Source organism: Camponotus floridanus, unplaced genomic scaffold, assembly GCF_003227725.1.
Source record: "Camponotus floridanus strain SB8 unplaced genomic scaffold, Cflo_v7.5 scaffold147, whole genome shotgun sequence".
Lineage (NCBI taxonomy): Eukaryota > Metazoa > Arthropoda > Insecta > Hymenoptera > Formicidae > Camponotus > Camponotus floridanus.
In genome coordinates this window covers 15,007-87,095 of record NW_020229267.1, presented here as the reverse complement: position 1 = coordinate 87,095, position 72,089 = coordinate 15,007, and the positions used below count along the sequence as shown (strand labels likewise).

The 72,089-nt window shown below is 37.9% G+C and overlaps 2 protein-coding genes and 1 long non-coding RNA gene across 3 annotated transcripts; all 3 read left to right on the top strand.

Moving 5' to 3' along the window:
• The first annotated feature begins 27,200 nt into the window (after positions 1-27,200).
• LOC112637245 lies at positions 27,201-28,235 on the top strand. Its single transcript, XM_025406503.1, has one exon. It carries the CDS (start codon positions 27,201-27,203, stop codon positions 28,233-28,235), a length of 1,035 nt encoding a protein of 344 aa, XP_025262288.1.
• A 13,978-nt stretch (positions 28,236-42,213) lies between these two features.
• On the top strand, positions 42,214-43,556 carry LOC112637244. The gene is made up of 3 exons (XR_003122474.1): positions 42,214-42,679; positions 42,893-42,985; positions 43,454-43,556. It is a non-coding gene; the product is annotated as an uncharacterized LOC112637244 (long non-coding RNA).
• A 6,357-nt stretch (positions 43,557-49,913) lies between these two features.
• On the top strand, positions 49,914-51,143 carry LOC109609951. The gene has a single exon (XM_020027334.2). It carries the CDS (start codon positions 49,914-49,916, stop codon positions 51,141-51,143), a length of 1,230 nt encoding a protein of 409 aa, XP_019882893.2.
• Positions 51,144-72,089: the final 20,946 nt, after the last annotated feature.

Below are 72,089 nucleotides of genomic sequence, written 5' to 3'. Positions count from 1 at the left end.
CTATCGGGCTGTCTGTGAGAGCGGGCGAGACCGCACTTTCCACGGTTCGATGTGAAACTGAGAGAGACAGCGCTCTATCGGGCTGTCTGCGAGAGCGAGCGAGACGGCGTTATTTCACGAGCACACGAATAAGCGGAGGCTCAATGAGAAAGAAGCTCTTACTTAGAGTGGAGGCGCTCCGATTAATCCCGGCACTCGCATTCAGAATGTTCATGTGTGATACGGAATCGATTAGTTGAACTGAGTTCGAAACTGATTCTTCGCGATACTTGATACAATGACTAGTCAGTTTATGCACTCGCGATTTTAACGTCTCACTTGCAAGATACTTAGGAAATTCTCGAATTTTTCACTTCCGATTCGCTCTCAATTATTAAGACTTGAACTTTCAAAGATCGAACAAAGACTCTCTATGATTTCGTAATGACTCCGATAAGAACTCATATATGACTCCGTAATTATTCTGCAATCGCTCTCGTCTCACTTCAAAGGAATTTCTACGACTCTCTATGAGAGAAGCTTTCTTCGCGATGATAAGGATTCGATTGAACATCGGATGATCCGATTTGAGCCTATCCTATTTCGACACGTCAAATCGCGTGATGTTTCGAGTTTCTAACAAGAGTTCTTCTCTCTCTCTGGCCAGGACTATGTATTCTTACGTGATCACGTGGATCCTGGCTGATTTCGAGAAACAGGACGGCATTACATTTCGGATCGAGTTCGATCGCGCGCAAGCGGATGGCGTCAGTATGACCAGGGGTGATATTTTAATTTTAATTTCAGGGGGAATCCTGAACAATTTGTATGTTGGTCATTCAAAAACAATTCGAGAAGCGATCTTAATTTGTGTGCTGGTTACTTTAATTTGTGTACTGTTCAAAAATGGTTTATATCAGATACAATTTGCATGTGCATTCTGGAAGTGAAATTTAAACAAAATTTAATTTTGAGATTATAAAGACACTGCCTCAACTAAAAGGCATATTTGACAAGAATAAAAATCCAGATAAAATAAATCATTGAACCGATTTTTACATGTTATAAGAGGATTCTTATTTTGAAAATGTGCTATATATTGCGATAATTCTTATATAATTGTAACATGTAATATAGTGACAAAAGCTAACAAATTATTGGAGCAAATTTCACTGATCGTTGGCGATCTTTTTTGATAACACCAAGCTTCGAATGTATGATAGCCTACCCGGCTGTGTGGTGTCTATTGGTGACTAAAAAAAATTACTTTCATTGCCGTTGCCTACAAATAATATAATATTTGAAAAGCTTCAACTGGATAGCATATGCTGTGGCTTTCCTTACACTACTATAAACTATAGCTTTAGAAGGAAATCCTTGTAAGGAAAAATATTTCAATAATGTGAAATGTACAAAGCAACATTTTTTTTAAATTATAGCAGAAAGCAAATTGCTTATTCTAAAATGATAAATAATTATTCATATATTATACATTTGTCATATATCTTACATTTATCATATCTGCTCACGATATTCCAATGAATATCATTAGAAAAAGACGCCTCAATACAAATATCTCATTTGCATATATCAGAGAGAAAAAATATATTATGGTTGCGTCTGCAAATGGACGATGAAATCTATTATATTATCGACATAAATCTATTATTTCGATGCTTTTGAGACAAAGAATGTATTATGAAAATATTTATATTATTTATAAATTTTACGACATTACATCAATTTGCATAAAACATTTTATACATGCTAGCTTTTGATTATACCGATTTAACAAACGTCGTGCATAAATTATAATTTGTAGAAAGTTATATGCAAATATCTTTTTTATTGTATATACAGAATGTCGCAGAGTACTATACATATATAAGTGCTTATGAGGAGCGCAGTAAATTGAAGAAACAAGTCCCAGCATTTTACAATTTTCGTAATAATAGAAAGAAATAAAATAAATTAATAACTTATGTAATAATATTAAATAAAATCGATCGAATGTGTATTTACATGTATGTCCTTTGTGTATGTGAGAAAAAGAGAGAGAGAGAGAGAAGGAGAGGGGGGAGAGGGAGGGGGGAGAGAGAGAGGGAGAGAGAGAGAGAGAGACGCTCGGCCGTTGGAGCTATTGCATGATTCAGTGTGTTAGGCATTTTGTCAGCGCGCGGCAAGGGTAGGGACAGCGCGGTGCAGCGATGACGTAATGAATGACAACGGCATATCTCGTTGTTCTTTTCTTTGCCACGTGCCGACGACATGTCTAACACGCAATAGATCATGCAATAGCTCACGGATAGAGATACAGATAGAAAACATAAAATTATATTTAAGAAAAAATATGTAATTTGCAATTAACAATTTCTTAAAAATAATTATGTGTTTTTTTACACCAATTGATTTCTCTCATTATTATATAAAATATGTTATGGTAAAAGTATATTAAGGTAAAATAATCGGAAAATGAATATTTTACAAGATATTTTACGGTTTATGTAAAATTAAGAAATAATTTCAAGCCTCACAACTTGGAAAGTACTTAATGTAAACTAACTTAATTATAGTGTTTTGGAAAGCTCTCGAGATACAAGAATGTGCAAAAATATATAGGATGTTCCATTTAAAAAAATTGAAGTGACCTTCATGTGACCTTCAAATGACTCTTCAAGATCAAACCAATAGCACCATTTTATGTCCCCCTAGAAACCATACAACTTTTGTTCGAAACATTTTTTCATAATTTCCATATTTTTCAAGATATTTGCCTGGGACAATTAAAATGAAACACCCTGTATATACAGGGTGGGGAAAAAGTATGGAAGCAAACAATTATTTCCGAAACTATTCATTTTTCGACAAAATGTCTTAGACATAATTTTTATGGTATGAAAAGATGTATTATGTGGCATAGACGGCATGACCTTGAAATGACTCTTACGAGCTGCATACAAATAACGTAAAAAATTTCAAATGGAACTCGTCAGTTTTTGTTACAGATTCTTGTAGCTGATGTCGAAACGTTTACAAAACACTGCATATGAGCCCCATTCCCTTAAAAACACTCCCAGTTACGAAACAATTGTGATAATTCGTATTTCCTATTTTTGGCTTATCTTTTATGGAACCTGTTTCATTAAATCGTTGAATTGTCTTAGCAACGGTAGATCTTACTACCGTTGCTAAGACCCCACCCTGTATATTAGGTGTGTGAATTAATTCGGTCCATCTGGCAGTCAATTGCTATACTATGTAGTTTTCTAACCTCTAATGTCTGCAAAAGGCTTTATGGCTTAGTATTGACATCTGGCAATAATATTCAGTTGATAAACGTTTGAGTTTGTAACAATTACATCGTATTTATCTGATTCGAAAATGTCGAAATTCAAGCCCAAAAAGCATCATTTCCGGGAAGTTCTCATTTTCTGTTTTCATTTGAAGAAATCGGCCGCTGAAGCTCATCGAATACTCGTAGAAGGTGGTAGAAGGGCTTATGGTGAAAGTGCTCCCACCGATAAATCATGCAGAGAATAGTTTCAACGTTTCAAAAGTGATGATTTCAGTGTCGATGACAAACTTCGTCCAGGTCAGCCGAAGAAGTTAGAGGACGAAGAATTGCAGGTGCTAATCGATGAAGATTCATGTCAATCGCAACATGAGCTCGCACAATTGTTGAATGTTGATCGATCAACAATTTCTGTGCGTTTGACAGCCATGGGACAGATTTACAAAGAAGGAAGATAGATGCCATACGAACTGAAAGAAAGAGACATTGAGAGGCGAAAAGCCATGTCTAAAATCTTGCTTGCCAGACAAAAAAGAAAAGGTTTTTTTGCATCGTATTGTGACTGAAGACGAAAAGTGACATATTTCGATAATCCCAAACGAAGGAAATCCATTTGCGACCCAGGAAAACCATCCACATCGACACCAAAGCGGAATATTCACGGCAAGAAAGTAATGCTCTGTATATGGTGGGATCAAAAGAGTGTAGTGCATCATGAGCTATTAAAACAGAGCCAAACTATCACTGCCGAACTTTACAACAATTGATCTGTTTAAACGACGCATTGAAGAATAAGCAGCCGGAATATGCAAAGAGATACGACAAAGTGATCTTCCAGCACGATAACGCTCGGCCACATGTTGGAAAGATTGTGAAGGCCACCTTGGAAGCACTTGGCTGGGACGTTTTACCTCACCCGCTGTATTCACCAGACATTGCTCCATCCGATTATCACTTGTTCAGATCGATAGCACACGGGCTTTCGGACCAGCACTTCAACAATTATGAAGAAATAGAGAAATGGCTCAATGAATTGATCGCTTTGAAGGATGAGTCGTTTTTCCATCACGGAATACAACAATTGCCATACAGATGGGATAAAATAATAGCACACGATGGCAAATACTTTGATTAGTGTACTTTTTCATGTTTTTTCACACTAAAGTCTTTTTTGGAAGAAAAAAACGGACCGAATTAATTCACACACCTAATATATAAAGTTAAACAAATAAGTCTGTTAAGTACTAACAGGTAGCAGCACAAATGTCGCTGATCAAGATGGCTGAAGTCAAAATCTCCCACCCCACTTGGGCTTCAGTCCCTTCGTTTATGATCGATGTTTATAGTCCGTCCTTCAAGTCATGTATGGCAATCAAATGCATGTATACCTTTCTGTATTTCTCTTCTTGTAGCTTCATGACTTGATAGTTCTTGCAATTCATCAATTATATTAGACCCAGCTACTGGTTGAATCCATGGTTTTGTGCCAAATAAATCATTCATTTCCTGTAATAATGTAAATTATAATAAATATACATAAAAATTATTTTATGTACATAAAAATATTTATAATATTAACAAAAACAGAATATAAATTAATATACATCAAGGAATTCCCACGTTTTTCTCGAGTTTCCGGATTTACTATTATGGTTTTTAATTTGTTTATAAGTTCTTTTTAGGGTTTGAAATTTTGTACATTTTTTGCCAGAAATATTATAACCGTTTTCTGCCATTTTGTTTGCTATATATTCCCAACATGAATGCTGTTTAGTTTTCACAGAAATAAACATTGCTTCATTTTCTTTATACAAACTTATTAATAATAACGTTTCCTTTTTACTCCAAATGTACATATCTGTAAAATATAAAATGCATTAGTAAACTTTATTTTATTACTAACAATAACAAATTAATACACAATAACTTTATAAATTAAAATAAAAGATTAGATTTATACAAGTATACAATAATATACCTTCTTTATTTGACTGTTTATTCAACTCATTGCAATCTGGATTATTTATATCATATTCTGTATCTATGAATATAATATTATTTATTAATATTATTATTTATAGTAAATATTTGAATTGCATTCTTCATTACTAATATGAAAAATCTATCTATGTAACACAAATTCTAGATTTTCTGTAGTGTCAGTGTATATCAGAACACAGCCAAAATAAAAATATTTCTACCATTTATTACTACACATATATTGTACATGCATATAAATAAAAGGGAAAAAGAACATTTATTAGGGAAAAAGAACATTTTGCTTTAAATAATATCACATACCAAATTGTGATGGTGTTGCTCTTGCACGTTGCGATAAGTTGTATATGGATTGATTTTTATTTGATGTTCTTGTCTATTCATATATTATTTAATTTAAAAAAATAATATTATATTTTAAATAGTAAGTAAGGTCTATTTATCGTTACAAATATTTCAAAATAAGGGAAATTAATAAAACTGATTTATTTAACATTTTTAAATATCTACAATGTCAAGTAAATCTTTTTCGATATTACATACCGCATTCTGATGTATTTTTTTGCATTTTGTAGCAATTGATAAGCAAATTACATATCTGTAAAATATATTTACGTTTTATAAAAAATAATTGTACAATATATTATATATTTTATATAAATATATCAACTTAGCTAAAGGGACTCGTTAATTGACGAATCATTCCTCACTGGGCATATATATTTATAAGATTAGAAATAGTAAAAACTTGCTTCTAATCCCTAACAGCACATGATATCATTCGAATATTCTATACAAATATACTTTGAATATCTTGTATTAGTATATTCTTTCTCGTATATTTTTAGGATATTCTATAATATTGTATGTGTTTCCTCATTTTACCGCTATGCGCGTTACCAAACTCGTACTTAATTTTGGTGAAATGGACATAAAGGACTGGTACTAACATGAATTCCAAAGTCTTCTTTTTTCTTTTTAATCAATTTAATTTATAATAAACTAACTTAATTTAAAATTTTAGTTTAAATTAAAATTTTAATTTAAATTTTTATAAACTGACTTAATTTAAAATTTAGTAGTTTAGTTGTTCTGGATTCCTGGGATTCAGAATATTAAAAAGATTAGTTGAAATTAAAATGAGAAATAGTGTGTGCGTTTACGGCATTTATCAAAAATATTTATATTATATGTATGAAATATACTACAGATATTCTCAGTATTTACTATTAAGGGTCTACCGGACCGACGAGAAAATTCCAGCGTCACTGTTACCAACATTGAAAAATGAACTCTCGTTAAATGTGTTGGTGTACGTCTGTATACGTACCAACACCATTGTATTGCTCGCGTGGACGCTTGTAAGATAGAAAAGGATAGCGCAATCGCTCTGTTCTTGTTCCTCCTTAAGCTTATTGGATTACTGAAATACAGGTTGAAAATGCTTTCTGGTCTCTCGTGGCAGAAAGCAGTAATGCAACAAGGCTAACGGGCGCCCACTTTTTGTGAAATTTATATTTGCATATGTACATATATGTATATACCTATATATATATATATATATATATATATATATATATATCCAAATTGTAGTTAAAATTATATATACTGTAAAATATTGTACGATGATAAATAATAACAATAGGATAATAGCTAAAAAAGTGAACTAATATACACAGTACGGAAGATGGGTGTTTATTAGACTTGGTGATATGTTACTTTCTTATTATATCGACACTTCGTGTATCATATCAACGGATAAAAATAATATAATTGTCAATTCTTACTATTACACACTGTAGACAGATATTAAAGTATAGATATAAAAAAAATTTTTATAATTTATTTATAATATAAAAATTTCTTTTTCAGTGAATAAATTTAAAAATATTTTAAAAACATTAAAAATATTTCTACCATTTTATTACTACACATATATTGTACATGTGTATAAATAAAACATTTATTTTATGTATGCTTTTATATATATTTTATAATAAATCGATAATAGATATATGAAAAGATATATTTTCTAAGAAATATTTTTTTTTTAAATTAATAGCTTCTATAAAAAATATATTTTAATATTTTTATGTAAAAATACAGTTTAATATTTTATATAAATATTTATTAAATGTATTATTATTTTATTATTTATTAAATATATTATTATTTTATTTTATTAACAATAATATCTTAATTGTGAACTATAAATTATAATTAATACATTACTTCAGCATACTTTTTAAGCACAATAATACTTTCTAATTATAAAAAATGACAAAAATATTTTAATTCAAATCAATATTTTATTTTTTAATTAATTTACAAAAAATAAAATAATAATAATTAAATATATAATTAAATGTATTATTAACATGTGTGACATATATAGTATCACATACGTTACTTTTTTTTTACGAGGGAAGTGGGAAATGCGCATCCCTGCTGGCCGGTCCCAGGATATGTGGAGCACCCACCAAAAACCACTTCCCTTTCAGACCTAAAAGAATGAGGTGTACACTATATGTCATCCATTCATGTACCTCAGTTCCTTGTCAGCATGTACGTCCATCGTATTGCGCTTGTCGGAAACACAACAACAGAAGCGCTCAAAGATTTTATATTCTTATCCCGAAAAGTGCAAGGTACAAAAAATATATGTAGAATAGAAAAATAAAAATAATAATATAAATAAAATTTAATGATATAATAGATATATAATTATAAATAAGAATAATAATTTAAATTTAAAAAATAATAAAAATAAGAATATATTATTATGTACAATTGTTTCTTATTTTGCATAAGTGTAATTTTATCTTATTTTACATTTTAGGGGATAAGAATATGTAATCACTTAACAATGGCAAGCAATGGATATATGAAAATATGTGTGTGTGTCAAATGATATTATTAATTTAATAATATATTTTAAAGTTAAAAATCCAGAGTAATAAGATTGCCATTGTTTCTGTGCATAATGTAATATACAGTAATATACAGTACGAATTAATCAATTGGACTGGATGGCAATCTAAACTGACTTGAGTGATCGCATCGCAAAGTGATTTCAATCACATAGTGGGACTTTAATTAATATGCAATATTTTTACGTACTTTTAATTAATATACGTGTGTATCTCTCAACGTAGTTCTTATATATATTCATAAATATTTATATGCTTCATTTTTATCTGCTTATTACTATACATTTTTAAAAATTATTACGTTAAACACTTTGCGACGCAATCACAGTTGTCAGTTTAAATTGCGATCTCGATTCTGCAATGCATTATTTTCATTCTTTAAAAATAAATACAATAACACAAAATAAATTGCAAAGTAAAATATATTTTAATTATTATAATAATATTTATATATTTTTTAAAATAATTTCTTTAGATAATAGTAATAAGCAGAATTTTGTCACCACCTCTTCCCAAGCAACTTAGGATGTCATTGACCAATATATTCAGGAATAATTGATTATTTTTATTATATTATATATATGTATTGCGACGTTTCTTCAATTTAAATTATTCGCCACACTTCTCGAGGTGTTGAAAAGGAGCGTGAGCGGGGGAGCGGAAACGCCGTCAAAAAAAATAGCGAAATTGATATACCCGTGCCTTGAGGAACAGGGATGGAGGGCGTTCTCGCGCGAGCCGCGGCAGAGCGGAGGCCGTTTCGGTATCTCGATAAGTTGGGCGCCAGATGCGGTCTTTCACGCATCAATTTTCCACGAAACGTCAAAGAACGCGAAAAATGATAGCCTGCTTCGACACGGGCTGACTAGCTCGCCTAACGGTAGAACAGAGGGGTTTTTAAAGAAAGCCAATTGATTATGCGGGACTACACTAATTCAAAATGCGATAGACGCAAAGACGGATATCGACAACCACGAGAGACTAACGTAACACTCAAATAAATTACGCGAGTTTAACAAAGAAATATAACAAATTTATTAGTAGAGAAATAATATAAAAGTAAAATGTAAAAATAAAATTGAATAACAATTGAATAACAAATCAGATTGAAAACGACGGTTCACATTAAATTCAAAAAAAAAAGATGAGAAAGCGAAATACACAATCAAATCAATCCTGGCACGAATAATAAGACGTCAGTCAAAGCAAATGTTCGCTTGAAATCGACAATCGAAAAGAGAGCGCTAAGACATTCCTGTTGTTTATCCGAGCCCGTTTTTATGGCCAGAGTTCGCTGAACGATACTTTTCAGAATACAAAGGATTTTCGGCACGAAAATATTCGCGGATAATATTCACTCAACTGGTATTGTAATTTCGATAACCAAATCGACGATTTATCGCTACTGGCTTTTCTTCACAATTTCCCAATTCGCAAGTTTAAACGACAGCTTAATAGTTCGACAGCATAATTAATCATAGATCGAAAATAATTAATAATTTTGCGAAGACGGATTTCGTGTGCGACAGGCGAGCGATATGTTCGATATTCGATAGCCGGCGGCAGCCGGAGATTTTTCACCTATTTCTTTCGCGCAAGCAGCTCAGATTTCACTCTCGGTCGTACTTTTGCAATTATTTCGCACCGCGACACATTCGACAGACGCAAATTATCACTTATTACGCTCTATTCGCCGTCGTAATATGCGCGACGAAGACGCAAGTACTCTAACGCACACAATACGGTATAATACAATAGACGCTCACACGCACACTTAACAATCGACGACGACATCCACACAATTAGACGCAAGGATCGCCCTGAGAGAATTTACGGGAATATTCCACGCGGCAACGATACGACAGCGATACGATAACACGGGCGGTGTACGCTTTTCGCGATCCTTCGCGCACGCGGTCGATAGCTACGCGTAATGAACACCCCGAAACCCGGAGAGGGACGAACGTTGCCTTATCAATTAATACCTACAATACGACTGTCCGCTTTTCCTCGATCGTTTGCCTCCGATCGCCCGAAAATTCACAAAATATCGACGGCTCGGTACCGAGCCTGAACGGTCGCGAAACACGAAAATGGCGACGGCGGCAGAACGGCCGGCCGGCGGACCGAATCGCGTATGTGGCTCACAATAAAAAGATGGACAACCTCACCGATACTACGTTCCTCCTGCAGGGATGGTCCTCGGCCTCGTCCTCTGCTCGGTCCTGACAACGGCGATTCTTTCACAAAGACTTTCACGACAACGAAAATAAAAAGCAACCAAGTCAGTCGAGTGTCCGCTCCAGAATGATCCCTGGATTTCTTTATCCAGGGTCGATAGCGCCGTCAATGACCGCGTAGAGGGGTGCGCAGCCCCGCGGCCAATCAGGTCGCGGCACGCGAGCGATCCCGGCGCCTCGCGAGGCGCGAGGTATTTCGGCGCCTGGCGCTCAACGGCCTCAAATTAAAAATTGCTGTTGCGGGCATTCGTAATGGCCCGGTGGAGGTTCTGCCGTTGCTCTCTCTCCTCTCGGAAGGTAGCCTGGGTCAGGCCTCCGTCCTTACGATCGGAGGAGGGGTGATGTTACCCTCCTCGGCATCCTGTGGTCCGATTTCACTGGCGCTGTTTCCTCCGCTGTCGGTTGTCGAAAAGCGCCATGTCACCGGTCGCTAGAAGTCCCTCGATGCGCCCCTCGCCCTCCGGATCTTCTCCGGCGGGTTGCCCGAAATTCGCTCGATACAAAGAAAATGACAAATAAAATTAATAAACGCGAAAAACATAATAGTATTGCTCGTCTCTCCGGGGAGTCCGATAATGTTCTCTCGATGTAGATTCTGGCGCGGCCGCTCGGCCCGCGACCTGTTAAAATTATCGGGGCGGGTGAACGCGCGACAAGACGGCAACGTCACACCCCTCCCCCCCCCATGCCAGGAGAGAACATATCGGCTTCGGTCACCCATAGCCACTAATCGGACTTTCTTTCGTCCGCTCGTACGCGTTCGAGCGACCAAAGTTCCCGGAGCCGAGGAAGACACGAACACAAATTGCAACACACAACAAAAAAAAACAATTACCGAAACTTTTCACTAATAAACGAGAAGCGACCTGTCCTCGCTTTTCACGGATTCACGGGTCGTCCCGTGCGATGTTCGCGATCTGATTCACTAAAAGTGGTGTTGCTCAAACGCAAAGATATCCAATTTTAAACGTCTGGGGGGTCAGCTGGAGCATTATACGGTTTCAAATCCTTAATATGCACTTTACCTATCGATTGATTCAAACTATCCCTTAACTCGTATATCACCGGCGACAACATTTTCGCGATAGTAAACGGACCGTGATATTTAGTTGCTAACTTTGCAGAAATATTCTGAGCGGCTGATGACAACACATGCTGCCGCTTGAGAACGTGTTCGCCAATCGCAAAACGGTGATCTCGTCTACGCAAATTATAATAATGCGCCTGTTTATTATGCGCAGCCTCTAAGTTTTCTACCACCCAATTTCGCAAAGCTTGTATTCTTTCCATGCGCTCTTTCCAATTTTCGGGATTTGTTTCCGCGACTTCGACAGCTGGCTCGTGCCTTCTACGCACGGTTAACCGGCTGAGGTTTTCTGCCGAAATTTAAGAACGCCGGAGTAGCTTGTAACGAAATATGGTACGCCGTGTTATATGCGAATCTGAACTCAACCAAGTGTATATCCTATTCGCGATGATCGTTTTCGAGAAATGCCGTAATCATTGTTTTAAGCACCCTATTAATGCGTTCTACCGGATTCGCCTGAGGATGGTACGGAGGTACGGTAGTATGAACTACGCCATGCTCTTCCGCAAATGCCTGTAATTCGCAATTGATAAATTCCGTGCCGTTATCCATCAAGAGTACTCGCGGCGCGCCCCAACGATTCACGATTAATTCGTTCAAGAGCTCGCGGATCTTTTTGCCCGTTGCTTTCCGGACTGGGCTACATTCAATCCATTTGGTAAGCAGATCTTGCATTACCAAAATGTACGCGTTACCGCTTTTACTCGGCGGAAAAGGACCCATAATATCCGCTGCTACTACCGTCCACGGAGTTTCGACAGCTCGGCGTCCCATTAAACCCATCGGCACATTTCGTCCTCTGACAGACGTCACAATGTCGGACATAATTGGCGATTTCCTTAAACATACGCGGCCAGAAATAACGCGTCGCAACTCTCTGATAAGTCTCTCGACTTCTAAATGACCTGCTTGCGGAACATCGTGAGCCTCTCTAATAACGTTCGTGCGCGCTTCTTTATGAAATACTAGCTTCCACTGCTCGAGATCGTCGACAACTTGCGATATGACAGCATTCGGCTTTCGGAAATAGAGTTGGTCATTTTTAATTTTCCAACCGGAATTTTTACGCGGCTCGTTCTCCACGTCTCGAATGCGTGCATCATACCAAGTGTCTCCGGTAATCGCGACAGCACATATTTCATCGGTAGACTCATACATACGCGACAACGCGTCAGGAACATGATGCAATGCTCCTTTCGGATGCTCGATCGTATAATCGTACTCTAATAATTCTAAAGCTCATCGCGCTAATCGACCAGTAGGATTCTTTAAATTATGTAACCATTGTAAGCTACTATGATCCATAATGACTTTAAAATTATATCCCTCGAGATACGGTCTGAACTTTTTAATCGACCAGACGACAGCCAAACATTCCTGTTCGGTCGTAGAGTATCTCTTTTCGGCTTCCGACAGCGCTCTACTCGCGAACGCGATTACATGTTCCACGCCCTCCGATTCTTGTGTTAATACCGCTCCTAGACCAATCGAACTCGCATCTGTTTGTAGAGTAAACGGCAGCTCAAAATTCGGACACGACAGCGTCGGCGGCGACGTAATTCACGATTTAACCGATTCAAATGCAGATTTTTGTTCATCCCCCCACTCCCAAGAGAAATTCTTCCGGAGGAGACGAATTAGCGGTTCTAAACGCGTAGCACACTGCGGTATAAATCGGCGATACCAAGACGCCATCCCTATAAAACGTCGTAATTGTTTAATATTTTTCGGGGGTGGATATTCAACAATCGGCGCGGTCTTGTCAGGGTCTACTTTAAGCCCTTCCTGTTGGATTAGAAATCCAAGATATTTTACCTGAGACCGACAGAATTTACTCTTTTCCGGATTTATCGTAAGGCCTGCCTCTCTAATTCGGTCTAGTACGCGTTTTAGCCAAGTCAAATGTTCTCCAAAAGTACGCGTTACAACAACGATATCATCTAAGTAAGCGAAAGCTTGCGGTTCCATTTCGGGGCCTATAAGCCGATCAAGTAATCGCTGAAATGTCGCGGGGGCACCGGTGAGACGGCATTCGGGTAAAATGAAATAACCCGTTTCCCGGTGTCGTAAATGCCGTTAATTCGCGACTATTTCTCTCAAGCGGAATCTGAAAATATGCTTGGCTTAAATCGATAGTCGAAATATAACTAGCTGATCGTAATTTATTGAGAATTGCGTTCATATATGGTAATGGATACGCGTCCTTTTTCGAAACGCTGTTTAATTTCCTAAAATCTAGACAAAATCGATATCTGCCATTTGGTTTCTTTATCACTACGATCGGGCTAGACCATTCGCTTTTAGATGGCTCGATAAATCCTGCCGCTAACATTTTATCGACTTCCGCGTAGATCGCTTCCTGAATTTTTGGCAAAACGGGATAATATCGTTGCTTAATCGGAGTATGCCTGCCGACATCAATTTTGTGTTCGGGTAAATTGGTCGCTCCCGGTTTATCTGGATCGCCTACTATATGATCCTTCAAGAATTTAGCTAATTTTTGGCTTTCGCGCGACGACAGCTCATTTAAATCGCAGCAAACAAACGGATTAGATTTCGACAGCCGAGCTCGTTTGGTTTTGTGAATACGGGTTGTTCTCGCGATCGTCAGATTTTCTAGCAGGCTGTTATCCGGCTTCGGTACCGCTACATTTGCGCTTCCGGACACGAAAGAATCACCTGATTCGCGACTAATAGAATTCTCGACTAAATTTACATGATAAACGGAATTTATTGGCTGATTCTCGAAACGGTACATCTTGGCTGGTTCATCTTCAAAGTACCATTCTTGGCGTGAAAAATTGACTATCATTCCAAATAAGTTCAAAAAATCAAGTCCTAGAATGCATGGGATTGCTAAAGACGGCAAAGCATACGCTCTTAAAGAATTAGTCCTATCATATAACGTGAAAGGAAGATCCACTTCCCCCCTAACGCGTGTCGTTTGACCGGTTGCCGTAACTACTCGTCGGCCATCCGACTTTCGAAATTTTAACTTCAAACTATTCACCAATTCGACAACATTAGATCCTAAAAAAGTGCGAGTCGAACCACAATCCATTAGACCGCTAATCTCATTTCCTAATAAATTAACACGAATAAATAACATTGACGGAATGTCACGACAACCAAAAGCACTGAACGAAAATTCACGAGAACAATTAACGACACGAAAAGGGGGTTGGGGTTTAATAGGAGTCGGGTCCCCCCCCATTATTCGACTTCTCTACTCTTTTCCCGAACAATCGGGACACGTTCGTAACGTTTACTTCCGCTCGACCGCAACGATAACAGTGCATTCGCGGAGCGCCTTTACAATTTCGCGAGATGTGACCGACACTCTCACAATTCCAACACCTTCGCGTGGAATTTCGCGAAGCTGTCGAATCTGCGGCTGTCGCCCCTGATGACGACGAAGTCTCTTATGTGGCCTCCGTCCCGGTCGCGGCTCGAGCTGCGCGATTTTTGTTTCTCCTCTCCTTTCGCGAATTAGACTTTGACTCTGATTCCGCATCAGACGTACTCAACGCGGCAAGAATTTCCCGGTCTCGCGAGGGCTTTCGTATTACGCGCTGTATGGTACGCGAGATCCGGAAACAATGACTTCTCCGGAGTCCGGGTGCCCGATAACGTTGCGACAGCAAATAACTAGCTTCTACGCGAGTCGCCAAATCTTCTAAAGTGTCTAAGTTTCCCACCTCATTTCGACGGATGGACTGTTATAAACGCGGTAATAAATTCCGAAACGCGCTGCTTACTTGCTCCGATTCAGTCCAAGGTGACGACAACCGATGGAATATAGCTCGAAGGCATGTAAAAAAATCAGCGATAGACTCATGTTCCCCCTGAGTTCTTCGCGTAATTTCTTCGCGAAGAGCAAATTGAAAATCTGGGTCCCCGAATCGCGTTCTCCACGCATTTTTAAAAGCGTTCCAATTCGACAGCCGATCGCGTTTACTACGGAATCAATACAGTGCTATACCGGTTAGAAAGAACGGCAAACAACGCAAAATATCTTCGTCGGATACGGGAACTAATTCGCGACCTTCCTCAATTCGGAGTAAGAAGGTTTCCGCATCCTTCCCACGCGTACCCGAGAATTTCAGATTCCATTTACGCATGACATTATACGCCGTCATCGCGGAATTTCCAGTGTTTTTGCGCGAAAAATCTCGTCCTCTCAAGCGCGGAGTATCGCGAGAACCAGAGGGTACGCGGAATCTCGTCTGATCCATCGGGCTAGCCATCAGGTCGAGCCATCGCATCCATAGGGACTTCTAAAAGTTCCTCGTCCGACATCTTGTCCATATTAAATTTTCGATCTTTGCGTACGAGACGCAGCAAATGCGCGGTCTTAATTGAATAACTTCCTTCCGTTGAAAGTTTACGCCGCTGTAATTCCTCCAATAATTGTTCGCGACTTAACACGAAAATCCAGTCGTCCTCTGGATCGACTTGACTCATACGATACAGAGGGAAAAACCCGAAACAAAATAAATAAGCTCGAACTCAGCAAGACCTGATTACCGCGATAATACACGTCGACAGCTCAATAACACAAGATAAGGCCGTTATTGTTCAAGTAATCGAAGGTCGACAACAAACACGTAAAGGTCAGCAAAAGAAATTTTCAAACGAAAGCATTAACTACAAAAGAAACGAACATACGACAAAAGAAGAGTGATTTTGAAATGACTCGACAAATAACTTAGCTCGCATAAGCTCCCCGAACTTTCTCCTTCTCAATGCGTGCCCCTTTCTTAGGCGCTAGATTTTCTTTTGTTAGCGACATGCCCCACGTTGGGCGCCAAATTTTTGCGACGTTTCTTCAATTTAAATTATTCGCCACACTTCTCGAGGTGTTGAAAAGGAGCGTGAGCGGGGGAGCGGAAACGCCGTCAAAAAAAATAGCGAAATTGATATACCCGTGCCTTGAGGAACAGGGATGGAGGGCGTTCTCGTGCGAGCCGCGGCAGAGCGGAGGCCGTTTCGGTATCTCGATAAGTTGGGCGCCAGATGCGGTCTTTCACGCATCAATTTTCCACGAAACGTCAAAGAACGCGAAAAATGGTAGCCTGCTTCGCCACGGGCTGACTAGCTCGCCTAACGGTAGAACAGAGGGGTTTTTAGAGAAAGCCAATTGATTTGTGCGGGACTACACTAATTCAAAATGCGACAGATGCAAAGACGGATATCGACAACCACGAGAGACTAACGTAACACTCAAATAAATTATGCGAGTTTAACAAAGAAATATAACAAATTTATTAGTAGAGAAATAATATAAAAGTAAAATGTAAAAATAAAATTGAATAACAAATCAGATTGAAAACGACAGTTCACATTAAATTAAAAAAAAAATGAGAAAGCGAAATACACAATCAAATCAATCCTAGCACGAATAATAAGACGTTAGTCAAAGAAAATGTTCGCTTGAAATCGACAATCAAAAAGAGAGCGCTAAGACATTCCTGTTGTTTATCCGAGCCCGTTTTTATGGCCGGAGTTCGTTGGACTGAACGATACTTTTCAGAATACAAAGGATTTTCGACACGGAAATATTCGCGGATAATATTCACCCAAAATGTATCGTAATTTCGGCAACCAAATCGACTACTTATCGCTACGGACTTTTCCCAGTTCGCAATTCTAAACGACAGCTTAATAGTTTGACAGCATAATTAACCATAGATTGAAAATAATTTTGCGAAGACGGATCTCATGTGCGACAGGCGAGCGATATGTTTGATATTCGATAGCCGGCGGCAGCCGGAGATTTTTCGCCTCTTTCTTTCGCGCAAGCAGCTCAGAATTCACTCTCGGTCGTACTTTTGCAATTATTTCGCACCGCGACACATTCGACAGACGCAAATTATCACTTATTACGCTCTACTCGCCGTCGTAATATGCGCGACGGAGACGCAAGTACTCTAACGCACACAATATGGTATAATACAATAGACGCTCACACGCACACTTAACAATCGACGACATCCACACAATTAGACGCAAGGATCGCCCTGAGAGAATTTACGAGAATATTCCACGCGGCAACGACAGCGATACGATAACACGGGCGGTGTACGCTTTTCGCAATCCTTCGCGCACGCAGTCCATAGCTACGCGTAATGAACACCCCGAAACCCGGAGAGAGACGAACGTTGCCTTATCAATTAATACCTACAATACGACTGTCCGCTTTTCCTCGATCGTTTGCCTCCGATCGCCCGAAAATTCACAAAATATCGACGGCTCGGTACCGAGCCTGAACGGTCGCGAAACACGAAAATGGCGACGGCGGCAGAACGGCCGGCCGGCGGACCGAATCGCGTATGTGGCTCACAATAAAAAGATGGACAACCTCACCGATACTACGTTCCTCCTGCAGGGATGGTCCTCGGCCTCGTCCTCTGCTCGGTCCTGACAACGGCGATTCTTTCACAAAGACTTTCACGACAACGAAAATAAAAAGCAACCAAGTCAGTCGAGTGTCCGCACCAGAATGATCCCTGGATTTCTCTATCCAGGATCGATAGCGGCGTCAATGACCGCGTAGAGGGGTGCGCAGTCCCGCGACCAATCAGATCGCGGCACGCGAGCGATCCCGGCGCCTCGCGAGGCGCGAGGTATTTCGGCGCCTGGCGCGCAACGGCCTCAAATTAAAAATTGCTGTTGCGGGCCAGGCGCCGAATTACTCGCGGACTGTGCGAGGGTTCGATGACCCCCTGGGCGAGCATTTCCTCCACCTCGGCGTCGATAATCGCCTGCATCGCCGGATTGCGCGGGCAGTATCTTTGCTTAATCGGCGTGTCGTTAATGAGCCGAATGGAATGCTGGGCCGATCGGTGGGCCCCCTTCACTGGTGTCGAATTTCGCGAGTTCGTCTCGCAGGAACTCCTGGAGCCGCTTATTCTCTTCGGCGGTCCTGCCGGCCAGACCTTCGACGGTACAGCAGCGCTGATGCCATTGGAACACACGCAGCGGTGGGGCCGGCGTGCTTATTCGCAATTTCGCCTGCAAATCTATCCCCATCAATATCTCACTCGAGAGGCCTGCTAATATCCCGAACGTGTGTGTCATGGTTCGGCCGGCCGCCTCAACCGGCAGGTTCATTTTCCCCGCGAGTTCCGTGCCCCGATCGTCTGCCAATTGTATTTGGCTTTCCCCAAGAATCCACGCAAAACCCGCACGTTTTAGTGTTTCGGCGGTTCTCTCACTGATTAGTGATATCTCGGACCCCCCATCTATCAATGCGTCGAAAATAAACTCCCCGATGGATTGGGGTGTGTGGCTGCGGCTTGAAGGTTATTCTGGGCTGGGAGTCACGGCGGCGACCTTTTCCCCAGCCCCGTCGGCTTTTCCCGCCGGCGGGTGGCACTGCACGATGAGCACCCCGTCTCGCCCTGCGTCCCGTCCCGCACTGCGAGCAGAACTTCTTCGCGGGGCGTCGGCATTGCCGGCGCGTGTGCCCGCGCTGCTTGCACCGCCAGCAGCACTCGGCTTTATTATAGGCAGCCGCTACGGTGGGTTTCGTTTCGGCTTTTTCCCTTTTGAGGGCCTCCTGCCGTTCACTTACCGCACCGTCCTCGTGTTCGCGAGCGCGTGCTTGTAACTCGGCAATATCGCCAATATCGCGCCGTCGGATATAGAATTTGTACTCCGGATGCATGTGGTCGTACAAATACTCGAACTGCATAACGAGTGAGAATTCGCCGGCCCGGCGCATGAGCGTCATCATCACCGTAGAGTATTGCGCGAATGTCTCGTTGGCTTTCTGGTGACGGTTTTCGATTTCGCGGAGAAGGGAGGCGTCGTGGGGGAGATGAGGCAGAAACTACAGTCGGAATGCCACTTCGAATCCTTGCCACGAGGTCCAGCTGGTCCGGTAATTCCGGTACCATAAAAGGGCGTCCCCCCTCAGTAACTCCGATAATCCGCGCAGTAGTTGTTCCTTAACGATATGGTAGTTTTCGCGGAATTCGGCCAGACGCTCCAGAAATGCGGCGGGGTCGCGCCCATCGAAATGATAACCACTCTTACGGAGTTGATTTATCGCGCGGTAATCTGGCAGCGCGAGGGTCGCGAAATCTACGGGCGCGTCGCGACTCAAAGGCGAGGACCCCGTGATAATCACTTGCGGTAATATACCGGAAGGGCCCGCCTGTTCGCCCGGGTCGGTCGCGAATTCGTCCGCATGGGTGTCCACGTATTCCCGCATGCGTCGGCGGATGTCGTCGAGAGTGCCGGTGCTCTCCAATCCGTAGCCCTCCGCTAGGACGGCCAATTGCTCTTTCGGGAGTGCATATAGCCACGACCTCATAATGCACGCTCACACCTTACAAGAAGAAAAGAAAGAAAGAGAGGGAAAAAAAACGTCCCTGTTCGGGCGCCAATGTAATGGTCGTATTTTCGGACGTTTTTGTTCGCAGCGCGGATAGATCGCCGGTGCAAGGTTCTTTGAATGAAAATACGCGATGTTCAATTTAATTGTGTTTATTAAAGTTAGATGTATATATGTACAGAATAGGTGTGTGTGTATGTGTGTACTAGTGTGTGAGCGTGTGTGTGAATAAAATATTCGTGTATAATGTTGCGTTGTTTGCGTAATTATGCGAATATTAACGCTGATTTAATTTCGGCCTCGTTTTCGCACGCCGACGGGTGTTTACTACAGCACGAGACGGCGCGAGTTTTTGCGGCGCTTTTTCTCGCGGGGATTCCGGTATTCCGAGAATTCTTTGATTCTCGGAATCGACGGGTGTTTTCGCCGTATTATTTATTTCGAGGCGTCGCGATTTAAAGTCCGCGTACGATTATAATCTATGCGCTTTAATTCGGCGGCGTTTACACGTTTATCCCTGGATGTTGAGATGCGCTTGGTTAATTGCAGAAGATGCGTTTAGACGCGACGGCGGATGACGTGATTATCAGGTGCGCAGAGCGCTTAAAAATGACGGTGTCGACGATAATACAAAAGTACGCGTGCGGCGATGGTCTGCGCGTGCAATTCTGGAATTCTTTCGCGAAGGATGGGTTGCGCGATGCAGCTGGATTGAGATGACTCGATCCGGGGCGGCTCAGAGCTTCACCTTCCGTGAGAGTTCAGCTGCGGATCAGGCGGATTGCACTTGTGCTTCAGAACCGAGATCACTCGTCTGAGACGGAGCTCGCTCCACCTTTTGTCTTTAGCTACTTAGTGCTTTTGAGAGGATTTTCTGGGTTGCTTCTGAAGCGTACTGCTTAGAGCGGATTAGGAAAATGTCATCAGTGCGAAGATATGACCCTTTTTATTCGGGCTAATTACCCGCGTCGGCGCGCGGCGGTATAACCCCTTCCGAACGGGTTTTCGGAAAACGATACGGTCGGGCCCGTTCGGAGGGATTCGGGTAGGAGCCGAACGCGGGCTTTAGCCGGTCGGCGGTTCGGGCCACATCGGCTCTGTTCGGCGGTGTTCGGTCGAATTTTGATTCGAACGGTTTTGCAGAAGTATTAAAAAAGGTGGACGCACCGCGCCCCTGCCTCTGCACGGCGAGTGTTCTGCCGGGCGGTGCTTCCGGCGGATGTTATGCCGGGAATTGTAACGATGCACCGGAATGCATCGTTACACATGTTTTGGATATGTCGAGTATACACATACCCACGTAAATTGGTTTGTAGAATTTTATCTCGAGTTTACGCAATTCCACAGTGATTAAGTTTTCCGAAAAAACGCTTCTGCTGTGGAAATTTGGTTTCGCAATCATCGCCTCTGCGCCGTACCGACCATCCCACTTTGTTAATAATTTTACATCGACACGATTTCGCACATCTTCCATCGTTTTGCCAAACACCGCATTGTTCATTAATTTATATAAATTTTTTTCGAAATCATTTTTAGCCAATGTTTTAAAATGTGTATTTAATTCTATGTAATTTCGAAGCCTAGAGAGATTGAGAAAACTGTAAAATTCGATGTATTTTTGTTACACGAAGACCGTGACGCGTACACTGCTGCAGGTTGCGGTAGTGTATCACGTAACGCTTCTTATCGTATAACGTTGCAAGCAGTTTGAATTCCCGCTTGCCAGGTGGTTTGTCGTGTGTCGGACAAAACGGTATGTCAGTGTACGCATCGTGAAGATGTTGCGGGTATTCGAGGTCTACTTCGAGGATATAGGCTGTAGGCGAATCTAGCGCGATGGATAATACGTCAATATTGGACACGTCATCGACCTATCCAAAATCGACATAGGACAATGGTTGACAAATTGCCCCCGTACAAATTATTCACATCAAAGTACATCAAGTACGATGACGTTTTCGATGGATCGTACGACTCCATGTACTTGTTATTAGCGCGAACGTATCTATCTGAACATTGACTCAGACCGCCGCGTATATCACGTTCGATGAACATAACCATGTCGATGTCGGTAAGCAATTCGAACGTAATTTTCGTATATTTTAACATGGCGTCCCATGGCGTGTATCCGGGGAGAGTATAGTAATACGCGGGGTCGAGTCCGTAACTTTCGATACATTTATCTCGAAAGTTTTCGAAAATGTCGGCTAATAACAAGACATCGATTTTGAGATACAAGTCGCTATATTCGCCTAGCGTCCGAATGGAGAATCGCGTCCAGACGTTCTCGATGTGCGCGTAATCGTTCTCGGATACAGTCACCTGTCAAGGAACTGTAAAACGATTCGCGCGGTGGTAAACATGTATCTTGAAACTTGTCAACGGAATCGATGTATTCATACGGAAATACACCTTTTCGCGTTAACAAATTGAAATGTTCTGTAGATAAATTTTAAAATTTCGATTTCAAAATTTTAAGTTTGTCTTTGTCTAAAAATGATGCCAATTTGTCGAGACTCGATGCAAGAAATTTGTATGAATTGATAAAACGTAATTTTACTTGATTTTTTATTCTTCTTTAAGATCAACATTTTTAGTAAATGATATATATTTTTCCTTGGTTATTGGAAGTAACTCGATTCTCCCTTCGAACGCTGTGGCTATTTCCTTGATAATAAAATGAGAATCGTATCCGGATAAATTATGAAAAACTATCGGAATGCAAAAATATTCTTTATAATTTAAATTACAATTTGAATGCGCGGGACCTCTGTACCGTCCGGTCAGATGGCAATGATCGCGAACGCGTGTACCGTCTTCCGCGAACGGTTTTTCGCATATGTGACATTGGCGTTATGGAATTTCTCCCACTCCTCGGACGTTAAATTTACCATGGGGACATTTGTTTTTAAAATATTTTTTACACGAATTGCTAAATTTTTGAGGTCTTCGACGAACCATGCTATACAATCGACGCTACAACGCAAATGATATGCTGATAACGATTCGTCGTACGAGCAGTGTACATAGTAAGTTATACTAAATACCCTATGATGTTGGTACAATTTTTCTTCCTCTTTGCCAGAACGCATTCCGGGTCGGCATACACGACGAATGGAAGCCGCACCTTCTGATTAAAATTGTTGAACTCGAGCCACTTGTCCTTATCGCTCGGTAACCGGATAGCGCAGTCATTCATCTTTCCACAGTCGATCGTATGCGATTGCAACTTGTCGTCCGAACCAAAATAGTTGAAACATCTGTAAAAGAAAGAAAAATTTTAATTAAAATTAGAACAATTGGTTATATAAATTATACTTATTCAAATAATATAAATTAAACTTACCGAGATCGCAGATATATCTTTGATCATTGTGTTTGCTCAGTTGCGAGCTCACGAGCCTGAATAAATTCTTGATCCACGCGAAATGTCCAACGCTGTTGTCTTCAATGTACAACAAGTTGACATGCTTATCCCGTTTCTGCTGCGAAAGCCGTATCAGGACAATGCTGTTCTTGTCTTCGATACTGTACACATTAATCGAAATGTCATTAAGCAGTTTAAAATGTTTTATTTGGTTCACAGTCATTGGAAACTCAATATTCTGGAGATTCAGCACTATCGCGTAATGCGGATACGATGATTCTCATTCAACCTTTCTTTTGGCGGGGTATAGGGCGGCGACTACTGCCCAAGCGAAACACGCATTGTCCTTTGATTGCACGTTAATCACCGCTTTTTTCATCATAATATCCCGCGCGCATAGGATTATACTTGTTAATATTTACAGTTAAATTAAGTATTCGCGACAATGCCCACTCGCTGTCGCGTTCCTGAAACTCTTCCAGAGACGCTAGGGTGGACTCGATAATGCGCTGTTCGTACCACTCGCGTAAATCAGATGTGCGAAAGAGTTCATAGTTTCTCGTATTCACACTTTTATTCGCATGTTTATCACCCGACACAAATTCACCATTGAATATAGTGTTCACTTTTACATAATTGTGTTTTTTTAGAGCGTCCTGCACATGTTCCAACACAATGTCTTTGGCGTCATCGAGAAATTAGCGCGGTTCGATGTGATTATAGTTTATCACCGCACCAGTCGATACGCGACTCTCGAATGTCGTATCAATCTCACGCCACACAAGTCCATTTTGACGCGCACTACATTCGGCACCCGCGTGTACGAAACGTCCACGTACCGAATTTTTCAACCCTTCGAGGCGCACGATGCGAGCAATCAGCGATTGTCGATTTCCGATCGATAATCGCGGTCGTTTGATTCGACTTTGCTCTTCCAGCAACTCGATGTACTCGTCGCATCGTTGCTCCCACACAATGTAATCTTCCAGCGAATCAATCGATGTGGATTACTCTCGCAAAATTTGTCATCCATATTGTAACACGCACACTTGCAAAATTTCCAATGACTGTTCTGATGCACTTTAGCTACTGGTGGAATGCCTCTCTATTATGATTTATATACCGTCTCGTGTATTGTTTTATCGTCGAACATTCTAGAATAATTTCATCTTAAAAAACATTCCCCTGAGTAGCGTGCAATTTACCCTTAAATATTTCGCGTTTTGTCACGTACATTTGAAAAATCTAACGTGATTGCGTCAAGGGCAGCCGTACATCGGCGCTCGATTTTAGCAAATTCAGCTAAATCTTTGTTCTGGGGATGATGTCATCGCAGCCGTACATCGCAGCGCGACAAAATTTTAGAGAATATTAAAATGTCGCGTCAACAATAATCCCCTCTGCATCGCAATTTACGATACTATTTGAATTGATATTAATTCTAATACGATTGCAGTATTGCATCAATCGCGCGTGTGAAAGGTTGATTGCTGAAGAAATCGACATGAATTTTTACGTTCCGATTCAAAACGGTGTAACTCCATCGTGTAAGAAGCAGAAATGTGACACGTAAGATTTGATTATTTAAAAAAATTTGTTATATTAATTAAATTATAAATATATTGGTTTAATTATTTATATTTTATAGTATTCAACCTCGTCGTGCAGCTCATATACTTGGAAGAAGGTACGCTCTAACTCCAACGTCGTACGAGTATTTGGACATTGGAATAAGCGTTGGAACTGTATCGTACGTGGAACTGATTCTCGGCGATAATTGAGGCAATCAAATAGTGTTGCCTTTTTCAACGTAGAATTTGTTAATGCAGAAGCAAGCAGACGTTGAACAATTTCTACAATCGACTGCTCATCCATTAAGGATTCGAGATTTAACGATTGAAATGTATCAATCGAAAATTGTGAAAATCACATTATGCGAAAATTCTTTGTACATGAAACGTTATTACATCTATTTAATTTTGAAAATTGTATCTATCATATGCACAATTGGTTATGCGAGAATACGTATCTCGTTAATAAAAAATTTAAACAATTTGAAACTGTATTACAACGTAATAATATTACTATTGTATGCGATGCTGTAAAAACGATACGTGAGAGTGATGTCTTTGACAGCGAATCATTGATCGATTGCGAATTATTAACATGTGCTGTAAATGATATTCTTTACGATGCGTGCAATAAATAATTATTTTTATTCCATCTATGATTTTATTTCTTTCAGTAGTGAGACTAGGTCGGTTCTAACCCAGGTCCTCTCAGGGGGGGTAAGGCGCGAGGAGAACCGCGATGCGGGGGAGTGACGTCACGCGCGGGGAAGGGGGATCGGCGGCGCGAGCGATGGACGAGGGGGTTCGCGCGGTGAAGGGGATCCGCGGAACGAAGACGGTGGTGTGAGGAGGACAGCGCTACGTGTGGGAAAAGGATAGTGCTACGAGTGCGACAAGGATGGCATCATCGTGGGACAAGGACGACGTTTAGGTGAGAGAAGGACGACGCAAAGGTAAGTGAGCAACGAGTATATGCTAAGCGAAAGAGAGAAAACGATAATATTCTAAGACAACGCGTGCGAGAGAGAACGATAGCGCAACGTGTGAGAGAGAACAATAGCGCGAAGACGACGCATGCGAGAGAGAACGATAATACCGCGAGACTTACAATTAGCGCGCGAAAGAGAGAACGATAGAGCGAAGACGACGCGTGCAAGAGAGAACGATAATACCGCGAGACTTACAATTAGCGCACGAAAGAGAGAACGATAGCGCGAAGATGACGCGTGCAAGAGAGAACGATAGCGCGAAAACGACGTGTACAAGAGAGAACAATAATATCGCGAGACTTACAACTAATGAGTATGATAGAGAGAACGATAAATTCTTACAAATAGCGCAAGAGAGACGAGAGGGATGGGAACGCAAGGAGAGGCGCATAAATAATTAGTTTTTCTTTTTAATTAAAATATATATAAAATTTATTTTAAAATGTGTATGTGTTTTATACATATTTGTGTGTGTGTATGTACTTAAAATTAAGATTAAAATAGTAAAATTTTAAAATATAAAAATAATATAATATAATGATATAATAATATAAAATATACAGGGTGAGGAAAAAGTACCGGGACACCTAAATAACTTCTGAACGGTTTGAGATATCGGATTGAAATTTACAAGGTTACAATGGTATCACACAATCTATCACATAACACCAAAAACGCCCATTTTGACACCCCCGGGGGGCGGGGGGAAGGGAGGGCGAGAAAATTTTAAATGGAATGTGGGGTCGAGTGAGGGTTCGTTTGAAAGACCTTTTCGAGATGAGAACAACGCGATGTCGCCGAGGTCTCTACGATTTTTTTTCGCAGAGTTATGATCATTTAAACATTGAGATTTCGCAGTAGCGGAGGGCCCACGACGAGGACGTGAGAAAGACTTTCCGCGGACACGTGTAGATAAAATTGCATGTAGGAAGGCATGTGGGGTGTGCGTGCTTGCGCAGTAATTAACGACTCCAAACCACCTCTGCTGTGTGCGTGCGTGCGTGCGTGCGTGCGTGTGTGTGTGTGTGTGGGTGGGTGGGTGGGTGTGTGCGGGTGGGTGTGCATGAATTCCCAAAACCGTAGCAGTGCCATTTATCGATAGCACATGTGCTCTCAGTTTTTCGTTTCCAGGTTCTTCCTCGAAGTTTGGATCACAAACGCGGTTGAAATTGATTTCAATCTCAGATCGTACCCAAGTTCTGTTCGATTATCGCTTCCCGAGTTAATTTATTGAACATTCATCACAGTTTACTGTATCACGATCCGTGATTTTTACTCTTCGCTGTCTTTTCAATAAGTTTTAACACTTGATATCCAAGTATTAGTTTATTTAGTTTGACCCATTTTTATCCCTTCAGTCAACGATGTTACGTCTTTCTGAACGAGAGCGCATATCTCTTTTGATGATGAGAGGCTGGGGCGATCGATTGAGATCGTACAATGATGTGAGACAGCTTTTCAATGAAACTTTTCGCAATGAAGATACTGCCATTTCAAGATCTACAGTTGAGAGAACGATAAGGCGTTTCAACGAAACTGGAAGTGTTAAAAATCGCCCAGTATTAGGTAGGCCAAAGTCAGCAACAAATCCAGAAAAATCATTAGATGTTTTACAATCCTTCATCGAAAATCCGCATGATTCAAGCCGTAAAGTAGCTCTGCAACATGACATCGATCAAAAGTCTGTTCTTAAAATATTAAAAAATAATAAATTTCATCCCTATAAAGCCCATCTTGTGCAAGAGCTAAATGAGGATGATTTTGATAGGCGCATTGAATTTTGTGAGTTGATGATGGAAAGAATAGACGAGGATCCTAACTTTCTATCAAACATAGTTTTCTCAGATGAAGCAACATTTCAGATAAATGGCAACGTTAATCGGCACAATTGCAGATTCTGGTCTGACGCAAATCCTCACTGGATTGAAGAAACACACACGCAATATCCGCAAAAATTAAATGTGTTGGCAGGCATTCTCAATAATGCCCTCATTGTTCCATTTTTCATCGATGGAAATTTAACAGCTGCGAAGTACGAGGATATGCTAAGACATGAAATAATTCCAGCAATACAGGCTATCGTGGAGGACAATTTTGAGGACACATGGTTTCAACAAGATGGTGCTGTGCCGCATTACGGAAGGAACGTCCGTCATTATCTAAGCACAATGTTTCCTGAGCGATGGATAGGTAGGAGAGGAGCTATCGAGTGGCCTCCTAGATCGCCTGACCTAACAGCTCTCGACTACTTTCTGTGGGGTTATTTAAAAGAAAGAGTTTACGAAACGAAACCACAAAATCTGGATGAATTACAAAATCGGATTCTTCAAGAAGCTGCTCTTATTCCTCATAATTACATTCAAAATGCCGTTTCATCTTTTTATCATCGGATAGCCTGTTGTCAAACAGTTGACGGTGCACATTTTGAACAATTGATATAAACCTTCCTATACTTGCCTTAGTTAATTACATACTACATCCTCGGTCTTGCACACACACACACATACACACACACGCACACGCACACCCCCCCCCACACACACGCACACAGCAGAGGTGGTTTGGAGTCGTTAATTACTGCGCAAGCACGCACACCCCACATGCCTTCCTACATGCAATTTTATCCACACGTGTCCGCGGAAAGTCTTTCTCACGTCCTCGTCGTGGACCCTCCGCTACTGCGAAATCTCAATGTTTAAATGATCATAACTCTGTGAAAAAAAATCGTAGAGACCTCGGCGACATCGCGTTGTTCTCATCTCGAAAAGCTCTTTCAAACGAACCCTCTTTCGATCCCACATTCCATTTAAAATTTTCTCGCTCTCCCTCCCCCCCGTCCCCCGAGGGTGTCAAAATGGGCGTTTTTGGTGTTATGTGATAGATTGTGTGATACCATTGTAACCTTGTAAATTTTAATCGATATCTCAAACCGTTCAGAAGTTATTTAGGTGTCCCGGTACTTTTTCCTCACCCTGTATAATAAAATTAATGGGGGGGACGGTGTGCCGGGTGAGAGGGCCGCTCCTGGAAGGCTAAGGGGTCGCTCCGGGAAGTTTAAGGGGGCGATGCGCCAGGCTGGGAGGGCCGCTCCTGTAACAGAAAAAACACATATTTCATTAGATTTTAATAATTTATTTTTGGATACTTTTTGTCATATTACAAATGGAAAGATACTTACAATGTTATCCATTTATTTAATGTGTGCAAATGGGGCACATGTCACACGGCAGTATTTGAAGTAGAGATTTCCTGCACTCTTTGCACGAAATATTATATCTATTGTAATAAGCTGTGATTCTATGTTGCCGAACAGATGTAGCTTCCAGAAACAATTCTGATAGTCTCAGAAGGCAATCAGCGCAATACCTCGATCCATTTTTCATGTAAAAATAGGAAATATAACATATCTTTGTTGCCTCGTTCAATGTTAATATTTCGGGTAAGTCTAAATGTCGCTGTTTCTGTTGTACTAGTTCAGCATCACTATTGTCACTATCGTAAGCACTGTCTGTCAAGGGTTCTATTTCACCATCAGACATTTCTTCATCCTCGTCTGATTCATCTAGATTGTCAATGTCCATATAGTTATCACCATCATCAATATCCATTTGATTATCTTCATCATCAATGATAATAATTTCTTCAACGCCTTCGTCGACGATATAACATCTTCGTCTTCATCGTCGATGATGATTACGTCTTCTTCAGCCATTGCACTAACGTAACACACAAGACTAACGAAACGCAAAGAACAACGAAATAATATTCTAATGCCACAGACTCCTCTTCATTATATATCTTTTTAATATCTTGCATCTCATTCCAACTAGAGCATCGCGTCTGATCTACCTCAGCATTTCTCTACATCCTTAGCGGAGCGTAATGAGAAAAATTGTCGACTATTCTTATTCGTATGAAAGGAAAGAAATAAAATCATAGATGGAATAAAAATAATTATTTATTGCACGTACCGTAAAGAATATCATTTACAGCACATGTTAATAATTCGCAATCGATCAATGATTCGCTGTCAAAGGCATCACTCTCGCGTATCGTTTTTACAGCATCGCATACAGTAGTAATATTACTACGTTGTAATACAGTTTCAAATTGTTTAAATTTTTCATTTACGAGATACATATTCTCGCATAACCAATTATGCATATTATGATCGATACAATTTTCAAAATTAAATAAATGTAATAACGTTTCTGGTTTCATATACAAAGAATTGCCGCATAGTGTGAGTTTTACAATTTTCGATTGATACATTTCAATCGTTAAATCTCCAATCCTTAATGGGGGAGCAGTCGATTGTAGAAATTGTTCAACGTCTGCTTGCTTCCGCATCAACAAATTCCACATTGAAAAAGGCAACACTATTTGATTGCCTCGATTGTCGCCGAGAATCAGTTCTACATACGATACAGCTACAACGCTTATTCCAATGTCCAAATACTTGTACGACGTCGGGGTTAGAGCGTACCTTCTTCCAAGTATGCGAGCCGCACGACGAGGCTGAATATTATAAAAATATAAATAATTAGACCAATATTTAAGAAAATTTTAAACAAATTGAAAAATGTTTAAATAATCGAATCTTACATGTCGCATTTCTGCTTCTTACACGGCGGAGTTTCACCGTTTCGAATCGGAACGTAGAAATTCAATTTCTTCAGCGGTGCACCTTTTACACGCGCGATTGATACAATACTGCAATCGTATTAGAATTAACATCAATTCAAATAGTATCGTAAATTGCGATGTAGAGGGGATTATTGCTGACGCAACATTTTAATTTCTTCCAAAATTTTGTCGCGCCGTTGTACGGCTGCGATGACATCATCCTCAGAACAAAGATTTAGCTGAATTTGCTAAAATCGAATGCCGATGTATGGCTGCTCCTGATGCAATCACGTCAAAATTATTCAAATGTACGTGACAAAACGGGAAATTTTCAAGGTTAAGATCTGCATCGAAACAAAGATTTAGCTGAATTTGCAAAAATCGAGCGCCGATGTACGGCTGCGCCTGATGCAATCACGTCAAAATTATTCAAATGTACGTGACAAATAGTGAAAAAATAACTGCCAAGGTTAAAATGTGTATCATCCCTAGACAAAGATTTAGCTGAATTTGCTAAAATCGAGCGCCGATGTACGGCTGCCCTTGATGCAATCATGTCAAAATTATTCAAATGTACGTGACAAATAGTGAAAAAAATAACTGCCAAGGTTAAGACATGCATCATCCTTAGACAAAGATTTAGCTGAATTTGCTAAAATCGAGCGCCGATGTACGGCTGCCCCTGATGCAATCACGTTAGATTTTTCAAATGTACGTGACAAAACGCAAAATTATCAAGGTCAAATTGCACACGGTACTACGGGGAATTTTTTGTAAGATGAAATCGTCCTAGAATGTTCGATGATAAAACAATGCATGAGACGATATATAAATCATGATAGAAAGACGCACCCCACCAGTAGCTAAAGTGCATCAGGAGTATCATTAGAAACGCTAATTTTTGCAAATGTTACAATATGGAGAAGCAAATTTTGCGGGATTCGCTTTGCTTGATTCGTTGGAAAATTACATTGTGTGGGAGCAACGATGGGACGAGTACATCGAGTCGCTGGAAGAGCAAAGTCGAATCAAACGACCGCGATTATCGATCGGATATCGACAATCGCTGATTGCTCAGATCGCGCGTCTCGAAGGGCTGAAGAATTCGGTACGTGGACGTTTCGTACACGGGTGCCGGATGTAGTGCGCGCCAAAATGGACTTGTGTGGCGCGAAATTGATACGGCGTTCGAGAGTCGCGTATCGACTGGTGCGGTGATAAACTATAATCACATCGAACCGCGCCAATTTTTCGATAACGCTAAAGACATTGTGTTGGAACATGTGCAGGACGCTTTAAAAAAACACTGTAATATGAAAGTGAACACTATATTCAACGGTGAATTTGTGTCGGGTGATAAACATGCGAATAAAAGTGTGAATACGAGAAACTATGAACTCTTTCGCACATCTGATTTACGCGAGTGGTACGAACAGCGCATTATCGAGTCCACCCTAGCGTCTCTGGAAGAGTTTCAGGAACGCGATAGCGGGTGAACATTGTCGCGAATACTTAATTTAACTATAAATATTAACAAGTATAATCCTATGCGCGCAGGATGTCACATCAAGTTACCGCGGGAGATTATGATGAAGAGAGCGGTGATTAACGTGCAATCAAAGGACAATGCGTGTTTCGCGTGGGCAGTGATCGCTGCTCTGTATCCCGCCGAATGTCACGCGGAACGGGAATCATGGTACCCTCATTACGCGAGTGCTGAATCTCTGGGACATTGAGTTTTCAGTGACTGTGAATCAGATTAACAAATTTGAACTTGCAAATGACATTTCAATCAATGTGTACGGCATCGAAGACAAAAACATTGTCCCGATACGTCTTTCGCAGCAGAAACGGGACAAGCATGTGAATCTGCTGTACATTGAAGATGGCGACAACGTGGGACATTTCGCTTGGATCAAGAATTTATCCAGGCTCGTGAGCTCGCAATTGAGCGAAAAAGATCACAAGAGATATATCTGCGATCGGTAAGTTTATTTTATATTATTTGAATAATTATATCAAATAATTTATATAAAAAATCTTATGATAAAAAAATTTTTTTATTTCTTTTACAGATGTCTACATTATTTTTATTCAGACGACAAGTTGCAGTCCCACATAGTCGACTGCGGAAAGCTAAACAACTGCGCTGTCCGGTTGCCGAGCGACAAGGACAAGTGGCTATTGTTCAACAACCCTAATTGGAATGAGCGGCTTCCATTCATTGTGTACGCCAATTTGGAATGTGTCCTGGCCAAGAAGGAAGAAGAGAAATTATATCAACATCATCAAGTATTTAGTTTAGCTTACTATGTACATTGCTCGTTCGACGATTCATTATCGGCGTATCATTCGCGTCGTAGTGCCGATTGTTTAGCATGGTTCGCCGCAGACCTTAAAAATTTAGCAATTCGCGTTAAGAATATTTTAAAAACAAATGTCCCCATGGTAAATTTAACGTCTGAAGAGTGGGAGAAATTCCGTAGCGCCACTCGTTGTCATATATGCGAAAAGCCGTTTGCGCAAGACGATACACGCGTTCGCGATCATTGCCATCTGACCGGGCGGTACAGAGGTCCCGCGCATTCAAATTGTAATCTAAATTATAAAGATTCTTTTTGTATTCCGATAATTTTTCACAATTTATCCGATTACGATTCTCATTTTATCATCGAGGAAATAGCCACAGCGTTCGAAGGGAAAATCGAGTTATTACCGATAACCAAGGAAAAATATATTTCGTTTACTAAAACTGTTGATTTTAAAGAAGAATCAAAAAATCAAATAAAATTACGTTTCATCGATTCCTTTAAATTTTTCGCATCGAGTCTCGATAAATTGGCATCATTTTTGGACAAAGATAAACTCAAAATTTTAAAATCGGAATTTCAAAATTTATCTACAGAACATTTCAATTTGTTAACGCGAAAAGGTGTATTTTCGTACGAATACATCGATTCCGTTGACAGGTTGCAAGATACGTGTTTACCATCGCGCGAATCGTTTTACAGTTCCTTGACCGGTGAAACTATCCGAGAGCGATTACGCGCACGCCGAGAACGTCTGGACGCGATTCTCCATTCGGACGCTAGGCGAATATAGCGACTTGTACCTCAAAATTGATGTCTTGTTATTAGCCGACATTTTCGAAAACTTTCGAGATAAATGTATCGAAAGTTACGGACTCGACCTCGCATATTATTATACTCTCCCCGGATACACGTGGGACGCCATGTTGAAGCATACAAAGATCACGTTTGAGTTGCTTACAGACATCGACATAGTTATGTTTATCGAACGTAGTATACGCGGTGGTCTGAGCCAATGTTCGGGTAGATACGCTCGCGCTAATAACAAGTACATGCATCGTACGATCCATCGAAACTATCATCGTACTTGATGTACTTTGATGTAAATAATTTGTATGGGTGGGCAATGTGTCAACCGCTGCCCTATGCTGATTTTCGATGGGTCGACGACGTGTCCAATTTTGACGTATCATCCATCGCGCTAGATTCGCCTATGGGCTATATCCTCGAAGTGGACCTCGAGTACCCGCAACATCTTCACGATGCGCACACTAACCTACCGTTTTGCTCGACACGCGACAAACCACCTGGCAAGCGGGAATTCAAGCTGCTTGCAACGTTATACGATAAGAAGCGTTACGTGATACACTACCACAACATCTGCAGCAGTGTACGCGGCACGGCCTTCGTGTAACAGAAATATATCGAATTTTACAGTTTTCACAATCTCCCTGGCTTCAAAATTACATAGAATTAAGTACACATTTCGGAACATTGGTTAAAATGATTTCGAAAAAAATTTATACAAATTAAACAATGCGGTGTTTGGTAAAACGATGGAAAATGTGCGCAATCGTGTCGGTGTAAAATTATTAACAAAGTGGGACGGACGATACGGCTCAGAAGCGATGATCGCGAAACCAAATTTCCACAACAGAAGCGTTTTTTCGGAAAACTTAATCGCTGTGGAATTACGTAAACTCGAGGTGAAATTCTACAAGCCGATTTACGTGGGTATGTGCATCCTCGACATATCCAAGACATGTTTGTACGAATTTCATCACGAGTATATGCCGCCAATGTATCGCGAAAAATGCCGGGTAATGTACACCGATACAGACAGTCTCATATATCACATCGAGTGTGCGAATGTATATGAGAATATGAAGCGTGACATTGTTAGATTCGATACGAGCGATTATGCGGTGGACAATGCGTACGATATACCGCTTCTAAATAAAAAGGTACCGGATCTGATGAAGGACGAAAACAACGGTGCCATAATGACCGAATTCGTCGGACTCAGAGCAAAGATGTACGCGTTACGAGTGAATGGGAAAAAGGATACGAAAAAAGTCAAAGGCGTCAAGAGCAACGTTGTCGCGAGAACGATAACGTTTGACGATTACACGCGGTGCTTGAACGAAGAGATTGAAATGACGCGTCAGCAGTCGTGTATACGATCTAAATTACACCAAGTATACACGATTCGTGAGACGAAAATTGCTCTGAGTCCGTACGACGACAAGCGGTATATCGTACTCGATACCACCGATACGCTACCGTGGGGACATTATCGGATACCGTTGTACATAAATGTATATTTCGTTTATTAATTCTATATATTTATATTGTATATATTTGTACATAACCATGTATATATTTTGTACATTTTATATTATATATTTTATATTGTATATTTTAATAAATTTTATATGCATATTTTATGTTTCAATAAATGTTTACAATACATTATTTTTATGAATCCAAGAGTTGTATGATTTATCCATTCCCAACCATTTCACGTAAACCTCGTCACCTTTTTTTGTAAAATTTTTTTCACGAGATATACGTCAGGATTGGCGATGCATTGTAACTCGTATTCGTAGAATCCTCCAGCGACGGGATTTCCCCGCGAATCTTCGAGTATGAATGTCGCGGGATTAATTTTCTGCACATTGATAATCTTAAAAATTTCTGTCGTCCAATTTGATGCGAAACCTTTTTCAAAGATGGTCTTGTATTTGCTCACGCGTACCGAATCGCCTACTTTAAATTTTGCCGGAGCCGCAATTTTTACATTGCTGTACACGTATTTANTATACGTTATAATTAAGAATTTTATGTATTTCTGTAGGCCACCGCACAAGCTTTTTCGTAACGCTTATACGTTACGTTAAGTACTGACCTTAGACTTTACTCAATACATAACCTCAAACTTTAGTCAAAAGCACAAAAAATCGTTATGTTAAATTTATGTTACGTTCTGGTCTTACCATTTACGATTATTTTTGTGTGCTGATTAAAGTTTAAGATTATGTACAATACAATTAAATTAAAATCATTACTTAATTTAACGTAACGTGTTACGGAAAAGATTGTGTGGTAAACCCTTTCTCTTCAACACGATAACTTTGTCATTTTAATGTATACAATATACACGTTCCTTTTTTAAACTAATGGGAATTGTGAATATTCAATCTTGTTCACATATTCCTTATCTATGTAGAATTTTATGAAAAAAAATATCAGGAAAACAAAAATTTTATATGTATTTATCATATATATTCATCATATTATCAAATGCTACATGAATAAAACAACCTGTACAACCAAAGACATAATTATATACATAACATTCAGTTTCATTACTGTTATTTACATATTTTTTATTTCATGTATATACTACGAAATACATATGAGATTTTCATATTAAATCTGTTATACTTATATACCACATATTGTTCTGTCTCCTCCGCATCATTTTAAGTAAAAATTACAATAATTAAATGATTATAATAATTAATACAGACTATGTATATATATCAAAGAAAAATGCAGACGCAGAAATCTTTTTAACAACTTCGAATTACAGATGTCAATTTCAACATTACAGCAGTACATAACTAATCTCGCTATTTTTGTGCGTTAATATATTTATGTTTATATGAAAAACAAAAATAAATATTTTATACATCTACACTTGTCACCTATTGACTCCAGTTCAAGGAAAACAAAATTAATAATTCAATATTTCTATAAACATTTATAGCATTCAAAAACAGGGTTTATAAAGAAGACGATCGGTATCGCATCCTTGTTAACGCATGACAACGAATTATCAAACTTGAAAATAACTACGAAAAGACTATAAAAAATCGTCCGTCGTTTCACCTGATTTAACTTATTTTTGCATCAGCTGATTTTGCGTATTATACGTGAAACACAACTTTAATTTACTTTATTCACGTCACGCAATTTATAGATTTTCTGTCGCTACATACGCATCATCCATTAACCAGAAAATATCATATGATTGAATTATATGTACATATTTCTCTCTCCGTTTCTCTTTTTCGTTCCCTCACTCTCTCTTTCTTTCTTTGACGCGCACCCCGAATTGTGATAGATGTCATGTTAAATTAGGCAGCGTTTATGTTAAATTACACGTTAAAGTTGAAATAAATACGTCGGCAAGTTGCAAACGATAAAGAACTTGACGCAGTTTATAAAACAATTTAGAAGCATATAAATCGTGCACGAACATATTCGTCGTTATCTCCTTAATAAATCTGGAGTGAAATTGATAATGTTGTATATATGCAGGGTGTCCCACACGCAACACATGACACCATTATTTTCGCGTTATTTTCCTATTGCCGAAAAAAAAATGTGATTATATTTTTCGGCGCGGTATCATATGTCGCGCCTCTCCTCCCTCGGCACTCGAAGCGTGCGGTTTACCGCTTCTCATGCGCCGCGATAAATAGTACCGCGCCGAAAAGTATTTGTCGTATTGTTTGCAACTTGCCCACGTATTCATTTAAATTTTAACGTGTAATTTAACATAAACGCTGCCTAATTTAACATGACATCTATCACAATTCGGGATGCGCATCAAAGAAGGAGAGAGAGAGAGAGAGAGAGAGAGAGGGAGCGAAATAGAGAAACGGAGAGAGATATATGTACATATAATTCAATATGATACATTCTGGTTCATGGATGATGCGTATGAAGCGAAAGACAGAAAATCTATAAATTGCGTGACGTGAATAATAGATTTTTTCTGACTTCATACGCATTATACCTTAATCAGAAAGTATCACGATTAAACTTTTATACATGTATCTCTCTCCATATCTCTATTTTGCTCTCTATTCCCCCCCCCCATCACTCTCTCTCTCTCTCTCTCTCTCCCTTTTCACGCGCACACTGAATTCTAATAGATTTCATGTTGAATTAAGCAGTATTAATGTTAAACCACATATTAAGTTGAAATGAATACGTCGGTAAGTTTGCAAATGAGAAAGGGCTGCACGCTGTTTATAAAAAAATTTAAAAGCATATAAATTGTGCACGAGCGTATTCGTTGTTATCTCCTTAATAAATCTGGAACGGAATTGATAATGTACAATGTTGTATATATGCAGGGTGTCTCACACGCAACACACGACATCATTATTTTCGCGTTATTTTCCTAACGCCTAAAAAGCAACGTGATAATATTTTTCGGCGCGGTATCATATGTCGCGCCTCAGCTCCCCTCGCCGCTCGAAGCGTGCGGCCTACTGCTTCTCATGCGCCGCGATAAATAGTACCGCGCCAAAAAGTATTTGTCACTTTGCTTCTTCGGCAATAGGAAAATGACGCGAAAATGATGATAATGCCGCGTGTCGCGTGTGGAACATTCTGCGTATATATACAACATTGTATTATTAGAGAGAACGACAAATATATACTTATGCACGCACGATTTATACCACTAAATTGTTTTATAAACAGCGTGAAGTCCTCTATCGTTTGCAACTTGCCGACGTATTCATTACAACTTTAATGTGTAATTTAACATAAACGCTGCCTATTTTAACATGACATCTATCACAATTCGAGGTGCGCGTCAAAGAAGGAGAGAGAGAGGGAGCGAAATAGAGAAACGTATAGAAATATATGTACATATAATTCAATCATATGATACTTTCTGGTTTATGGATGATGCGTATGAAGCGACAGAAAATCTGTAACTTGCGTGACGTGAAAAATAGATTTTTTCTTGTTTCATACGCATTATATCTAATCAGAAAGTATCACGATTATATTTATATACATATATCTCTCTCCGTATATCTATTTCGCTCTCTCCCCCCCCATCAATCTCTCTCTCTCTCTCTCTCTCTCTCTCTCTCTCTTTTCACGCGCACACTAAATTGTGATAAATTTCATGTCGAATTAAGCAGTATTAATGTTAAACAACATGTTAAGTTGAAATGAATACGTCGGCAAGTTTGCAAATGATAAAGAGCTGCACGCTGTTTATAAAACAATTTAGAAGCATATAAATCGTGCATGAGCGTATTCTTGAATCGTTATCTCCTTAATAAATCTAGAGTTGAATTTGTAAATGTACAATGTTGTATATATGCAGGGTGTCCCACACGCAACACACGACACCATCATTTTCGCATTATTTTCCTATCGCCGAAAAAGTAACGTGATTATATTTTTCAGCGCGGTATCATATGTCGCGCCTCTCCTTCCTCGGCACTCGAAGCGTGCGGTTTACCGCTTCTCATGCGCCGCGATAAATAGTACCGCCCCGAAAAGTATTTGTCACTTTGCTTCTTCGGCAATAGGAAAATGACGCGAAAATGATGATAATGCCGCATGTCGCGTGTGGAACATTCTGCGTATATATACAACATTGTATTATTAGAGAGAACGACAAATATATACTTATGCACGCACGATTTATACCACTAAATTGTTTTATAAACAGCGTGAAGTCCTCTATCGTTTGCAACTTGCCGACGTATTCATTACAACTTTAATGTGTAATTTAACATAAACGCTGCCTATTTTAACATGACATCTATCACAATTCGAGGTGCGCGTCAAAGAAGGAGAGAGAGAGGGAGCGAAATAGAGAAACGTATAGAAATATATGTACATATAATTCAATCATATGATACTTTCTGGTTTATGGATGATGCGTATGAAGCGACAGAAAATCTGTAACTTGCGTGACGTGAAAAATAGATTTTTTCTTGTTTCATACGCATTATACCTAATCAGAAAGTATCACGATTATATTTATATACATATATCTCTCTCCGTATATCTATTTCGCTCTCTCCCCCCCCCCATCAATCTCTCTCTCTCTCTCTCTCTCTCTCTCTCTCTCTCTCTCTCTCTCTCTCTCTCTCTTTTCACGCGCACACTAAATTGTGATAAATTTCATGTCGAATTAAGCAGTATTAATGTTAAACAACATGTTAAGTTGAAATGAATACGTCGGCAAGTTTGCAAATGATAAAGAGCTGCACGCTGTTTATAAAACAATTTAGAAGCATATAAATCGTGCATGAGCGTATTCTTGAATCGTTATCTCCTTAATAAATCTAGAGTTGAATTTGTAAATGTACAATGTTGTATATATGCAGGGTGTCCCACACGCAACACACGACACCATCATTTTCGCATTATTTTCCTATCGCCGAAAAAGTAACGTGATTATATTTTTCAGCGCGGTATCATATGTCGCGCCTCTCCTTCCTCGGCACTCGAAGCGTGCGGTTTACCGCTTCTCATGCGCCGCGATAAATAGTACCGCCCCGAAAAGTATTTGTCACTTTGCTTCTTCGGCAATAGGAAAATGACGCGAAAATGATGATAATGCCGCATGTCGCGTGTGGAACATTCTGCGTATATATACAACATTGTATTATTAGAGAGAACGACAAATATATACTTATGCACGCACGATTTATACCACTAAATTGTTTTATAAACAGCGTGAAGTCCTCTATCGTTTGCAACTTGCCGACGTATTCATTTCAACTTTAATGTGTAATTTAACATAAACGCTGCCTATTTTAACATGACATCTATCACAATTCGAGGTGCGCGTCAAAGAAGGAGAGAGAGAGGGAGCGAAATAGAGAAATGTATAGAAATATATGTACATATAATTCAATCATATGATTCTTTCTGGTTTATGGATGATGCGTATGAAGCGACAGAAAATCTGTAACTTGCGTGACGTGAAAAATAGATTTTTTCTTGTTTCATACGCATTATACCTAATCAGAAAGTATCACGATTATATTTATATACATATATCTCTCTCCGTATATCTATTTCGCTCTCTCCCCCCCCCCATCAATCTCTCTCTCTCTCTCTCTCTCTCTCTCTCTCTCTTTTCACGCGCACACTAAATTGTGATAAATTTCATGTCGAATTAAGCAGTATTAATGTTAAACCACATGTTAAGTTGAAATGAATACGTCGGCAAGTTTGCAAATGATAAAGAGCTGCACGCTGTTTATAAAACAATTTAGAAGCATATAAATCGTGCATGAGCGTATTCTTGAATCGTTATCTCCTTAATAAATCTAGAGTTGAATTTGTAAATGTACAATGTTGTATATATGCAGGGTGTCCCACACGCAACACACAACACCATCATTTTTGCATTATTTTCCTATCGCCGAAAAAGTAACGTGATTATATTTTTCAGCGCGGTATCATATGTCGCGCCTCTCCTCCCTCGGCGCTCGAAGCGTGCTGTCTACCGCTTCTCATGCGCCGCGATAAATGCCGAAAACTATGTGTACGTCTTTTTCTTAAAATATTATTTGTAAGAGTTTGCTGATTGAAGGTTCGCAAGCTTTTTGACAATCGAAACCCAGCGATGCAAATGTAGAGATGAGAAGAAGCCGTTGCGAATTCCGAAAAGATACCGAACGCAGTCATATACAAATCTGATTGATTTCGTAAGCAGCTTCTTGTCATCTCTACATTCGCACTGTCGGATTTCAACTATCAAAGTGTGTTTCCAAATATCCAGTAGACAAATTCTTTAGAAACAATATTTTGAGAAAAAGACGTACGTGATAGGTACTTTTCTATTATTTATATATCTTCTATGTCATTTTTACACTTTATTTCTCTAATTAATTTATATTTTATGCTCATAATATATTCACGATATAATTAATATCTTTATATAATTTGTTATGTTTTTACGTGAGTTCTGATAGCTGAGCTATATTATATATTAATGAGTATAATTCTCGAAGCTATGACTAGAATATAATATCAATTTATAATTTAATGCCTAATCCTTTTTACGTAAAGATGTAAACTCATATCACGTTATGTAAAAGTCTAGTTAAATAAGTGTTTTTTAGGTAAGAAATCAATTATATATGTGTGGTTAAAGTTTTAGTTATTGTTGTTCAATTTTGTGCGTGTGTTATTTGTTCTGATTTATTAATGTTCATAGTTTTACTTTGATTAAAGTTTCCTTTTATATAATAGACGAAATCAACTAATGCAAGACGAAAATGAAAGCAATTAAAACATTCGTAAGGTGCATAATTTTTTTGCTGTCTTTACAGTTTGGGTAGTCCGTCGTCGTCCGTAAATAAGAACAGACGTGTGACCGAACGTGTTTTCTAAACTCTGTTTTTGAGTGCCACTAAATATTTACCGAATTATCGAATTATTAGATTTGCTTTGTCAATGAAAAAGTAATGTGTAAATATGTAAAGGAAGAAATAATATGTGTAAATATGTATATACAATAATGAAACTGACATACTATCCTATCTCTGATTGTTGAGGTTATGGCTTGAGGTTAGTTGGTGATGACATATCTTGTATTATGAGTATACATAAACTTAGGTGCATTTGTATTAATGTATAAAGTAATGTGAAAGTCGTATATATAATATAGTATACATTTTTATTTTTCAGAATAAATTTTTTTAGAAAGCTGTATTGTACATAAAGTATATAAACAAGGATGACCTCATATATTTCATTATTTGCTGTCGACAAAGATAAATACTGATCTCCGAGGACCTGTGTTTTAATGCATAAATTTTACCGACAATGCAACGCAAGTCAGTCAATAACTTTGCATGATACAACATTAAGGAAACATGTAGCAACACACTGCATTCAATTTGATCTGAATGTTACTGATGTTTCGGATATTGCCATATTTATGAGTTATGTTGATGAAAATACATGGAGATATTTAGAACCATAGCAAGCTGAGATATATTGTAAATGTTTCCATTATTTAGAAACTGTGTCACAAGGAAATGCATAGATTATGGATAATAAATATGCATCGGACAATGACTCTGAAATAGAAAATAACTTATTCAATTTGGTAACAATAATACTGATGAATCAAGTAATATTATATTTGCTTAAATCATTATGTAAGACATAGAACTTATAACATTAATATTTACATGATTTACATTTTTAATTGGTTTTATGTTGGCTTGATGCTTATGTAATTTATACTTAAGTATTCTTCTTGTATATCATTATGATATAATAATGATGTAATAATAATGAAACATTAATAGCATTATGATATGATGATATTTTAATTTCATGAATGTTTTAATAACTATAGTTTATTGTAGATGTTTCATTGTGTGAGATACCAAAGCATTTCAAAAATTTGACAAGCAAACGTATGAATAAGGTAACCGGAAATGGTAAACGGAAATGTAGTAGTAAGTAATTTTCCTTATCTATTTTCAATCCATAATTGTACAAATTACGACTGTACAAAATTCAGTTTATTTTATTATTATGTTAATATTCGTTCTTAAAAATGATTTCGTTTAAATATTTTCAATATAACTCTTAACATTTCATATTAGATTAATGCCTGCAAGTACCTAATTACTTTTTTCTTTCTTTTTTTATCACCGAAATATATAACTTAGTTCTGTTTACATAACCTATAACTTTTTTCTAATATTTATTCTAAAAATATTTATAATTACTATTCAAAAATAAAAAAAATAAGTAAAATAAAAAAGCATCATTATTTAAATAATTTATTATCATTAAATATGAAATATAAGAATGTTTGATCATAGCAATCAACATTATTTTTATGTCAAAGTTGAGAACCAATAATATAATTATTTCGTGCTTGTTAAATTATTTCAATAATATTCTCTATGCTCGTTTAGAATCTTCTTATGGAAAAACGAAAAAGATACAATGGACAGAAGATGAGAAAAAAGCAGCACTTTCTGCATTTGCACAACATATGGGAAATCATACACTGTCGTCTCTAAAAAGATCTAAGAAATAAAGAAAAAATATATTTCTTTGGCTCGTACATTGCCGCAAATCAATACGTGGTAGAATAAAAAAACCCTGCAACAACAATAGTGTAAGAGTTTGCAATTTCATACAGAACATTTTATTAATCCTTGTAAAAAATTCTGTTTTTTTAAAGACAATATAAAACGTTTTCATATTACTTTAGTCTTAAATTTTTTAATTAAAATGTATATAATTTAATATTTTAATATATAACTCTTTAAATATAATTTTATATGTACATACACAGTATAACTCTTATTCATTATCTTCCCTATTTTGCTTTTTTACCTTTGTAGTAATATATGTATGTTGAGATATGCTAATATATATTATTGTTGTGTGTATTAGTTTGCCAATGCCATAGATGCTCATAAGTAAATCTTATTCTATTTTTTGGTTTTAGTTTAATTGCCTCATTCTAGTAGGACCTTGTGAAGGCGTTCAACTCAAGATTAACGTTGCACACACCTAGATCATCAGATACACTGAATATCTTCAATAGAATCAGAGAACCTGAATACTGCTGTGCTTAGCAATGAGAAGTGGATATAATGTTTGACGGAACAGATTCAGTACAAAATGAAATTTATAAAGTGATATGTTCCCGAAGATGTATCTTATTAAACATCTCATAGGTTTCCATATATATGAAGCGACAGAAAATTTATAATTCACGTAATTACATTTTACAGATTTTCTGTCACTTCATACGCATCATGTGTGAATCAAAAAGTACCACATAGTTAAGTTAAATATACGTATCTCTCCGTTTCTCTTTCTCAATCTCTCTCATTTACCAGCATTTGATGTAACATCGGTCATTTCCTTATTACAACCTTTGTTTGGCACAGATTCATTATTGTTTCTATCGTTTCCATCTACAGATATGTGAGAGTTACCTGTATTTAATGAAACATCAATTTTTTTAGTGTTATACTCCTTGTTTAGTATCACAGACTCATTGCCTTTGTTTTTATCAATAAGTTTTATAGAATTAATATCCGTGAGAGTAAAAATACATGAATATCGCATACATATGATAAAATATAAGTATTACAAATATTATCGATATGAGTTAAACTTACCACAAAATTTTGGGAAATCAGTTCTTTTGCATGATATGATGTGGTAATATGATGTGATTTATTTGTTATAATATTTTTTGTAATATCTTGCAATATATCTTTATTATCTATAATATTAAAGAAATGTCTATTAATGAAATAAGAAATTGAGAATATATTTTAATGAAATAAGAATATATTTTAATGTATTCTCAATTTCTTATTTCATTTGTAGATGTATTTCTACGTCTATAATTTTATTATATTGTGAACGCATCGTTATTGTTTATTATTTATTCTTAGGTTTATATATATATATATATATATTTGTAATGTAATATAAATGTTAATTACATGCAATAATAATAATATGAAATATTGATATGAAACATATATTCAACTTACCATTTTTCGCTAAAATAGTTGCTGGGTAGCTTTGTTTATCACTATATATAGCATTTGTAATATTTTTTAAGTCGTAATTTGATTAAATTTGCACACATAATAAATATCATCATAGAACTTTGCTAATCTGTACATATTTAAATTTTAGTACTATCATATAATATGTATTTAGTAGTAGAATAAATATTATATTTTAATACTTCAATCTTGTTCACATATTCTTTATCTATATAGAATTTTTATGAAAAAACATTCAGAAAAACCAAAAAAAAATATATATATATATTATTATCATATATTACATATCATTATCAAATGCTACATGAATATAACCTGTACAACCAAAGTTATTGAGTTTTATACATAAGGTTTCAGTGTAATTACTGTTATTTACATATTTTTTCCTTCATGTATTTACTACGAAATACATACAGCGTGTGTCAAAAGTTCCGGGACGGCTGGATAATTTGAAAAATACGCATCACAGAGTAAAATGACCTAGACAAAAGTTGAAGGATTTTTCCCGGGCAATCCGACGGTGACCTTAGATTTGACCTTGGATAGTCATTTGAAGGTCACATAAAGATTACCTTTAATTTCTTAAATGGAACCCCCTATTTTTCATTGCATATTCTTGTAGCTTATCTCGAGAGCTTTCCAAAACACTATAATTAAGTACCTTTTTATTAAGTACTTTTTGAGTTATAAGGCTTGAAATAATTTCTTAATTTTACATAAACCATAAAATATCTAGTAAACCATTCATTTTTCGATTATCTTATCTTCATACTTTTATGTACAAAATAATGAGAGGAATCAATTGGTGTAAAGAAAACACATAGTTGTTTCTAAGAAAAAATATGTAATTTGCAATTAACAATTCCATATTTTTTCTTAAAAACAACTGTATGTTTTCATTACACCAATTGATTCCTCTCTTTATTTTGTACATAAAAGTATGAAGGTAAGATAATCGAAAAATGAATGGTTTACTAGATATTTTATGGTTTATGTAAAATTAAGAAATTATTTCAAGCCTTATAACTCAAAAAGTACTTAATAAAAAGGTACTTAATTATAGTGTTTTGGAAAGCTCTCGAGATAAGCTACAAGAATATGCAATGAAAAATAGGGGGTTCCATTTAAGAAATTAAAGGTAATCTTTATGTGACCTTCAAATGACTATCCAAGGTCAAATCTAAGGTCACCGTCGGATTGCCCGGGAAAAATCCTTCAACTTTTGTCTAGGTCATTTTACTCTGTGATGCGTATTTTTCAAATTATCCAGCCGTCCCGGAACTTTTGATACACGCTGTATATGAGATTTCCATATAAAATCTGTTATACTTAATCACATATTGTTCTGTCCCCTCCCGCATCATCTTAAGAAAACATTGCAATAATTAAATGATTATAATAGTTAAGGTGATGCCGGAATGACATTTATTTTATCAGGTTTTATCAACCGAAAAGTGAGGTTAGATTCGACTAAAAATCTATAAACTAATACAGATTGTTTTATTATTTGAAATATAGATAACGCGAGATATAGTCGAATCTAACCTCACTTTCTCGATCGATAAAACATTTGGTCAGCATCCCCTTAATGTGGCAAAAGGATTTATCAATCTGTATAGTCAATCAAAATTTATTTAAAAATAAGAAGTTATAATTATTAATTATATAAGTCATTTTATTTTATTTAAGTTATTTTTAATGAAAAAGAAATAATTTTATTATATGTCGAATATTATATTTTCAGTTCTTTGATAATTTCTTTTACTGTCGTCAAAATCGCCAAAAAATAAATATAGTGTCGTCAAAGTATACAGTGTCGTCAAATTTATCAATTCTCCGTTTCGGGTTAGTTTGACGACGTCGCCAAAGTATACGATTGATCGGTAAAATTTTGACGACCGTCGTCAAAATAGCCAAAAGTCGTCGAAATAGACAAGTGTTACGAAAAATTGTCGTCAAAGTATACGATTGACATATATATACATACATATATTATGTGCAGTGTTGTGCAAGGTACTTTATTTTCAGTACCTACGTACAGCCCAGGTAGCAAGATGACGTCTAAAGACGTCTATGATGTCATTAAGACGGTATTAAGACGTCATTTGACGTCATTCTGCTACTAGGGAGATACAGGTACTCTGGAAAAAATGTATCGACGTACAGATACAGATACTCTGCAAAAAATGTACTAAGATAGAGATATTTCATATTATGAAATACCTCTGCTTCGGTATATTTTTTCCAGAGTACCTGTACCTGTACCTCAGTGCTGAAAATAAAATACCTTGCACAACACTGTATATGTGTGTGTGTGTATATATATATATATAAAAGAATCTAAACAGAAAACAATACATGTTATATAAATATATATATATATATATATAACATGTATTGTTTTCTTTTTAGATTATTTTCTTTTTTTGTTAGAGTATTCTTTAAATTAAAGTCCTGTAAATAAAACATTTAATAAACGACATGATTGAATTTGCAGATTGGAAAAAGATTTAAGAAAAGAAGAAAGAAGAAAGGATGAGGACAGAGAAAGTGAGATGAGTGTAGAAGAAGAAGTAAACGACGAAGAAAATGAAAGAAAAGAGAAGGAAAAGAAGAAGAAAAGAGGAGGAACTATATTAAAGGAAAGAAATAAAAAGTATGTATTTTTAAATATATATAAAAAGTTTTAAAATTATTTCTATTTTGTACATTTAATTTAATTGTTTAATTGCTACGTTTTCTGTGTTCATTAGGTATTATTCAACAAGAGCGAAGAGAGGAGGATGGAGAGGAAACTGGAGAAGAGACGATACAGGAGACTGGAGAGGAGGATGGAGAGGTGGAAGATGGAGAGGAGGAAGAGGAGCATGGAGAGGAGGAAGAGGAGGATGGAGAGGAGGAAGAGAAGGATGGAGAGGATGAGAATCTGGCTCTGGGCCAGTTCTCATTTTTAATTATCATTGAAAACTATAAAAAAATATAATATAAAAATAATATAAAAAATATAAAATAAAATAATATAATAATATAAAAAAATTAAAAAAAAATATATAATAATAAATAATAATATATATGTAAAATAATAATAACTTAAAAAACTTCAAAGTCGCCAGCAAATAAATAAAACAGAGTAATTAAGGTTGACCACAACTGGCAATTTTAATTTGAAATCAAAATTTCACAACGTTTCGACCATAGGTTTTGGCCCTTTTCAAGTGAACTACAAACAATTAATTCAATATTACAAAAATAAAATAATTGATTTTGAGATAACGAGCAAAAGGTTACATACATACAGTAATTTGATTAAAAGTTATATCGTGAAAAATAATCACTTCGTCAAAAATATCATGTCGACCTATCCTCACCAACACAAAGAGAAAGACTAGACAACCTTTATTATTTTATCATAAATATCGTTTAAATTATCGGTGTCCTTTTGTAAGTTGATCGTGTTGTCAAGCTTTTTTATATAAAACATTTCAGCAAATTCTCTCTTTCTCGCGTGTTTCTCGCTATGTAAAATAACCGGTGCGGACCAATCGAAGTCATGATTAAAATCAACTTTATGTTTACTAATAACGGAAAAATTACTTTCATGCACTTTAATGTTATTACGATGTTCTTTTATACGAGTGCATAAATGTCTTACACGACATTGTTGAAGTCATGGATTAATAATAAAAGGAAGATCTGCACTGCCAATCAACAACTCATTTTCTTACTTCGATGCAGGAGATATGACTTAATTCCGTCACACATTAGCAAGTTAAAGATCAACATCAAGTTTTGTAGCAGTCGCGTTAATCGCATTTTTGAGAAAACCAAGACGAGATATCGTTATACATTATTGAATCTCGAAATTAAGGATCTTAATTGTAATCTAAAATATTTGCGCGCTAAAGTTGGAAGGATTGAAAGTGGTCTTGAATGTGTGCCGCGTGATTTGTTAAAAAAATTTTTTGATTTTAATGAACGTAAGTTTTCAATAATCACTAACAGATTAAAATCTAATCTAATTAAAAAATTTAAAAATTTGACAGCCAAGTATGACACATCTTTGAATCCTTTTAACAATATTGACAAAACCGGATGGTTGATTAACATTAGTAATAAAAACATTCCTGATCGAGTGTCTGAACTTTTGAGTCTTGGTGACAATTTTGGATTACCGCTACTTCAGTCTCACGCGAAAGATCGTGTTAACGTTGTTCTTGAGACCTTGAAGAACTTGGAAATCAATTACAACCGCATCCCTGTTACTGCAAGTACCAGAAATTCTGTCGCTAATTCTCTTAATAGATTTCTTTGTGAGAAAAGACATGTCAACTGTATAGACAGATATGTTCTAGGAAGCTTCTCTCTTTGCAAACAATTCTTGCACAACAACGACGATCTGTTTGTCACCAGGGCTGATAAGGGTCAGGTCACTGTGGTGATGAATAAGACTGATTATGTGGAAAAAATGGAGGCACTTCTGAATGATCAATCCACCTACAGGAAATTGAATAAGGATCCGATCAGAAAATTAACTAATAAAATCAATACAATTGTAAAATCGTGGCGTAGCAATGATCTTATAAATGAGTCTACATATAAAAAATTGATCTCTACGAATGGTAATTTATCACGGTGTTATGGTTTACCAAAAATTCACAAGTCTGGTTTTCCAATGCGAATTATTGTGTCATCGATCGGTAGTCCCGTATACAACGTCGCGCAATAGATCCATGACATATTGAAGATTTCGATCTTGGAACCTAAATCTCACATCAAGGATGGTTGGACGTTTGCTAATTATTTAAAAGGCAAAATTATTAGAGATGACGAAATAATGATTTCTCTCGATGTCACTGCATTGTTCACGAATATTCCCAAGGATTTGGTTGTGAGTGCTGTCACTAAACGTTGGAATCACATCGCGCCTAATACGAAATTTAACTTATCACAGTTTTTATACGTGATTGAAATGATTTTGGACTCTACTAGTTTTACATTCAACGGACAGTTTTACGAACAGATTTTTGGCAGTCCTATGGGTTCTCCTTTGTCACCTATCTTGGCCGATATTGTGACGGATGACTTGGAAACACATTGTTTGAGTCTGCTGAATTTCAATGTGCCAGTTTATTACAGATATGTTGATGACATTTTTACCATTGTTCCACGCTCTAAAGTGGAAATGATAAAATCGACCTTTAATAATTATCATCAACGCTTGGCTTTTACGCATGAAATTGAATGTGATTCTCGTATCAGCTTTCTCGACACGGTTGTTATTCGATCTGATGGTTGTCTTCTAACCGATTGGTTTAGGAAACCCACTTGTTCTAACAGATTTATTAATTTTCATTCTAAACATCCGATGAAATACAAATTGAACACCATTTATAGTCTTGTTGACCGCGCTATATTATTGGCTGATTCTCAATTTCATGCGAAGAACATTGATACTGTTAGGCGGATTCTTTCCAATAATTGTTTTCCGAGCCAAATCATTAACCGTTATGTGCAAAAAAGACTACAATTCTTGAAACATCGTGATAATGCTAATATTGATAATGAATGTGACAATGCAGTGGCATCTTCGTACATTTCTTTGCCGTTCGTTGATGGCCTGAGTGATGAATTTGATCACGTTTTTAAAAACATAGGCCTAAATGTGGATTATAATGTTCCTAAAAAACTCAATGTACTGATTAAACGCGGTAAAGATAAGCTGCCTACGAACAACATGACGGAAGTAGTTTACAAATTAGATTGCAAAAATTGCAATAAGTCATATATTGGCCAAACAAAAAGACATTTATGCACTCGTATAAAAGAACATCGTAATAACATTAAAGTGCATGAAAGTAATTTTTCCGTTATTAGTAAACATAAAGTTGATTTTAATCATGACTTCGATTGGTCCGCACCGGTTATTTTACATAGCGAGAAACACGCGAGAAAGAGAGAATTTGCTGAAATGTTTTATATAAAAAAGCTTGACAACACGATCAACTTACAAAAGGACACCGATAATTTAAACGATATTTATGATAAAATAATAAAGGTTGTCTAGTCTTTCTCTTTGTGTTGGTGAGGATAGGTCGACATGATATTTTTGACGAAGTGATTATTTTTCACGATATAACTTTTAATCAAATTACTGTATGTATGTAACCTTTTGCTCGTTATCTCAAAATCAATTATTTTATTTTTGTAATATTGAATTAATTGTTTGTAGTTCACTTGAAAAGGGCCAAAACCTATGATCGAAACGTTGTGAAATTTTGATTTCAAATTAAAATTGCCAGTTGTGGTCAACCTTAATTACTCTGTTTTAAAATAATAATATTAATAAAATAATATATAACAGAAGTTTTGAATATTAATTTTTTTTATTATAATAAATAATATCTTTCCTCTCTTTCCTATATTCTTCCCTATTCCTATTTCTTTTGCTTGCCATTTTTCAAGGGTCATTATGTCTACATCTAAATATTTCTACATTACCTACATGGTATCGACATATTACCCACACGTTACCTACATGTCAAAATTCTCATGCAGCGCCTCACTGTTATAAATCGGTGAACTATAAGGCGTGAAAAATGGCCTCGTAAGCGAGAAATGACAGCCCAATTTACGTTGCGTCCCATTTCATAATTATTTGCTTTGTGCTAGTGTTGTGGTGTGCAATGTATTAAGAAAACTTGTAAAAATGGACGGATACTAAGCTGTATAAGGAACAAACTTTAGAAAGTAACATTTTCCTCTCCTTTCGACAGCTGTCAAATCGCGTGTTTTTTCGCATTTTCAAGGCTTCATTTTGGATTCAATTTACGGCTATTTATAAAGTGTCAAAGGAAAGGATTAGTATCCGTCCATTTTTACAGGTGTGCTGAAGAGATTGGTAGTCTTATTTCATTCAAATATGTTTTTATTTAGATGTCAGTCGCAATATAAATCTGGGTGTCCTTTCTCGCTTATGACGTCACGATTTCAAGATGGCCGCGGTAACTCTGGAGCCTTAAAGTCTCTACTTTAAGATGCATTCGGCCAATTTTGAATTTCTTCTTTCCTCCTTGCGCCGTCTCTTTAAAAGTAAAGACGTGTTTTGTCTTCAAACATTTGCATAGTTTGACGCACTCCACGGAGTAGGATAAATTTTTTTCGCAAATGCCACGACAACCATCGTTAAAGTTGGACTTTTCCCTGCAAATTAAAAGAAAAAAGAGGTTCGTACGATTTTTTTTCGAGGAGTTAGGATGTATCAAAGTTATGTATGCATTTTTGTCAGTTACCGCCAGCATTAGCATTACCCGATGTGCATCACGGGGAGGTTGCTGGTCGGATTTCGCATCGTGTGTGTGTGTGTGTGTATGTGTGTGCGCGCGCGTGTCTGTGTGTGTGTGTGTGTGTTACAGCAGAGATGAGGACCCCACAGTTCGTCACTTCCGCAGTATTTTATGACTCCAAACCCTCTCTGCTGTGTGTGTCTGTTTGTGTGTGTGTGTGTGTGTGTGTGTGTGTATGAATGTGTATGAATGTGTGTGTATGTTGCATAAAAAATGTGGGTACTCTCGCACTTAATATGGTGTATTCCCACCTCGTCTTCGAATGACTTCTTGTAAACGGTTATGCATATTAATGCATGGCCTAATTGTGGCCTGAGGAATTTCGTGCCATATTTGTTGTAATGCTGCTCCCAATTCCTGCAGATTTGTTGGTTGTCTCTCAAAATTTCGTAATCTTCTTCCCATCATATCCCATACATGTTCAATGGGATTCAAATCCGGGCTCATTGCTGGATGTGATAATACCTCGATGTTGTTTTCTTCGAGGAAGTTAACAGCAATCCTGGGAATGTGTGGGCGAGCGTTGTCATGCATGAGAATAAAATTGCGCCTCATTCGACGACGCATGGGTATTATGTGAGGACGCAAAATTTCCTGTACATAACGTTCTCCTGTCAATCCAGGAGATGGTATGATGACGAGATTTGTGCGCTCATGCATCGATATTCCACCCCATACCATAACAGAACCACAACCAAACGCTCGAACAGGCTCGACGCAGTTTTCTTCAAAACGGTGTCCATTACGACGCCAAACACGGATTCTTCCATCGGAACGGAAAAGACAAAACCGTGATTCGTCAGTGAACAATACATTGTTCCACTGTCTCATAATCCAATTCTGATGAGTGCGTGCATATTGTAAACGAGCACGTCTATGAGCCACAGATAACATTGGCATTCGAGCACGAGCTCGCGACCGCAAGTTTCCTTCGTGCAAACGCCTCCTGATTGTTTGAGCACTAATTTGTCTGTGCGGAAGAACTGTATTTGCAATTACTCGTGCAATTCTTGATGGATTTCGATTTGTCTCATTGATGATGAGACGATCTTCTCTAGCTGACGTTATTCGTCTTCGTCCTTGTCCTCTCCTTCGACGAAATCCGCCTGTTTCTTGATAACGAGCCCAAACTCGAGAGATGGAGATTCGATGAACACCTATTCTCCTTGCAACATAACTTTGATTCAATCCTTCTTCCAAAAGAGCAATGATTTGCGCACATTGAATTTCGTTCAAACGAGACATTGTTACGACTTTATCGTTTGCTTCTTGAGTGTAATGGGAACAAGTTTACATACCTTGTCCTTATGGGAATCACTGGAAATCGCTACATTCCATAGCGTTTCTCTGAATCATGTAAAAATTGTAAACAACAAAACTCTATATAATCGTAAACTTGTTCCCATTACACTCAAGAAGCAAACGATAAAGTCGTAACAATGCCTCGTTTGAATGAAATTCAATGTGCGCAAATCACGGTTTTGTCTTTTCCGTTCCGATGGAAGAATCCGTGTTTGGCGTCGTAATGGACACCGTTTTGAAGAAAACTGCGTCGAGCTTGTTCGAGCGTTTGGTTGTGGTTCTGTTATGGTATGGGGTGGAATATCGATGCATGAGCGCACAAATCTCGTCATCATATCACCTCCTGGATTGACAGGAGAACGTTATGTACAGGAAATTTTGCGTCCTCACATAATACCCATGCGTCGTCGAATGAGGCGCAATTTTATTCTCATGCATGACAACGCTCGCCCACACATTCCCAGGATTGCTGTTAACTTCCTCGAAGAAAACAACATCGAGGTATTATCACATCCAGCAATGAGCCCGGATTTGAATCCCATTGAACATGTATGGGATATGATGGGAAGAAGATTACGAGATTTTGAGAGACAACCAACAAATCTGCAGGAATTGGGAGCAGCATTACAACAAATATGGCACGAAATTCCTCAGGCCACAATTAGGCCATGCATTAATATGCATAACCGTTTACAAGAAGTCATTCGAAGACGAGGTGGGAATACACCATATTAAGTGCGAGAGTACCCACATTTTTTATGCAATATACACACACATTCATACACATTCATACACACACACACACACACACCCACAAACAGACACACACAGCAGAGAGGGTTTGGAGTCATAAAATACTGCGGAAGTGACGAACTGTGGGGTCCTCATCTCTGCTGTAACACACACACACACACACAGACACGCGCGCGCACACACATACACACACACACACACACGATGCGAAATCCGACCAGCAACCTCCCCGTGATGCACATCGGGTAATGCTAATGCTGGCGGTAACTGACAAAAATGCATACATAACTTTGATACATCCTAACTCCTCGAAAAAAAATCGTACGAACCTCTTTTTTCTTTTAATTTGCAGGGAAAAGTCCAACTTTAACGATGGTTGTCGTGGCATTTGCGAAAAAAATTTATCCTACTCCGTGGAGTGCGTCAAACTATGCAAATGTTTGAAGACAAAACACGTCTTTACTTTTAAAGAGACGGCGCAAGGAGGAAAGAAGAAATTCAAAATTGGCCGAATGCATCTTAAAGTAGAGACTTTAAGCTTTAAAATAAGAGAAAAAACTTTCAATTACGATAATTTTTAACGAAGTTATGATTATTTGAAGTTGTGCGAAATTTTGGTATAAATGAGTGTTGCGATAATTTTGTTGCCTAGTGTGTATATATGTATATATATATATATATATATATATATATATATATGTACGCTTGTATTAATTCAATATCTTTTTTTGTGTTACAGGAGCGGCCATCTCCCTGACCCCCCCTCCCCCCGCACCCCCAAATATTATTATTTTAAAAATTATATTTTATATTTTATTTTATATATTATTATTATTTTATTATTATATTATTTAAAATTGTAATCATAAAAATTATAATCTTAATTTTAAGTACATACACACATACAAACACATACACACACTGACAGACAAATTGTAAATTACACATTTTAAATTAAATTTTATATATAGGTATATATATATATATATATATATATATATATATATATATAATTTTAATTAAAAAAAGAATTTAATTATTTACACGCTTCTCCTTGCGTTCCCATCCCTCTCGTCTCTCTTGCGCTAGTTGTAAGAATTTATCGTTCTCTCTATCATACTCGTTAGTTGTAAGTCTCGCGATATTATTGTTCTCTCTTGTACACGTCGTTTTCGCGCTATCGTTCTCTCTTTCGCGCTGTTCTCTCTCACACGCGCTAATTGTAAATCTCGCGATATCGTTCTCTCTCGCACGCGCTAGTTATAAGTCTTCGCGTTATCGTTCTTTCTTTCGCGCGCGCTAATTGTAAGTCTCGCGATATCGTTCTCTCTCGCACGCGTTGTTTTAGAATATTATCGTTTTCTCTCTCTTTCATATACTCGTTGCTCACTTACCTTTGCGTCGTCCTTTTCCCACCTATGCGTCGTTCTTGTTCCACGATGATGCCATCCTTGTCGCACTCGTAGCACTATCCTTTTCCCACACGTAGCGCTGTCCTTCTCACACCACTGTCTTCTTTCCGCGGATCCCCCGTCACTGTGCGGACTCCCTCGTCCATCGCTCGCGCCACGGATCCCCCTTCACCGCGCGGACCCTCTCGTCCATCGGACGCGCCGCGGATTCCTCTTCACTGCGCGGACCCCCTCATCCATCGCTCGCGCTGCGGATCCTCCTTCACCTCGCGAACCTCCTCGTCCATCGCTCGCGCCGCGGATCCCCCTTCACCTCGCAGACCCCCTCGTCCATCGCTCGCGCCGCGGATCCCCCTTCATTGCGCGGACCCCCTCGTCCATCAGTCGCGCCGCGAAACCCCCTTCACCTCGCGTGACGTCACTCCCCCCGCACCGCGGTTCCCCTCGCGCCTCAGCCCCCCCTGAGAGGACCAGGATTAGAATTGACATAGTCTCACTACTTGCGTCAAACGATACCATCCACGTCTGTCGAAGAAATTTACGAGACCACACCCGATTCGTTTGTAACATCGGTCGGACACGAATTAGAAACGTCCAAAGGTCGAAAAACGTTCCGAGAGCATTTCGATCTACTGGCGCAAAAATATATAGGAGATATTATGAGTGTTGATAAAAATAAGAGCATGGATTACGTCTACGGTGTTAAATTTACCAACGAAGGAATGATGTTCGGTGATAAATGTTTCGATGTGGACAAGGAAGATAATATAATTATCGATGGAATAAAATATAAGAGAATCGAAGGTATCTACGATTTGATTTTTAAAAAATTTCCCAATCAAAAAACATACTCGAGACGATTTGTATAAATATCAAAGTATGTTAAACGTAACAAATGCGCATAAGCGCGATAATAAAGTTAATAATCCTATTAAAACTAATAAAGGATACAAGTATAAATATATAATTGTTATTTCCCTGATCGAAAGGTGGGAAGAGATATAGATGCACCGCGTATGATGACGCTAAACGAAAACCTGACTGATTACGTGCATCGGAACGATCCCAACGAATTGGTGGATCGTTTGCGTTTGCTGGACGCCTCGCGTCCAATCGGCAACAATGCTCACGACAATGAAATCTTATCAATTATCGAAGAATTTCGCGAGGCTGGCATTATTATAAATTAAACGATGCGTCGACGATACATGTCATTCGATCAATGTTCTAGGTACCGAAATGTCGATTAATAAATTTGGATTATCGTTTGGAACGTCGAATAATTTGTACTATGAATGGAATGGATTATTATGGAAAAATTACGTTCGCGATAACGCTCTCTGCCAGACTACTACCGGCTTTGACACAAGGCCGCGCAAGATTCAACGCGTAGCACAACCGGAAGCTGATACTGACGGCGTCAACAAACGATACGTGGATAAACTTTTGAGAGATCGATAGGGAGAAATTGAGCAAAATATTATCGCTCGAAACAAACGTGCAAGCGCTGCGAATAATGATGGATGAAATAAAGTATGTGCTGAGATATGCAACATCTGACTCGATACAGTAAGCGAGACATACTATTAATATCGTTGATATTAATTATACTTCGATCAAATGTGCGAGAAAAGAAAAACATCTCCGAAAAGCGGCAACTAGTCGAGAAATTACATGCTCCGGTGAGAAGAAATTACATGCTCCGGTGAGAAGACATTTTCCACGAAGACGCGTCATTGTACACGAATACGACGATCTGTAGCAGGCGGACGTGGTCGATATGCATTCGTACTTTCGACTCAACAGGGGTCATAAATACATACTCACGACTTATCGATGTGTTGAGCAAGTATGCGTGGATCGTACCGCTCAAGAGTAAGAAGAGCGGGAACGAAATATCCGAAACGATCGCAAAGATTATTGGAGACGATAAAAGATGTCCGAAAAATTTTCAAACCTCGACAGAGGAAAAGAATTTTACAACTCGAGTGTGCAGAAACTCATGTAGAAACACAACATTAATCATTACTCGACATATTTCGTTATGAAAGCCTCAGTCGTGGAACGATTCAATCGTACTTTAAAAAATAATATGTGGAAAAGTTTACGTTGAATGAAAATTACAAATGCATCGACGAGTTATCTCGACTCGTTGCAGAGTATAATACACGAAAACATCGGTATGAGATCTATTGACGTCACTCCAGCGATCGCCGAAAAATACGGTGTATAGCAACGTAGAAATTGCGGCTTCAGCAAAATTTAAAGTAGGCTATTCGGTACGCGTGAGCAAATACAAGACCATCTTTGAAAAAGGTCACACCTAATTGGATGATTGAAGTTTTTAAGATTGTGGAGGTGAGAAAACTAATCCCACGATATTCATACTCGAAGATTCGCGAGGAAATCCCGTCGCTGGAGGATTCTACGAATACGAGTTACAACGTGTTGTTAATCCCAATGTATATCTCGTGGAAAAAATTTTACAAAAAAGGGTGATGACGTATACGTGAAATGGTTGGGAATAGATAAATCATATAACTCTTGAATCCATAAAAATAATGTATTATAACTATTTATTGAAACATAAAATATGCGTATAAAATATATAAAATTTATAAAAATATAAATATAAAATGTACAAAATATAAAAATATATACATGGTTATGTACAAAATATACAATAAACAAAATATACATTTATTTACAAAGGTAACCTATAATGTTCCTACGGTAATGTATCAGTGGTTTCGGGTACGATATACTGTTTATCGTCGTACGGACTTAGAGCAATTTTTGTCTCGCGGATCGTGTATTGGTGTAACTTAGATCGTATACACAACTGCTAACGCGTCATTTCAATCTCTTCGTTCAAGCATCGCGTGTAATCGTCACACGTTTATCGTTCTCGCGACAACGTTGCTCCTGACACCTTTAACTTTTTTCGTATCCCTTTTTCCATCCACACGTAACGCGTACATCTTTGCTCTGAGTCTGACGAATTTGGACATTATAGCGCCGTTGTTTTCGTCCTTTATTAGTCCTTTATTAGTACCTTTTTATTTACAAGCGGTATACCGTACGCATTGTCCACCGCATAATCGCTCGTGTCGAATCTAGCGATGTCGCGCTTCATATTCTCATATACATCCGCACACTCGATGTGATATATAAGACTGTCCGTATTGGTATACATTATTCGGCATTTGTCGTGATACATTGGCGCCATATACTCGTGATGAAACTCGTACAAACACGTCTTGGATATGTCGAGGATGCACATATCCATATAAATCGGTTTGTAGAATTTCACCTCGAGTTTGCGCAATTCCACAACGATTAAGTTTTCAGGAAAAACGCTTCTGCTGTGGAAATTTGGTTTCGCGATCATCGCCTCTGTGCCGTACCGACCGTCCCACTTTGTTAATAATTTTACATCGACACGATTGCTCACATTTTTCATCGTTTTGCCAAATACCGCATTTTTCATTAATTTGTATAAATTTTTTTCGAAATCATTTTTAGTCAATGTTCTGAAATGTGTATTTAATTGTATGTAATCTTGAAGCCTGGGAGATTGTGAAAACTGTAAAGTTCGATGTATTTTTGTTATACGAAGACCGTGACGCGCACCTACACTGCTGCAGGTTGCGGTAGTATATCACGTAACGCTTCTTATCGTATAACGTTGCAAGCAGCTTGAATTCCCGCTTGCCAGGTGGTTTGTCGCGTGTCAGGCAAAACGGTAGGTCAGTGTGCGCATCGTGAAGATGTTGTGGGTATTCGAGGTCCACTTCGAAGATATAACCCGTAGGCGAATCTAGCGCGATGGATGATACGTCAAAATTTGACACGTCGTCGACTCATCGAAAATCGGCACAGGGCAACGGTTGACACATTGCTCATCCGTACAAATTATTTACATCAAAGTACATCAAGTACGATGATGGTTTCGATGAATCGTACGACTCCATGTACTTGTTATTAGCACGAGCGTATCTGTTGGAACATTGACTCAGACCGCCGTGTATACCACGTTCGATGAACATAACCATGTCGATGTCTGTAAGCAGCTCGAACGTGATCTTTGTATGCTTCAACATGGCGTCCCACGTGTATTCGGGGAGAGTATAATAATACGCTGGGTCGAGTCTGTAACTTTCGATACATTTGTCTCGAAAGTTTTCGAAAATGTCGGCTAATAACAAGACATCGATTTTGAGGTACAAGTAGTTATATTCGCCTAGCGTCCGAAGAGAGAATCGCGTCCAGACATTCTCGGCGTGCGCGTAATCACTCTCGGATACAGTTTCACCGGTCAAGGAACTGTAAAACGATTCGCGCGGTGGTAAACACGTATCTTGCAACTTGTCAACGGAATCGATGTATTCCTATGAAAATGGAAATACACCTTTTCGTGTTAATAAATTGAAATGTTCTGTTGATAAATTTTAAAATTCCGATTTTAAAATTTTGAGTTTGTCTTTATCTAAAAATGATGCCAATTTACCGAGACTCGATGCGAGATATTTGAATGAATCGATGACACGTAATTTTACTTGATTTATTCTTCTTCAATACAAACATTTTTAGTAAACGAAATATATTTTTCCTTGGTTATCGGTAATAACTCGATTTTCTTTTCGAACGCTGTGGCTATTTCCTCGATAATAAAGTGTGAGTCATAACCGTATAAATTGTGAAAAACTATCGGAATACAAAAAGATTCTTTATAATTTAGGTTACAATTTGAGTGTGCTGGATCTCTGTAACGCCTGGTCAGATGGCAATGATCGCGAACGCGTGTATCGTCTTTCGCGAACGGTTTTTCGCATATGACATTGAGTGGCGCTACGGAATTTCTCCCACTCCTCGGACGTCAAATTTACCATGGGGACATTTGTTTTTAAAATATTATTAACGCGAATTGCTAAATTTTTAAGGTCTTCGACGAACCATGCTATACAATCAGCTACGACGCGAATGATATGCCGATAAAGATTTGTCGTATGAACAGTGTACATAGTAAGCTATGCTAAATGCCCGATGGTGTTGGTACAATTTTTGTTGTTCTTCTTCCGTCTTGGCCAGAACGCATTCCAGATCAGCATAGACCACGAATGGAAACCGCTCCTTCCGATTTTTGAATGATATCCACTTGTCCTTGTCGCTCGGCAATCGGATAGCGCAATCATTCAGCTTTCCACAGTCGACCGTATGCGACTGCAACTTGGAATCGGAAAGAAAATAATGTAGACATCTGTAAAAAAAAAAATTTCATTTAAGATTTATATAACAAAGTGTATAACCTATAATTATTCAAATAATATAAATTAAACTTACCGGTCGCAGATATATTTTTGAGTCTTGTGTTTGCTCAGTTGCGAGCTCTAGCCGGGATAAGTTCTTGATCCAAGCAAAATGTCCCACGCTGTTGTTGTCTTCAATGTACAGCAGACAATGGAGCAGAAACATTCACATGCTTATCTCGTTTCTGCTCCGAAAGACGTATCGGGACAATGCTGTTTTTGTTTTCGATGTACATATTGATTGAAATGTCATTTATAAGTTCAAAATTTTTAATTTGGCTCACAGTCACTGGAAACTCAATGTCCCGGAGATTCAGCACTGTCGCGTAATGCAGGTACGATGATTCCTGTTCCGCCTTTCTTTCGGCGGGGTATAGAGCGGCGACCACTGCCCACGCGAAACACGCATTGTCTTTTGATTATACGTTAATCACCACTCTTTTCATCATAATCTCCCGCGGTAACTTAATGTGACATGCCGTGCGCAAAGGATTATACTTGTTTATATTTACAGTTAAATTTAATATTCACGACAATGCCCACCCGCTATCGCTTTCCTGAAACTTCTTCCAGCGACGCTAGGATAGTCTCGATGACGTGCCGTTCGTACCACTCGCGTAAATCGGACGTGCGAAAGAGTTCATAATTTCTAGTATTAATATTTTTATTGGCACGTTTATCACCAGCCACAAATTCACCGTTAAATATTGTGTTCACTTTCACATTACAGTGTTTTTTCATAACGTCTTGCACATGTTTTATCACAATGTCTTTAGCATCATCGAAAAATTGGCGAGGTTCCATGTGATTATAGTTTATCACCGCACCAGTCAATATGCGGCTCTCGAACGCCGTATCAATTTCGCGCCACACAAGTCCATTTTGGCATGCGTTACATCCGGCACCCGCGTGTATGAAACGTCCACGTACCGAATTTTTCAAACCGAGGCGCGATCTGAGCAATTAGTGATTGTCGATATCCGATCGATAATCGCGGTCGTTTGATTCGACTTAGCTCTTCCAACGACTCGATATACATATCGCATCGTTGCTCCCACACAATATAATCTTCTAGCGAATCAAGCAATGTGGATTGCTCATGCAAATTTTGCTCATCCATATTGTAACACTTGTGAAATTTAGCATTTCCAATGACTGATCTTTAGCTACTGGTGAGGCGCACCTCTTTATCACGATTTATATACCGTCTTGTGCATTGTTTTATCATCGAACATTCTAGAATGATTTCATCTTACAAAAAATTACCCGTAGTACCGTGTGCAATCTGACCTTGATAATTTTGCGTTTTGTCGCGTACATTTGAAAAATCTGACCAGGGGTAGCCGTACATCGACGCTCGATTTTAGCGCATTCAGATAAATCTTTGTCTAGGGGATGATGCATGTCTTAACCTTGGCGGTTATTTTTCGCGTTTTGTCACGTACATTTGAAAATTTTAACATGATTGCATCAGGAGCAGCCGTACATCGGCGCTCGACTTTAGCGCGTTCGGTAAAATCTTTGTCTAAGGGTGATGCGCATTTTAACCTTGGCAGTTATTTTTTCGTGCCGTGTGCAATTTGACCTTGATAATTTCGCGTTTTGTCACGTACATTTGAAAAAATCTAACGTGATTGCATCAGGAGCAGCCATACATCGGCGTCCGACTTTAGCAAATTCAGCTAAATCTTTGTTCTGGGGATAATGATGATGTCATCGCAACCGTACATCGGCGCGACAAAATTTTAGAGGAAAATGATGCGTCAGCAATAATCCCCTCTACATCGCAATTTGCGATACTATTTGAATTGATATTAATTCTAATACGATTGCAGTATTGCATCAATTGCGCGTGTGAAAGGTTCACTGCTGAAGAAATCGAAATATGAATTTTTACGATTCGAAACGGTGAAACTTCACCGTATAAGAAGCAAAAATGTGACATATAAGATTTGATTATTTAATAATTTTGTTACTTATTGATTTTTAATATTGTGGTCTAATTATTTATATTTTATAGTATTCAACCTCGTGGTACGGCTCGCATACTTGGAAGAAGATACGCTCTAACCCCATCGTACAAGTACTTGGACATTGGAATAAGCGTTGGAGCTATATCGTACGTGGAGTTGATTCTCGGCGATAATTGAGGCAATCAAATAGTGCTACACTTTTCAACGTGAAATTTGTTGACGCAGAAGCAAGTAGATGTTGAACAATTTCTACAATCGACTACTCCCCCATTACGAATTGGAGATTTAACGATTAAAATGCATCAATTGAAAATTGTGAAACTCACGTTATGCGAAAATTCTTTGCATATGAAACCGCAAACGTTATTACATTTATTTAATTTTGAAAATAGTATCGATCATATGCATAATTGGTTGCGAGAATACGTATCTCGTTAATGAAAAATTTAAACAATTTGAAACTGTATTACAACGTAACAATATTATTACTGTATGCGATGCTGTAAAAACGATACGTGATGTCTTTAACAGCGAATCATTGATCGATTGCGAATTATTAACATGTGCTGTAAATGATATTCTTTACGATGCGTGCAATAAATAATTATATTTATTCCATCTGTGATTTTATTTCTTTCCTTCCATACGAATAAGAATAGTTGACAATTTTATTTCAACACGCTCCGCTAAAGATGTAGAGAAATGCTCAGGTAGATGAGACGTGATGCTCTAGTTGGAATGAGACGCAAGATATTAAAAGGTATATAATGAAGAGGAGTCTGCGACATTATAATATTATTTCTTTCGTTGTTCTTTGCGTTTCATTAATCTTGTGTTTCGTTGATCTCCTACTATGGCTGAAGAAGACGTAATCATCGGCAATGAAGATATGGATGATGATGATGATGATTGAATGGATCCTATTAAGGTGAAAAAGAGAATTGTGATAGAGAGACAACCTGATTCCCGTTTTCGGATTAGTGATAATGAAGAGTTACTTCAAATAGAGCGGGAACAACTTTCAAAGAAAAATCTTGAAACTTCAATCGTTCAATTTATAAGACATCAAGAACTCGGCTTAAAAAAACCTCGCACAAATTCTATTCATTGAGATTTCTCCAATGTCGAGATGTTTGTGAGAAGAAACTTAAAAAATGTGATGCAAGTTTTTATATAGATACGGAAGACCTCAATCACACTACATTAAAATGTTTTAGAAATAGATTATGTGAAAGACTTGAAGTAATAAAAGAATTTGAAAAGTTAGATGAAGATGATCATGAGAATATACTATGGCGGAAATTGGAAAGGCTGAAAATAAAATATTTTTGTTGATGTGTAATAAATTTAAAACACATAAAATTATTGTGTTTAATTTCAGAGTTTACGAGAGGATAAACTGAATACAAACCTGCATCAAAATATACATTGCGCGTATTGCGTATAGATGAGAATGGAAAATATTACTGGTAACATACCATTTATATTATATTATAAAGTATTCTAATATAAATTATTAAATCTAATGAAATGTCTTTTTTCTATTCCAGGGTATCTCCCCTCGACATGACGCCTGGTGCATCGCCTCTCAGCCTTCCAGGAGCAGCCTCCCCCTGACGCGGCGCATCGTCCCCCAATTAATTTTATATATTTTTTATTTTTTCTTATTTTATATCTTATTTTTTATATGATTACTTTAACTATATTTTTCTTAATAATTATTCTTATTTTTAAACACACACACACACACACAAATATGTATAATACACATACACAAATTTTAATAAATTTTATATTATATTTTAATTAAAAAAAAATGTATTTATTTACGCGCCTTTCCTTGTGCTCCCATCCTTGCGTCTCTCTTGCGCTAGTTATAAGTATCGCGATGTCTTCTTTGCGCTAACTGTAAGTTTCTTTCATACGCGTTATCGTTCTCTCTTTCGCGCTAATTGTAAGTCTCGTGTTATTATCGTTCTCTCTTTTTCATATGCTCGTCGTTCACTTACTTTTACGTCGTCCTTCTCATGCCATTTTACATTGCGTCATCCTTATCCCACGTTGACGCTATCCTTGTCACGCGTTGATGACATCCTTGTCGCACTGTCCTCTTCACACACGTGGCACTATCCTTTTCCCACGCGTAGCGCTATCTTTCTCCCACCTTCACACCGTCTTCTTTCCACGGATCCCTTTTGCCCGCGTGGATCCCCTCATCCATCGGTCGCGGACCCCTTCACTGCGCGGACCCCCTCGTTCATTGGTTGCGAACCTCCTCGTCCATCGGCCGCGCTGCGGATCCCTCTTCTCCGCGCGTGACGTCACCCACTGCGCGCTGCAATTCCTCCTTCCCCACGCGTGACGTCACTCCCCCTCCGCGCCGCGGTTCCCCTCGCGCCTCAACCTCCCTGAGAGGATCTGGATTAGAAGAACCCCCTTAGTATACATACTTAATAATATTAATATGTTAAATGTTTATTATGTTTACCGCTTTCTTCGAACACATGATCGCGTTCGATAGCGCCAGTAGTACCTTAACCTATCGCAACCTACCATGACAAAAAACTGTTTGCAGTCGTTGAGTAATTATCGTCGCATGGTCGCGTCGTCGCGTCGTGTAGTAACGTGTCTGTGTTTCCTTCATCGAGTGATTTTTAATCGTCCACAATTATTATTCGACAGTGATTAATAGTGATTAGTGATAGTCATTGGTAAATTTCTCGTCTCATCAAGTGAGTAAATAAATGTGATTCTGTTACAGTTTATAAAAGAATACAGTTCATGAAAGAAGAAAAACTTTCAGTTAATAATTTAGTGTGGATTTCTGTCTTTTACAACGTGATATCTACGTTAAATTTGAGAACGTATGATCTATCGTAAAATTCATTTTTCCTTCAAGCAATTACAGCAATACATCAAAAGTCATCGAACAAGGTAATAATAATAACTATTTTTTGACGTTATGTGAAAACAGATCTCGGGAAGTCAGAGGGATAGTGTATCGAAGCAAATTCGTGAAAAGAGTGGGTAGGGAGTGCCAAGTTGATAATTCGACTTGGTACTCGAGTCCCACATAACTTACTGGATCGACCGGTGGGTATACATAAAATGCATTTTCCCTTCTCTCGTAAAAAAAAAAATTACAGGTGAGTGAGCGAATAAAAGAGAGAGAGAGAGAGAGAGAGAGAGAGAGAGAGAGAGAGAGAGAGAGAGAGAGAGAGAGAGAGACGGACAGACAGAGAGAGAGAGAGAATGTGTTCGCATGTGTGTCTGTATGTGTAGCGACTAGCTGATCGCAACAGGCGCCCCGCGTAAGCACCCGCGTCTGACAATGAATCGCATCACCCTTGCCTGCCTCTTGTATCCGACCCATCATGCGTTAACTACTTCTTTTAATAATTCAAAAACTAAGCTTCGGACGAAATTTTGCGAAAGGAAAAATAATCTTAAATTTGACTCCAGAATTATTTCACGGACATTGAGATTGTTTTGAATCAGCCTGTATATCGAAAGAACAAAGATGATGTAGTCATATACGCGAATAGAGTGAAAATTCTCGGAAAACAAATACTAGAAGCGTATAAAATTTCGAGAAGCTTATCATCCGATCATAATATTAAAACCTCATTAGAAAAATACATGTGCAAATGCTTTATTAGGAAGATTAGTGAATTGAAACCAGAAATCGAGTAACAAATCGCTACAAACTTGGATGTACATGCAACAGTAGCCGATGCCCTGAGGATAAAAAGAGAGCTACGCAATGATAGATTTACGACAGGGAAGTGGTGACGATTCTGGTAAACGAGAAACCTGTTAAATCTGTTACAAGGAAAGGCACGTAGGTAGTAATTGCCGCAAATTATTACGAGCTTCTCAACTAACCAATAATTTAACGAGTCCAGGAACCGAAATCTTGATTTGTCAAATTTGTAAAAAACATGGACACGGAGCTGACAAATGCCACTTCCGCGATCCGCAATCTCGCCAACCAGTTAACATTATGCAAGGAAGAACGATTACTTGTCAACTATGCTCGAAATCCGGCCACGATGCGAAATCATGCCGATCAAATAACATTAATAACGCCACCAATAAAATAATTTGTCAATGGTGTGAAAAACTCGATCATTCAGCTAACAACTGTTGGAAAAAACAGAATGAACAACGCTTCACGGGAAATAACATTTGAATCACGTGTCAAATTTGTAATAATTACGGACATTCTGCTAAAGATTGTCGTTCAAAGATTAATCACACTGGATCAAAAAATGCATTATTTTCGATATTGTAAGGAGCAAAACCATCTCCTCGAAGATTGTCCTCGAAGACTCGTCTTACCAATAATAATCGAAGACAATCAGGGAAACTACACTGGACGACGACCCTCGACTTTGGGTGTGCAGCAAAGGTCCAAACGGGAGGCACACCCGACCAAGCTTCAGGTAGCAAAATAAGTGGCGACTGTACAAATATACAACCCGTGACAGTAAATCTTGACAAACATAGTCGCGTGCCTACTGTCCAAGTCAATATATATTATATATCTAGACCTATAAAACTTGGATATGGGACCAAATATTATCAAAGAAGATCTTGTACCCGAGGGAACGATTATTAACTATAAAAACATACTAAAATTAAATGGAATTAATAATTATCTTGTTTATACTCTCGGCGAAATCGAGCTAATTGTTTTTGAAATACTGGTCGTTTTCCATATCGTATGTAATGATTTTCCAATCTCTCAATCTGATATATTAGGATTTTTTTAAGCAGACCGCATCTACTATAGATTACGCGGAAGGACATCTAACTGTCACCGGAATGAATATATCTTTTCTGTCGCCTGAAACTATCGTAGTGGCTCCACGATCTGAGTCATTATTTTACATAAGAATAAAAAATTCTGAAATAAAGTTAGATTATATACTCAGACTAAAATTAACGCACGGAATTTATCTAGGAGATACCATCATCGAGAACACATCTGGAAAAACATATTTAAACGTTATAAGCACTCTGGATGAAGAAACGGAAGTACAAGTTCCCTGCGTCTAAACCCATTGAATGAAGTGTTCGACGATTATAAATCAAAGTTGAAAGACCTAAACAACTTAAAAGAACCAATCCATACAAAGGAAGAAATCAAACATAAAGGATTTAATAAAACGTCCGAACAATCCAACTACAAAAGTGAGGTAAAAATAGAAGACGAATATAAAAATGAAGATTATCAAGACGATGTTAGAATCGAAGAAACTCGAAATAAAAATGAAAAAGAAATATTAAATCTAGAAAAAAATAAGAATAGAAATAAAATTAAAAATAAAATCAAAATTAAGAAAAAAAAGAAAAAAAATTATAAATTATGAAGCAGAAGGATCTGAAGAAGAAGGTAAAAATCATAAAATATTAAACGAAAATAAAAAAGAAATATTAAATCAAGGAGAAAACGGAAATGAAACTAAAAATAAAAACAAAGACAAAAAGAAAAATAAGGAAATAAATTCAAAAATCTCAAAAGAGGCAAATGACCAGACCTCTTCAGAGGAGATTAATTTTAAGATTTCGGAGGGAAATTTCCAAACCTCGACAAAAAATCCTGGCTCCGTCAATTGTAAGGAGGGAAGAATACAAACCTCGTTACGCGTTGACATTTGACGCCTTCTTATTTTAAAAAGGGGAGCAACTCTCTATCTTCCATAGACATCGAATTCCCAGAGATAGACTTTGAAAAAAAAGAAAAATTGGGTGGAAGAGGAAAATTAACTGACATATTAATAAAAACTATCTACTTATTACGGATTAGCAATTCGTCGAAATGTTGATTCCGTCGATGATATGAAAAAAGAAATATTGGCAACATATAAACATTTGTGCTCAACAAATGAAAATCCGATGCACGAGAATTGTCCGCCGGGTGTACAGAGCTAGTGCAATTGGCGTGTGGCTGAAGCCACCGGAGCTACTTTTGACCACCCTGCTCCACTCCACCCAGATCTTCAAAAACATTTGCCTTTATACAAAGATTTATCTAAGGACGAACTTCTGCAAAGATGTTTAGGCGGGCACACACAAAATGCGAACGAGAGTTTTAACTCGTGTGTTTGGCGTTTGGCTCTGAAACATTTATATTATGGCATCCGAACAATAGAAATAGCCGCGTATATTGCTGCAGGATTATTTAATGAAGGCTATTTCGCTATTTTAAAAATTATTATGGATGTACTACAAATAAAAATCGATTCTCATTGCAAAGAGTACGCAGACTCTTATGACACTGCGCGGATACAGCGACAGAAGCGACGAAACCTTAGCAGGTCGAAAGAAGCTCGAACTGCTTGAAAAGAAATTAATTTTCAGCTGCAGCAGCTATACGAGGAAGCAGAAGGCCAACTATATGTCCCTGGAATCACCGATTAAGGCTGTAAGTATTAAAAAGTATTACTTTTTATAACCAAAAACTTTAAACGCGTTTTTCTCAAAATCACTTTCTTCAAACTGGTGTGCAGGATAACTAAAAAAATATTTGACCGATTGGTTTCTTCCAGTACTATACATGTAGAAAATTACATTTTTCATCGAATGAACTACAAAAATTAACATAAATTTTAAAGTAAATAATTTTTATTTCACAATAAAGATGAAAATTTTTATGGAAAAATTGCAATTTTTTTTTAAAATATCGCTATTTTTTTCAATTTAATTTTCTTTCTTGCTCAATCAAGTTTAAGTGCGTAATGATCTATAATTAATAAATAATTTTTATTTTTCTGTTTTAGACCATTGCAGCGGATGCTAGACTGCACACCGTTGCCGCCTGCCAAAGCCGCTGAAGGCAGGCGTCGATATCTATATTCAAATACATGCTTTTTTTTAATGAAAAAAATATTTTTATATTCTATTTTCTTATGTAAATACACTACTAAAGTTTGAGATACTTTGACTAAATAATTTCTTTAAAAAAAATTCCAAAAATCTGCTTCTTTTTTGGCTGTTTACTTGAGAATCCCCCCTTAAAAGTTCCCAAGGACATAAACCATCTTCAAAAATTTCCACGTCCTTGTTAAATAAATCTCAAGAGATCATAGACAAATTTATGCAAAAACGTAAATCGAAGTACAAAGAAAACCAACGAATTAACATTGCAAATTCCAAGTGTTTAGTAGTCTCTGAAGAAGAAAAGAAGGATCGGCTCGTTGAAATAATAGAATCATTACGATTAGAAATCATCTAAAGAAAATAGAAAATAGAAAAGCATAATAAAATTTAATAACAAATAGTCAAAATCGATTTCACATTTCCTGGAGAAAAATTGACTGCGACTAACGTATTGTTACATCAAATACCGACCATAGATTATCGACCAATAAATACCCGACAGTATCGTTTCCCACAAATACACAAGGAAGAAATAAATAAGCAGGTAGAAGAATTATTATTATAATTAAGGAGGAATAGTAAAGCACTCACAATCACCTTACAATACGCCTATATGGATTGTATCTAAAAAAGAAGATTCTAAGAGTAATAAATGATGGAAAATGGTTTTAGATTTTCGCACTTTAAATGATAAAACTATAGAAAATGCATATCCTCTCCCGAATATCGTCGATATATTGGATCAACTAGGAGAAGCACGTTATTTCTCAATATGCAATCTAGCATCTGGTTTTCACCAAATAAAAATGGATTAGATAATCATGAAACTGCTTTTACAACTCCTTTCGGACACTACGAATTCGACCGAATGCCTTTCGGTTTTAAAAACGCTCCAGCAATCTTTCAACGCCTAATGGATTTATTGACTGAATTACAAGCTGAAGAATTATTTGTTTATATGGATGATATCGTTATTTACGCATTGGAAGAACAAAGTACAACTCATTGATAGAGCGACTCCGCAAAGCCAATTTAAAATTACAACCCGACAAATGTGAATTTCTGAAATCGGAAGTAACATACTTAGGACACGTAATTAGCAAAGATGGAGTAAAACCAGATCCTAAAAAATTAGAAGCCGTAAAATTATTTTCGAGACCAAAGACGCCGAAAAACATTAAACAATTTTTAGGACTCGCAAGATATTACAGACGTTTCGTACCTAATTTTTCTAAACTTGCTAAATCGTTGACTGTTTTACTGCAAAACGATACGAACTTTGAATCGACATCCGAGCAGGAAGAATCATTTCAACTCTTAAAACAAAAATTATGCGAAGAATTTGTATTACAGTATCCTGACTTCTAAACCATTCATATTAGCTACAGATGCTTCGGGAATAGCCGTAGAGGGAATTCTATCACAAGGAGAGATAAACAAAGACCAACCAATTGCATACGCATCACGTACTCTAACAAATAATGAACTAAAATATAACACTTATGAAAAGGAAGCGCTAGCCATAATTTATTGCGTAAAACATTTTAGACTATATTTATACAGAAGGAAATTTACCTTAGTCATTGACCATAAACCATGGTTTAACATGGTTTAACATGGTTTAAGAACGCACAAGATGCGAACATGCGAATATTACGCTGGAGATTGAAATTAGCAGAATACAATTATGAAATTGTATATAAAGCCGGAAAAACTAATGTAAACGCAGATGCATTATTACGAAATCCCACGGAAACAAACTGCAATGTTATAAAAGATAAGCCGTTGAACATTAATAATATACAAGATGAATCAGACGATGAGATAGAAAGCGAAGACGACGATTTTCATTTATATCTCTCAGACACTGAAACAGACGAATCATTTTATGACCATTCTAATGTTTCACCATCCGCCAAGGAACTTTTAATACTCAAGGCGACTTTTAATACTCTGAAAAAGAGCGACCTTAAGTCGATTCATAGTCGATAGTTAAAGTCGACAATAAACCGTACTAGAAATCTTTAAGTTGA

What these genes read in the sequence shown, in the direction of transcription:
- LOC112637245 (XM_025406503.1), top strand. Translation starts at nt 27,201, where the DNA reads ATGAGAGGCTGGGGCGATCGATTGAGATCGTACAATGATGTGAGACAG.
- LOC109609951 (XM_020027334.2), top strand. Translation starts at nt 49,914, where the DNA reads ATGATTTCTCTCGATGTCACTGCATTGTTCACGAATATTCCCAAGGAT.